At 32.9% G+C, this 72,089-nt stretch overlaps 5 protein-coding genes, 2 long non-coding RNA genes and 1 pseudogene across 7 annotated transcripts; 5 read left to right on the forward strand and 3 right to left on the reverse strand.

Moving 5' to 3' along the window:
* Positions 1–19,134: 19,134 nt before the first annotated feature.
* LOC145949685 (uncharacterized) lies at positions 19,135–22,959 on the reverse strand. The gene is made up of 5 exons (XR_014428090.1): positions 21,833–22,959; positions 21,687–21,755; positions 20,850–20,962; positions 20,413–20,525; positions 19,135–19,490 (listed from the first exon to the last, which is right to left on the reverse strand). It is a non-coding gene; the product is annotated as an uncharacterized LOC145949685 (long non-coding RNA).
* Positions 22,960–25,221: 2,262 nt separating this feature from the next.
* On the reverse strand, positions 25,222–27,815 carry LOC109810238 (histone-lysine N-methyltransferase, H3 lysine-9 specific SUVH5). Its single transcript, XM_083060455.1, has 3 exons — positions 26,177–27,815; positions 25,833–26,106; positions 25,222–25,452 (listed from the first exon to the last, which is right to left on the reverse strand). The coding sequence occupies exons 1-2, from the start codon at positions 27,528–27,530 to the stop codon at positions 25,835–25,837; spliced, it is 1,626 nt and encodes a 541-aa protein (XP_082916581.1). The 5' UTR covers positions 27,531–27,815; the 3' UTR covers positions 25,222–25,452; positions 25,833–25,834.
* Positions 27,816–30,455: 2,640 nt separating this feature from the next.
* LOC145949686 (uncharacterized) lies at positions 30,456–33,125 on the forward strand. The gene is made up of 2 exons (XR_014428091.1): positions 30,456–30,579; positions 31,682–33,125. It is a non-coding gene; the product is annotated as an uncharacterized LOC145949686 (long non-coding RNA).
* Positions 32,898–35,821, reverse strand: LOC109810268 (TonB-dependent heme receptor A). The gene is made up of 2 exons (XM_020373691.3): positions 35,622–35,821; positions 32,898–33,273 (listed from the first exon to the last, which is right to left on the reverse strand). Exons 1-2 carry the CDS (start codon positions 35,692–35,694, stop codon positions 33,056–33,058), a joined length of 291 nt encoding a protein of 96 aa, XP_020229280.1. The 5' UTR covers positions 35,695–35,821; the 3' UTR covers positions 32,898–33,055.
* Positions 35,822–39,599: 3,778 nt separating this feature from the next.
* LOC145949774 (histone-lysine N-methyltransferase, H3 lysine-9 specific SUVH5-like) lies at positions 39,600–42,577 on the forward strand. The gene is made up of 4 exons (XM_083060652.1): positions 39,600–41,012; positions 41,083–41,215; positions 41,515–41,692; positions 41,792–42,577. The coding sequence occupies exons 1-4, from the start codon at positions 40,369–40,371 to the stop codon at positions 42,049–42,051; spliced, it is 1,215 nt and encodes a 404-aa protein (XP_082916778.1). The 5' UTR covers positions 39,600–40,368; the 3' UTR covers positions 42,052–42,577.
* Positions 42,578–51,018: 8,441 nt separating this feature from the next.
* LOC145949775 (secreted RxLR effector protein 161 pseudogene) lies at positions 51,019–51,780 on the forward strand (annotated as a pseudogene).
* A 5,890-nt stretch (positions 51,781–57,670) lies between these two features.
* Positions 57,671–60,926, forward strand: LOC109810235 (Transcriptional coactivator/pterin dehydratase). Its single transcript, XM_020373648.3, has 3 exons — positions 57,671–58,121; positions 60,063–60,255; positions 60,731–60,926. Exons 1-3 carry the CDS (start codon positions 57,762–57,764, stop codon positions 60,820–60,822), a joined length of 645 nt encoding a protein of 214 aa, XP_020229237.1. The 5' UTR covers positions 57,671–57,761; the 3' UTR covers positions 60,823–60,926.
* Positions 60,927–64,371: 3,445 nt separating this feature from the next.
* Positions 64,372–72,071, forward strand: LOC109810186 (superoxide dismutase [Fe], chloroplastic). The gene is made up of 9 exons (XM_020373588.3): positions 64,372–64,557; positions 64,633–64,670; positions 66,322–66,396; positions 69,929–70,117; positions 70,195–70,366; positions 70,755–70,876; positions 71,002–71,028; positions 71,145–71,168; positions 71,577–72,071. Exons 1-9 carry the CDS (start codon positions 64,482–64,484, stop codon positions 71,781–71,783), a joined length of 930 nt encoding a protein of 309 aa, XP_020229177.1. The 5' UTR covers positions 64,372–64,481; the 3' UTR covers positions 71,784–72,071.
* Positions 72,072–72,089: the final 18 nt, after the last annotated feature.

Raw genomic sequence — 72,089 nt, forward strand, 5'->3', positions numbered from 1 at the left:
ACGTTGGTGGAGTATCCCGGTTATCCTTATTCGGGTGACTCTTTTTTGATTTTCTGATTTTGTTGCCTCTGTGTAGGCTCGTTATCCACTGGGGATTCTGGTTGTTGATTCTGATTGGCCTCTTCTGTTAGGCATATCATCTTGATGTTCAATGTTTGGCTGAAAGCCGGATTCCACTTGGGGAATAATTATTGATCTTTTGGATTTTTGCTTTTCGTAGGGATGCCTTTTAGTAGGCGACTGGGGATTCGAAGTTCATATATCCCAGAGTATTATTTAGAAAGCCTCTTCAGGCTTAGCTTCACTCATCGCTTGAGTTGGAAAGCTATCTTCCATTGAGGAAGTTGTAGTCCTTTCGACTTGGATATTCTGTTTGGATGATCAGATCTCCCTTGGGGAATTTTGCTGATCATAGCTTGATAGCTTTCACTGGGGAATTTGGCCCGTGAGTGGAAGCTGAGATATCTCTTGGGGAGTATTATTTCGGCGAGCCTCTCCAGGCTCAGTTATTTTGTACAATTGGGGAGTATTATTTCGACAAGCCTCTCCAGGCTCAATTATTCTGAGAGAGTATTATTTCGGCAAGCCTCTCCAGGCTTAGTTATTCTGAGGGAGTATTATTTCGGCAAGCCTCTCCAGGCTCAGTTATTCTGTACAATTGGGGAGTATTATTTCGACAAGCCTCTCCAGGCTCAGTTATTCTGTATGATTGGGCAGATTTTCTGAATTTTTGCCTTTTTGTCGTTTTTTGGGCTTTTTCTGTATTTCGCCTTTTATTGATTTTAGCTTTTGCTGTATGTTGCCTTTTTTATTGATTTTGGCTTTTGCTGTATCTTGCCTTTTTATTGATTTTGGCTTTTGCTGTACAGAAATAAAAAATGCTAAAGAATTTTGAATGACAAATTTCATTAATAGAATGAATTTGTACAGAGATGATTAAAAATGGGGCAAAGCCTAATCAAACAAATACACAAAAAGCGGAAAAAAGTAGCCGGTCTTCACTCCTCTGCCAGCGGGTCCTGTGGCGGGTCCGGGAAGCGACGGTGCATCCAGACGGACAGGCTGTCAAACCCCTGTCTGAGGGCCTCGATACCCTGCTGATGAGCATCAAAGCGAGCGTCGAAACTCTGCTGCAAGGCGTTGATGCTATGCTGAGTGGCATCAAATCGACTGTCGATGCTCTGCTGTAAGGCATCGAAGCGGGCATCGAAGTAGGCCCTGTCATGCTGGGAGGTGTCGGCCTCATGCTGCGGGACCTCATCTCTTGGGAGCTCAATATCAGCAAAGAGCTCGCTAAACTCATCAGTAGCCCGCACGTATTGCCTTCCCACCTTGACAATCATCTTCATGTTGATTAAGGTGGGGGCACCAATGGGCTTAGGCGCCAATTCCTCCGCATCTGTGCCGTCGGGACATCCCCAAGCTTCGGCGAGCGTCGAAATAAGCGTGGAGACCAGGATGTAACCTCGCCGGGCTTCGCCTCCCTCTCTTACTCCTAGATTCTTGATGTGCTCAAGGAAAAAGAATCCAGGGTTGGCCTTCTGTCTGGTGGCCATACAGTATAGAGCCAGCAGGTCCCTCTGTGTTACCGACTCTGGGCTCTTCTGCCTTGCATGAACGGAGCTAGTGATCAGCTTATGGCAGATGCGGAGTGCAGGAGGGAGTCGAGTGCCCTTCACTCCAGCGTGGTAGTCTGACTGACCCGTAACCTCCTTCCACATCTCATTCGGGGTCAGACCATCTGGACACTTGCAAACGGCATCCCTATACTCCAACTGATCCTGTCGTGAGAAAAAGCCTGCTTGGACATTGAATTCGTCCAATGACAAAGAATGGTACCCGCCGTTCATCCAAAAGTCTACTGAGTAGACTGTCTCCCTGAAGCTGTTTGTTGACTCAGTGACGCCGACGGTAGCCAAGAACTCCTTTGTTGCTGTCGGGAAGATCTTGGCGTGAGGGTTAAGGAGGAACCCCCATCCTATGGCGTTGATAAAGCCTAGGACGTCGACATCCCACTCCATCGCTTGGAGGATCTTCAAGTCTAGTACACGCGACGGCTTGAAGACGAAAGTCTCGAAGAGCTCCAGCCTCTCTTGATGCTTCGCAGTCATTTCTCTTTGGGCGGGGACCCTTTGCCTTTTCTTTGAAGATTCGGCCATGTCTTTGGACTTGAGAAGACTTTTAACTCACTCACAAACAATATAGATAGAGGAATGAAGAATGTTGTGCAGAAATGAGGGAAAAATGGGCTATTTATAGAAGTATTTACGTCAGTACGGCCCGTATTAAATCCAATACGGCCCGTACTGACATGGTCGTTATAAAGCAAATCTGGGGACCAATACGGGCCGTATTGAACTCAATACGCCCGTATTGATGTGTCCGTTGGGGTTAATACGGGCGTATTGGGTTCAATACGTCCGTATTGAAGCTAAAGGGTTGCCTTAACCCTAGCTTCAATACGCCCGTATTGAATGGAATACGGCCCGTATAGAAATTTTTTTTTTTTTTTTTTTAATAAACAGAGAATAAGTGATCTTCCATTACACCTATCATCTGTATGCATGTATGATGTATGATGCACCTAATTCTATTTGATTCATCTTTCAAAAGAATTAACCGATGCGTTTTTGTTTGGATTCTGCCATTCCTCAAGACGGACTGTGCGCTGCCGACTTCTGTAACCGAGGAATGATGCATGTTATATTGAGATTTGGTGTCATCAACCAAATGATCCTTCCCTTCCTTTAGAAGATATGTCAACCCTCCTATTGACTACTATATCTCCATGTTTCCATTAGATTATCCTAAAATCGCTTGGGACAAGAGAGAAAAGAAAGGAAAGGTATATTTTTTCGAAAGTTTGTGTTTTAGAGGGGATTTATTTTTATTTTGAAAAATGGTTTTTGTAAGAATGGCTGGCCAAGGTAGGCTTATGTGTTTAGGCTTGTTTGTTTAAGCATTTATGAAGTTAATCAAATCTTGTTATTGACGTTGTGATTTGACAACTTAGATAGCTTTCCCTGAACTTTTTCTTTTTTGAATTCTGTTCATGGTACCATCATGGATTTCTTTTGATTTATCCTTATTTTGCCTGAAACACCTCTTTGCGGCGTTTTAGCGGACTTTTGTTTTTGTTTTATTTTTGCAACCCTAATTTTTGCCTAGGTCACCCTTTCGTGGGATCCCTAGCGGGTTCTCTGCTCTTATTTTTGCGCAGTTCCCCTTTTGGGTTTCCTGCCGAGCTTTTTGTTTTGAAGATTTCTTTTTACCCATGATGGCACTTGTCGAGGCCAAGGAAAGGTGCTCTAAGCTGTCGCACACTTCCACATAAGAATGATGCGGGTTTATTATTAAGACAATTTTAACCTTATTTATGCTTATTCAAACAGGGTTAAATAATACGGCCTAGAAGTTTATTGTAAGCAAGAAAAGAAGCAATAAGAAATGAATAAAGAATGATTTTATTATAATCATAATGGAAACATGTGCCCTATCGAGGCTCGGGGGTCGGGTTGTCCCCGAGGAGTAATCTCTAATAGTCATCAGGTTTACACATCCCTATCGGAAGGAGAAGAACACTTGATGACGACGACCGGCCTTGACGCTTGTGAACCGGCCTTCCTAAAGATCTGGCTTAAAGAACATCGAGAAGGATCTTTATTTCTCTTCGTTCTTTGATCTTTATTAGGGTCATATCCTAACCCTTGTTTCCCCGGATTATCTTTGATGACGGGTAGCTCGGGAATTCCTTGGGAATCCTTGCCAAGTCCTTGTCCGGGCAAGTATCCATTCCTGGTGAGCATGGAGGCTACCTTCTTCATTTCTCGGGGAAACGTTTCGACACTGGCAATCTCCAATGCTTGGAAGGCGGTTTCCAAAGCTTCCTCCGCTGCATCCACATAAGGTATGGCGGATGGCTTGCTGATGAGTATGTCATCTTCAGCTTGTACAGTCACCAGCTTGTCACCCACTATGAACTTGACTTTCTGGTGGAGCGTAGAAGGAACAGCTTTCGCATCATGAATCCAAGGTCGGCCGAGGAGACAGCTATATGCAGGAGTAATGTCCATCACTTGGAATTCGACATTAAAGATAGTGGGTCCAATTTGGATTGGAAGATCGATTTCTCCCACCACTTCTCTTTTAGAACCGTCGAAGGCTCGAACGATCATGTTGCTCGGGCGCATTTGAACTCCCTTGATTGCCACTTGATCAAGCGTTCTTCTGGGCATCACCTTCAAGGAAGATCCGTTATCTACCAAGACTTTTACGATGTGATACTCCTTGCACTTTACAGAGATGTGCAAGGGCTTGTTGTGATTTGGTCCCTCGGCGGGGATCTCTTCATCGGTGAAAGTGAGGTGATCATTAGCCGTGATGTGACTAACAATCCCCTCAAATTTGTCTTGGGAGATAGTGTGCGATACATATGCCTCGTTCAAGACTTTCAACAGAGCTTGCCGATGCGGTTCGGAGCTTAGGATCAACGACAACAGAGTGATCTTCGCTGGCGTCTTATGAAGTTGATCCACGATGGAGTACTCGCTCTGTCGGATAAACTTTAACAGCTCGTCTGTCTCGGATTCTTTTTCCTCGGTTTTATCTTTTTCTTTTTCTTTATTCTTGGGGGCTTTATCATGAAGATCTTCGGGAGTGTAGATCCTGCCACTCCTAGTCATGCCCCCAAGTCCAGCGATGTTGGAAATATCGCTATCGGCAGAAGAATGGATGTCGTATATCCATGGCACAGCCTTATTTGATTCGTAGGGAAAAGGCCTTGGAGCAATGATCCTTAACGGTGTTGGACCTTCCCCTTTATTTGTCTTGATTACCAACAACGGAGCTGACGTGTGCTCGCTTGGCGTGGTTGTTGGTTTGCATTTGATTACCAATGGCGTGCGTTCCATTCTGAACATACGCATCGATTAATTCTTTCTTTTTATTAATGTTTATTAATAAATTACTTGGAGAGATGTATGCAAATGAATGACTATGAAATGCAAAGGCAATTGAAAGATTCCATAAATCAAAAACTCGATTTTATTGATCATAGAAAATGTACAACTTATCATACAATGCTTTGAAGCAGTTTTTTACAATATAAGAAAAGCCGATAAAAACCCACAGGCGGGTTCATTTTTCTTCTCCATTCGTCTTCGGCTTCCTCCACATGGCGTGCCATTGCTTTAACTTGCATATGGACGACTTGGCTCATATCATCGCTGATCTTCTGAGCGTCCTTCGCCTTTTGAATGTGATAGTTGATCATGGCCTGCAGCTCATTAAGCTCGTCTTCGGCTTGATCCTTCTCCTCTCGGAGTCTAGCCATTTGTGCTAGTCCTTCCCTTTCTCTTTTGCGGAAATCGGAAAGGCTTGCGGTTTGTTGTTGAGCAACTTCCCGCCATTATTGTGCATCGGATCGAGTCAAGAGCAGATCGTCTTGCATGTCCTTGATCAACTGTGCCTGCCTCGCATGCTCGGCTTCAAGGCGTGCTATCTTTGCGTTGACTTCTTGGAGTTGACTACTCGGTTCAACCTTTGGCATTTTGGATGCCCGAGTAGCCTCTTCATTGAGGTTAGCACACTCATCCTTGAGCCGCTCTATCTCGTGGTCTTTCTTCTTGCGTTGCCTTTGTAGACCATCGATGACGAAACTAGATTCTTCATTTTTCTCTTCAAGAACTCTCATCTGAGCTCCCATGATTTCCAGTTTCTTGGTCAAGGCTTCGACTTGTTCTTGCATTAACCTCCTTGTAGTTGCGGTTGCGCAAGAGGTAGATGGTTGAGACACCCCCCTCTCGCTCCTCCATATCTCATAGTCGGTGGAGGCGGATACCCGAGGCTTCCCAAGCTCTCGATCTCCCTCATAGATTGGTTTCTCCCACGCTCTAATGACAGCGTGCATATCCCTCTGATGATCGAAATCAAAGGAGAAACACAACCCTCCAAGCTCCTCTTTAGTAGGCGTAATTTGAGTCCTCACGAGTTGCCTCATAGCCAGTTTAGGTGAATAGGCTATGCAACCTCTGAGGCCCATCAATGGTATGCTTGGATAATTGCCGCATCTTGTCAATACATTGCTTGGACGGAACCAAGGGCAAACCCACGTGAAGTGCTCAATACTCCACTGTTCCATCTCTTCCTTCCATTCGGAAGCATATCGACGGCGTACAGGGACCTTCGAAAAACTTCTCAAAGGATCGGGCAAGGTCCCCATATGACTAGAGGCATAAAAGTGTGTGATGCCCCACACATACAACAAGGAGGTGCAGCACCGGATAATCTTCCCTTGCTTCTGCTGAGATAGGTTGACAGAAAGCAAGGTGTCGGCAAGAATGGCAGGCACGGGACTCTTCATATGTACGTCCCAAGCGAAGAAAGCGTCCATAGCAGCATGGTCCATTGTGTTAGCGTGAAAGGGGAATAAGATCGTCCCAAACACAGCTAACGCTAGAGTCTTGTTGAAAGCTAACCAATCTCCCTCACCAGCCAAAGAAGAAAGGTGGTCTTCAATCATCGCGAGCTTCCAACCCTTGATACTGCCGTTCCCCACTAAAGCGGATGATCGTGATGGCAGTTTGACTTGAGTTGCGACCCTCTCTACGGCCACATGATTTCCATGAAAGATATAGACCCCTGCTGATTTGGGCCATCGTAGCATGAGCTCATACTCCTCGAGAGTAGGAACTAAGTCAAACTGGGGGAACTCGAAACAATGCAGATCGAGACTCCAAAAATGGACCAAGGCTCTCAGAAAAGCTGGATCCACACAAATCTTCATCAAATCGAGAACTCGTCCATAAGATTTTTCAAACTCCAAACGAGCATCTCGTGGCATCAAGGTACAGAGGTGATCCAACCTCTCGGCACGGTACAATAAGAAGTCCACTTTCTTCAACTGCCCTTGCATTCCCCTAGATCCCTCCATAATCTACAATAAAATGCATGATATGAGATGATGGTGGTGAATATGCATGCATAGTGTTTATTCAACTAAGCGTTATCATGTTTTTGGGATGTTCCTAAGATGATGCATGATATTGCTTGGTTTGGGATAAATATTTCTTTTATTTTTTGAATATTTTTTTTTTTGTATTTTTTTGGGTGAAAAGGGAAACTACCTATATGACTGTGATGGAGGTAGATGTTAACACCATGTAATGGAAGATTCTTATTTCTATTTATTCTTATTTTAAAAGGAATGTTGTATGTTTAAATAATGCAATGTATGCTCATACAATGTCACATAAACAATGCACAAAACAATTCACTCATCCACGAGCAGTCACGAGCGAATCACGAGGTAGGGGTATCCTGCAGAAAAGTGCATATTCAAGGAGGTTCTAACTGTTCTCACCGGTCTGAGGCCCCCAAGGTGCCCCCATTATAGGGACCCAATTCCTCTCGTCGTAAGCCGATGGAAAGTTCCAACGCACTGGCGGACTCGAGTTCATGGTTATCACCTTGAGTGATGCTTTCCGACAACGGTCTACGGGCACCTATAGACCCATTCGACAACCGGCCGTACTAACATCCACTCCCTATGGCTTGCCACTCATGCCCCCGGGTATAGAGGGAACTGTTGTGTGCAAAGGTTCGTGTGCAATTTATATTTCAAACAATTGCGGAAATTTAAACATACAATAGTTATTAAAGCCAAATAGGTAAAACATGTTATCATACAAGAAAGGGGTAGTGAAGTAATTTTAAACTATTATTTTAAAAAAATAATCCATCACTAAATGGGACTGACTCTCGAGGCTTCCCCAGTGGAGTCGCCATCTGTCGCCACCCGCCGAAACGGACCTTGGCAATCGCAACGATGGTTGGACTCGTTCTAATTTTTTAAAGTGGTGGATTATTAGAACGACTTATTCTCAAACTGAGACCTTGTCGAACTAATAATTTTATTAAAATGATTCACCAATCCATGTTAATCCCAAGCGGGACCCTCCATGGATTAGTGGTTTTTTGAAAAAATAGGGTTCTTGGAGTCGCCACCAATGTTTTACTCAAAACATTGGAAAAAGGGATAAGGCAATTGATTTTTATAAATCAACCTTGGCCATTACAACCAGAGTTGGGTAAGGGAGTCTGTTACGTGCGGGGAAGGTGTTAACACCCCACAACGCCCCATTAGGGTTCCCTATGACAGATTATTTTTTAAATAATAGCGCAAAGTTACTAAATTACCCCTATTTATTTAAGCGATTATAAATTAAATATCTACATGATGACAATTTTAAATATGCAACAATCAGAAAGCGGTAAAAGAAGGGATTTTAAGAAAGAAACCTCTTGAAGCGTGCTTTTTTTATATATCAATGAAGTTTAGGAGGCTTTTTGGCGCTCCTTCCCTCTACAAGCTCGCTCGCTCCTTCCTAGAAATAATGTTTGACTATGGAAATCCAAAGGATTTCCCTTCGACTAGGTTCGAGACTCAAGCAAATGGCTCGTGACTCAAGAACTTTGTCGGATTGACTCTTAGAGCGATTTCTAGGGCAGAACATTGCTCAAAAACCCCAGAACACTCAAGGAGAGAGTCAAAACACTGTGTGGAAGTGTCAAAAAGTGTGGAATGACGTCCAAATGACGTCCTATATATAGGGATGAGGCGCAATACGGCCTCTGGAGTCAATACGGGCCGTATTGCATTTTTGAACTGCAATACGGCCGTATTGATTTCAATATGGCCGTATTGAGGTTCAAAAACGTCAATACGGCCGTATTGATTTCAGTACGGCCTTATTGCAGTACAAAAATGCAATACAGGCCGTACTAAGCTCTAAAGGGGTCGTACTAAGCTCCATTCCTCCCACTTTCTTATTTTTAGCTACTCTAAGACCTCTAAGCCTATAGATAGTCATCCTATGGTCTTCTAGGAGTCTTTCTGGCTGACTTTCCTTCGATCTTTGAGAGTCTTCGAGTCTTATTTCCGACCCGGACAATTTTAGGGGTCTACAGCAATGTGGCCTCTCCCTAAACATTTAAAGCACTTAATGTCACTAGTCCTAGAACTAGTGTGTGTAGTGTCCTTTCCCTTTCCTTTGTCTTTTTCTGTAGCTTGATTCTTTGAGGGTTCAAAAGCTTTCTTCTTTCAAAAATCTTTCCCTCCTTCTTGGAATCTTTCTTTGGAAATGAAGAGTGGGAGCTATCTTTTTTATAAGATTTTCTCATTTTCTGTTGTTCTACCCTTACACAAAGTTGGACCAAGTCATTTAGGTCCCTGTAGGGTAGTAGCTCCACTTGGTCTCTTATTTCTAAATTAAGACCACTTAAGAATCTAGCTACAGTTGTAGCTTCATCTTCCCTTATACTTGCCCTCATCATTAAAAGCTCCATTTGTTGTCTATAGAGTTCTACAGACATATCCCTTTGTTGAAGCCTTTGGAGCTTATTCATAAGCTCCCTTCCATAATAGGTGGGAATGTGCCTCCTTCTCATTGCACTTCTAAGATCATTCCAATATTGAATTGGAGGATCACTGTGGAGGTGTCTCTCTCTTTCTAGAGTTGTCCACCAATACATGGCATGCCCTTGGAAGCTAAGGGTAGCCAGAGGGACTTTTCTCTCTTCACTTACTTTGTGGCAAGCAAAGAGTTGCTCAACCTTTATTTCCCAATCTAAGTATACTTCCACATCATCTTTACCAAAGAAATGTGGAAGGTCAACTTTGACTTCCCTAGGTCTTATGGACCTTCTAGGGGTAGGATGGTAGTGATCCCCTTGATTCATGCTTTCACTTGGGGATGTATAATGGGAATGTGAGCTCCTACTTTTTTTTTCTCTGTTTCTTCATATCTTCTTTCAATTTTTCTTCCTCTTGCTTTAAAATTCTCAAATCTTCCTCAAGATAAGCAAGATGTCATTCTCTTTCAATTCTTTCCTTCTCTCTTTCAATGGACTCTTGCTTTTTCCATAGTTTAAGTGATCTGAGCTCTTTAGTAATATAAGAAAGACTTTTTAGAGAGCCATCACTTTCACTATTGGAGGAATTTTGAGACATTTTAATTCAAGAGATATTTTTCACACAAAAATAGTTTTTATGAAAATAAGGTTTTGGAGTGCTTTAGACTTGGCACTTAGAGGTCTAAGAGTACAAATTGAACTTTGGAGGGAGGTGAGCTACTAAAGAGCCACTTAATAACCAAGCCTCTTCAAGTAAAAATCTCTAAACCCCCTTGTACTTTTGTCTTGCACAAAACAATTTTCACAAAGAACTTTTCTTAAAGAAAAATAACAAACAAGTGCTTACGTGTACAATTTATATATTGCTTGAAAACATAAAGACAAGAAAACATAAATTTCTTGTAAACTTAAATGACTGAAAACATAAATTGCTTAAAACATAAATTGCTTGAAAACTTAAAGACAAGAAAACTTAAACTAGGCGTTTAAAGCAATTAACCCTAGGTGAGAGCTTGACAGGCACCAAAGACCTTCAAGGACCACTCCCACAAGTACTACACGTAATTTACTATGAAAACTCTTAAGGAGAGATGGAGATACACCAAAGGCACTCCAAGACACTCCTTAATAAAGGCCTTGTACAAAAATTTAGAAAGCAAAAATTACAAGGAAAATGAAATTCAAATATGCTTCAAATGAAATGTAAATTCACACTCCAAATGAAATGTAAATTCACACTCAAATGAGATTAGTGGCTGCACCTAATTTTAAGAAAAACAAATTAGCCACTAATTAGAAGCAAATTTTAGTCACAGATTTTGAAAGAAAACTAGTTTTAGAATCAAAAATTTCCGTCACTAAAATTTGTTCTAAATTTTCACAAACTTACACAAATGGTTTAGTTTCTTGTTGCTCCAATTCAGCCACCAACTGCAGCTTCACAAGGTGTCTCACTCCTCTCTTTAGAAGCAACCTTGATGTTAGTCACTTCTAGGTGTTTTTCAAGAGCCTAGCCACCAAGAGAGAACAAACTCCCTAAGCAACCACCAAAGCCTTCAAGTGGATGTCCTTTGCCTTGGCCTCCTACACCTTTCAAGAAGCACTCAACCACCTTCAAGACTGAATATTAGTGCTAAAACTGAAAAAGAACAATTTAGAATAGCTACACCAAATGGTAGAAGAGAATGTGACAAACTAGGAAGAGTTCCACAAAAATGACAAGCAACAATTAAAGGAAATTTGGAAAGCTAGCACTCACAAGAATAACCTATGAATGGCACTAGAATGGATTACCAAATCAAAAGCTAAGATTAGAAAACAAAATAAGACTCAAAGATGTGGCTGGACCAATGCAAACATGTCACACAAAGTCACCAAATCCGAGAGCAATACACCACAAAATTTTCACTCCTTTGGCTTTTTCTTTTGCACTTTACTTTCTTTTTCTTTTGCCAAAATATTTTTCCCTTATTTTTCTTTAAATGTTCAGGAGTTTCAATGCCTTTTACACACATATATGTCTCAGTTTTAATGTAGAAAAAACTGCAGTAAAAATTTTACACAAAACAAGAGATGTCAACAAGCATGTTTTCACTAGTGCTTCACTATTTTATAGGAATTTTAGGTAAAATTTTTAAGCACTATTTTTTCTTTGTTTTTCTCATGAAATTAGGACACATACACCTCTGTTTTGCCTCTGTTTTATAGCTCAAAAAATTTCAATAAGGTTCAGCCACACAACAAATCACAAAGGAACCTAATAGGAGAGTGTTTATGAACTTTTCTTGACAAAACTTTTTAATATGACATAAAGGAAACCTAACTCTAGGAAATTTGCTAGAACTAATAGCAAATTAGGAACTCAAACATGTAAATCAAAAGCACTTATAGTAAGGTTCAGATTTAATAAGAAAAGACACACCAAATTCGGATTCAAAAACACAAAACAAAATTAGGACAAACAAGCTAGTCTAGGAATCAATGACATTCAAAGGACTACACATGACTCTAGACAAAACGTATGATTCAAAAACAAAAACATACACTAAGTATTATCAATGTCCAATCACGGACTCATGCTTATAGGAATAGAGAGACTCAAGCAAAAATAAAAGCACAAGTACAAGAACCTAGGCGCACCACAAATTGATTCAAGAATAAGGACAAGCAACAATATGAATCAATTAATTCTCATGTGACAATTAGGATCCATCAAGATATGAACAAAAATTAGATCCATACAGCAAACACACATTAAGACATAGAAAAGGAAGATTAGACAACACGGATTCAAGTAGGAAAAGTTAGAAACAAAAACCTCAAGAGCACTAGGCTCTGATACCAAAAATGATGGAACTAGGTGAGGAGATTGATGTTCCTTCACTTTGCTCCATGCTTAGGACCGTGAATGTTCTTGAGGTTAAGACTCCAATGAATCTTTGAAGCTCCTTGAAGTGTTCTTCAATGGAGAAGAAGCCTTGAAGTGATTCGGTGTTCCTTAGCTTGCACAGGAAGCTTGAGAAACCAAAACAAAGTTGAAGAACTTTGCTAGAAACCTAGAGTGGAGGTTCTCTACGTTTTTAGGAGAGGACTCTTGAGAGAGAAATCTGAATATTATTTCTCAAATTGTTAAAAAGTGAGTACAAGTGTAGGAAAATCAAATATATAGAGGAGAGTAGCTTGTAGGAGAAGTTATCCTTAACCATGGTTCACTAGGAACCATGGTAGGGTTAACTTAAACTCCCACGGTTTAGCTAGCTTGTAGGAGAAGCTAAACCTTGACCATGGTTCACTTAGGAACCATGGTAAGGTAAGCTAACCTTACTTGAGTTTAGAAGCTTGCAAGACAAGCTTTAAACTCAAGAAGGAATGCTTGAGAAATTCGGCCAAAGGAGAAGGAACAAGCTAGGCGGCCCTTGGTTCAAATGCTCCATGAATTAATTTTGAAAATCTTTGATTTGGTTTAGTTAGGTTCATCATTTGATGATGAAACCTAGCTAAATCAAATCTATGAAAAATTAGGAGCAAAATGAGTCCAATATGCAAAATTTTGCCTAAGCCCAACTCAGGTCCAATTTCTAAGCACACCCTCAAGCATTGCTAAATGTCACCCCCCTTTTCCCTACTGAAAAAATACAAAATGAAAGTATCAACTAGGGAGGTTAAATGGAGTTAAACTCTCCAAGTAACCTACCTCAAAATCAATATACAAACATTAAGAAAAGCAAATAATGTGCCTCACAAATACAAAGGCAAAATAACCTATACAAAAGACTATGTATAACTGTACAAGTAGAACTAGGCCTTCTCTTCATGATAGAGCATTCCAAGTGAAGATTACCTTGGACTTGGCAAGTCCACTAGTCATCACAAGATCCATCTCTTCTTGGATTCTTCTAGCCATAGCTCTAGTGACTTGACCCTTGGTCCATGGTCTATCACCGACATTGAATCAGCTCGGAGCAGTGGTGTCCACTCCACACCTTACCATGAAATTCCCAGGAAGTAACGGTAAAATTATCTCCGTCAAAGCAAATCTGAAGACAGCCCGGCAGTGCTACACCGAGAGCCTGAAAATCTCCCCGTCTAGCAAGCAAAGCAAGAAAGAGTCCCTCACTGTGGCCCACGTTACCCACACGGAGACCACTAACCTCGGCTCAATACCCGATAACTGTAATGAAGGGCTAAGCCTCGCTAGCAAGCCTGGAGACGAAGCGCAAGAAACACACGCTCCTCGACTACAAGAGCATGGAACATGGCAAAAAACGAGCACTGCGAGCCCAAAAGGCTCCACATCTTAAGTCCCGTTTTAGGTAGTCTTGTACGAACAAATTGTGTACTATTTTCCCGACCCAGTCTTTTGTCTCGAAAAGCAGAAAAATGGGTTTTGACTGAGAGGGTTTTTAACGAGGCACAATTACATGATCAATAAAATAATTTGTTCCACTCAACTCATATTCTCTTCGCATGATCTCACGATTTACGCCTAATCCGAGGTTGAATACGAACCTCAATACGTTCATCTAAGGTCGAATGCGAACCTCAATATGTTTATCTAAGGTCGAGTACAAACCTTAACACGTTTATCCAAGGTCGAGTATGAACGTTGACACGTTTATCCGAGGTCGAGCACGAACCTTGATGTACCTCATCCTACTCTAATCCGAGGTCGAATACAAACCTCAATACGTTCATCCGAGGTCGAATACGAATCTCAATACGTTTATCTAAGGTCGAGTACGAACCTTAACACGTTTATCCAAGGTCAAGTACGAACCTTGACACATTTATTTGAGGTCGAGCACGAACCTTGATGTACCTCATCCTACTCTAATCTGAGGTCGAATACGAACCTCAATACGTTCATCTAAGGTCGAACACGAACCCCAATACGTTTATCTAAGGTCGACTACGAACCTTAACACGTTTATTTGAGGTCTAGTACGAACCTTGACACGATTATCCGAGGTCAAGTCCGAACCTTGATGTACTTCACCTTACTCTAATCCAAGGTCGAACACGAACTGCAATGCCCTTAATCGAAGTCAAGTACAAACCTCGACAAAAATCCATTTTAACCAAAATTGAGGTCGAGTACGAACTTCGATACAATTTATTTTACTCAAACTCGAGGTCGAGTTTGAACCTTGAGGCGTTCATTCGAGGTCGAATTCGAACCTTAACACAGTCTGTCCTACTCTAAACATACAATTTATTTTACTCAAACTCGAGGTCGAGTTTGAACCTTGAGGCGTTCATCCGAGGTCGAATTAGAACCTTAACACAGTCTGTCCTACTCTAAAAACAAGATTGAGCCCGATAAGACAGAAAAACAATCAGAGCAAACAAAATCAAATCCCAAACCCCGATACAGTTTATGCTACAGAACGAACGCAAACGATAGGACAACGCGTTCACGCCAGGCCAAAATTGAGGCCGATGAAACAAGAAAGGCAACCAAAGTAAAACAAAACTGAATCTCAAAAAACAATATATATACAAAAATAATTGCAAAGTTCGACACTTGAGTTCAAAGGAAAATACCAAACAAGGAAATGAAAAAGAGAACAATAAACTAAGCTATTACAAGGGCGGCCTAGGCGGAGGCATTCTCACTCGAACTGTCATCGACATCATCCTCCTTGACCAGCCTCCCAAAGCGGACAACCTTCTTCACATGCATGGAGGAGAAGTCAAACCCAGGAGCAAGGAGCTGTGCCTGGCGAGCAGCCTTTTGGAAGCCCCTCTTGTGCTCCATTACAACGGAGTGTTCAACCTCTGCCAGCCTCCCCTTTACTACCACCTTCCCCGCCACCAGTTGCGAAAGCTCCGATTTCAAGGCAGAAATCTCCTATTCTCAGCTTCTGAGAATGACCTCGTCGCGCAGGAGGGTTACTTCATCCTCCAAAGAGCGAACCTGACCCCGCGACGTTGTCACCTCGTCCTCCAGAGAACGGACCCGACCTCGAGACAAAGCAATGAGGCCTTGCAACTCGCCTACCTGGGAGGCATAAGCTTCATTGGAACGAAGGGCAATCTCCAGCGACTTCTGAACCCTGGAAAGGTCCCCCCTCATCGCTTGAAGCTCAGCCCCTTGCATCTTCGCCTCGCTCAGGGTGGCGGTCAACACCTTGTTCTCCTCCCTCAGGATCTTATTTGCATCCTTCCATGGTTGGAGTGGGCCCCTCAACTTGGCCAAGTCCTCTTACTGCTTGGCCCACCTATGCTTCTAGTGGCCCATGATGGTCATAGCCCTCTGCAAAAGGACCTGAGCCGCGTCAAAGCTCTCCATAGGCCCTGCCCCTTCGATCATTTCCTGGTCCCCAACGCTCAACGAGCCTGTAGGGAAGAATTTCTTAGCGGTCACCCCCGCGCTCCATAACGAGTCCATGTCAGCCGAGGCACTAACATGGTCCAACCTCACGTCAGAGTGATCCTTCCCGAAGCGGTGAGCAAGGTATCGGCTTCGAGAAGCCCCTTGGGACGAACCAGGTGAAGGAGCAGACATGGCAGGCATCGTCGTCAGGGTCTCAGAGCTCGGCCCCTTGCCACGAGCCTCAGCAGCGGTGGAAGCGGGCACCCCCTGCTCGCTAACAAGAGGGTCCAAGTCGGCCGCCTCCGACCTCGGGGGAACCGGGGCCTCAGCAGCACCCCCCACCTACAAAAAATGATCTCGTGTCAAAAAACAAGACAACACACAAGTTAAACAAAAAAATTAAGAAGAGAAATACTCACTTCAGTCGTCCGAGCATCGTGCTTAGTAACCTGGGCACCTACCTCGGTGATGGTCACCCTGGCCTATAAAAAGGTCCATACCACCTCAATAAACTGAGCAAAATCAACACAGAAGAAATGTACAAGGAAGTAAGACACTCACCTCAGTAAAAGGAATAGTTGGCTCAGCAGCCGAGGTTGCCACCTTGGCGGCCTGAGCAGCAGGCTCAGTGACCTGCGCCACCTCCTCAGTAGCCGCTTGAGAGGCCCCTTGGGGCGGCGGACTCTCGGTGAAATCCACCGCATCAGCATCGATAGCCTTGGAGGTCACCTCCTCGGCATCCGGAGGGGCGGAGGTCCCCCCGACCTCCTTTCCCCCCTCTTTCTCTTCTGGATGTCCTTCAAGGGGGGAACATCCTCCTCTGGGAGCTCGAGAACCTCGAGCTTAGTAACGTTGTAGCGGTGCTTAAGCTCGCGCCACAAGTTCCTCCCCATAATGTCTACAAACAGAATACAAAACACATCAGAAAAGGAATCCCAAGCCCAAACCCTAACAAACCACCAAAACGCAGGATACTCACTCTCTAGGCCCCTCTCCCTGTAAGCCAAATTCTCAAGCGACAGGATGAGCTTGCAATTCAGCGACCGAGGAAGCGCCTTGAGATCTTCAATGGCGGCCAACTCTGCAGCCGTCAATTGCAATTGGCCCTCTCCATGAAATCTAGACGGTTTGGGGCACCAATAAAAGGGGAACTTTGGCAACCCGCCGAAGTAGAAAGCCCCATCCTCCATCGGGTCAACATCCACGAGAGCGGCCCAGAAAAACTCCTGTTTAAAATTTTTGTAAGACTAGAAGTAGAGAGTGAACAAACCCTCGTTCCTACCCCCATTCAAGGACAATATGCCATAGGGGGGAACGCCTAGCTTTAACTGATAAAAATGAAGAAAGACGGGAAGAGACACCTCTATCCCTAGAACTGTACAGAGGACTTGAAAAGCCCGCAAAAAACCCCAACTATTGGGATGCAACTGGCAAGGATCCGCGTTGTTGAACTCCAAAAAAGCACACTCAAACTGAGTGAAAGGAAGTCGGACACCCTGGTCTCTGAAGAAACACTGGAACATATAGAAATGGGGAGGGTCAGTGGACCTCCCCATATACACACCCTCACCGGCCTCGCAGGGTTCGAGCCGGATCATTCGCGAAATGAAAGGGTCACAAATCCAATGTGTCCTCCATAACGCGTTAACCTCGAGGAACGTCCGGAACACGCTTTGGACCCCCGCCACATCGCATTACACCCAGTCGTAACCAGGAACACCTGGTTCCAGACCCTTGGGCGGATCGTTTCCCTCGGCAGTGGCCTTTCCGGTAGGCACCGCCTTACCGCGCTCCCTACCCTTGCCCCTAGCAGGCGCAGAAGACCCAGCCCCAGCCTCTCTACCCATCAAGAAAATGAAAAGACTCGAAGAAGGAGAAGATGGGAGAAAGAAGAGAGAACAAAGAAATTGAAGTACATGGTACCCCTTTGACAAAAGAAAGAAGGGATAGGAAGAGACGAAGTTTCCGGAAACAGCGACGGAGATTGAACAGAAGCAAAGGCGCAGGAAAGAGCTTACGCAAGAAACTACACTACAAGAAAAATCAGCATTATCTACGGAATTTTTCCGTAGATAATGATGAAAATCCGTAGATAACTGATAATTATCTACGGATTATCTACGGAAAAAAATCCGTAGATAATAAGGTCGTAGATAACATTATCTACGGAAATTTTTCCGTAGATAACGTTATCTACGGATTTTATCTACGGATTTAGAATTTATCTACGGATGCGTTTATCTACGGAATATATCTACGGATGCAGTTATCTACGGAAATTTCCGTAGGTAATTTATCTACGGAAATTTCCGTAGGTAATTTATCTACGGAAATTTTCGTAGGTAATTTATCTACAGAAATTTCCGTAGGTAAATTATCTACGGAAATACCGTAGATAACTTACCTACGGAAATTTCCGTAGGTAACTTATCTACGGAATTTCCGTAGATAACTTACCTACGGAAATTTCCGTAGATAAATTACCTACGGAAATTTCCGTAGGTAACTTATCTACGGAATTTCCGTAGGTTAACCTATAAAACAATTCTGGTCTTCCTATTTTTAATTAGGCAATTCTGGTTTCCCAATTTTGATCCAACCATCAAAATATCTAACAACTCAGATTCGCCACAGATTAAAACATAAAATAAAAAAAATAAAAAATCAACAATTTCTCTTTGATTATCAACACAACTACACAAGCACCAGCAACACAACTCGAAAACAAGATCCAATCAGAAAATAAAATGTAACAAAAAACTGCATAACAATAATAAAAAATGAAAACCAGCACCAAAATATCTAATAGCAACTCAGATTCAAAACAGTCAAACAATTCAAATCAAATAAAACAAAAAAAATAAAATCCACTTCATCAATCCACTTCAACAATCAACACAATTACACAAGCACCAGTGATGTTGTGTATTTTACTCGTATTTTAGCACTTTAATTCACAAGAATTCATAGCATAATCATGCATATCTTTCATGTTTTTAATAAATTTTTATATCATTTTCCTATTTTATGCTTTTCTTGGTATGTGTTGTGTTTTCTCTGAGCAGGATCAAGATTTAAGAATTAAAGAGGAAATGCTGAGCTACAGGGAAAATCACGGTCGTGATTCTAAATCACGCCCGTGATTCACCAGAGAAAATCATGGCCGTGATTCCCAATCACACCCGTGAACGCCACTGACCCTTCATAGATGTGCTCCAGAGAAGATCACGGTCGTGATTCTCAGTCACGGCCGTGATTCACTTCGCGTCCCAGCTTTTTAAGTTTTATGTTTTATTTTTATTTTATCTTTGTAATTTTTATCTTGGTAGTTTTACCTTTTTACCCTTTTAGGTTATAAATTAGATGAGGTTAGCCTAGAACAGGGATTTTTGTTTCGGAGACAGTTTTTTTTAGTTTTTGACACTTGGTATTAAATTAATAAGTTTATAGCTCGATATCAGTTTAAAGTTACATTTAATAGAAAAATACACATTTTGATTTATGCCACTGTACAAAAGATTGTGTTTGATACAAGAGGTACATATAACACATACATAGAGTATGTGTGCATAAACTTCTCCAATAGCGTTTTTAAGAGAAAAAAATCAAAACAAAAATCAAACACATTTCTTCAATCATTCATCACAACCAAAACAAAACATAAATTCTGCTAAATTAAGTTAAATACTCCAACTCACGGGTAAAAGCAGGAAGATCAGATCTCTTCAACACCCTCAGCCTCTTCACTGTCGACACAAACATGCTGCCAAGAAAACACATTAATATGGTAAGTGAGATTATGAACGAACAATAGATTATGAACGAACAAACTTTGGATGACACATACTAGTTGCCTACAATTATGAAACAACACTAAAATTACAACTAATGTTTTAACATGTGGTAAAATTTACCCATGTTATGAGGTAAAAGTCAGCTGTACAAGTTAGAAACAAAGTTTTAACTTTAGATTCCTTCCTGTGTTACATGCTAATAGGAGTACTAAATTTCCATCTAGATCAACACCAGCCTCAATTCAATATTAAAATCAATCTCCCATGCTATCATTATTTGATTATATAAATTCCAAGTTACTATAATTTGATCATTTTATTTATTTCAGGAGTCAATTATTAAAGAACCAATTTGGTCGATCATCTATTACAGTTTATTTATAACATACAGTTTCGAAACTTATTTTATAATAACTATTAATTTTATGCACCATTTTAACTACCACCATTACAATTTTAACTACTGAAGTGATTCCAGTTTTGATTGTTATAGATGACATAAAAGAGGAATATACGAATGCCAAAATAATTGTACTGTACTATTTAGCATTATTCATAAGTTGAGGAAATATAGACTAAAAGTGAAGTGGAGTTGGATTTCTATTCACTTGTTTATCAGTAGCATTCAATATGCTTTTATATACCCACCACTCTAATTGTTTGGGTGCTAAGTTTTAAAAATCCTTTGAAATGTTTCTGACTAGTTGACTATCATTCCCAAAGTTCTCACTATAGACTACAAAGGCAATTAAATTATTACCGACATATTGTTTCCAATAACTAAATTATAAACACAAAATTAAAACAATAACACAGGAAAGCCGAATTGACTCGCTGGCATGGAAAAAAATATTGAATTGAATAAACAAGAGTATATTCCCCACTTCCTACCAATAAACCCGTATTGACTTTCTTTTCCTCTTCCTTGTTTTGATTTCCACCAGCACAGGAATCTCTTTGACCAGAATAGCAGCTAGAACAGCCAATGTGAGATAAATTCAACTCTGCATCAAGCTCCATTGTCACAAAAGAATGAAAAAATATGAAAGCTAATTATTATAAAAGATCAGTATTTTACTTTAAAAAAATTTGTTAGCTGAAAAAAGATTGACTATTAGTATAAGCTAGTGACTATTTAATTGCGGTAATCAAGATTGAGATTTAGGCTTAGTTTAGATTAGCATCTAGCTTGAGAGCCTTTTGATTGAGATAGGTATTTGATTCCTTAACTTGCAAAAAATCCCTTGTAACTTTATAGGTGTTTGTGAAAAAATTAAATGAGAAAGTTTGTGAAAAAGTCGATATTACATAAGGTAATTTTGACTTACATATGAGGATCCTTGCAGCACTTGATTTTGTCTTCGTAGTTCAAATAAGTCCTTGCAGCACTTGCTAGTAAATTCTTATGTTGTAAATATATCAAATCAGGAACCTGATAAACCTGAAACAGAGGCTATCGTCAACATTGTAAAAAAATATCACAAGCCAATGCAATTATGGTCTTGTGGTTGTTGAATTTACTTCTCCATGTATGATTAAAAGAAAATTTCTAGCCACACTCTATTTATCATCCTCTTTCTTTAACTCTAATATACGATCAATGAGAGTTGAATGTTTCCAATCATGCGTTATTGGGTCACTATTAGATCATGCATAAAATGAGACTCACAAAATTTATAATTTTTAATCTATTTCAACTAATAATAAGAAAAATATTAAGAAGAAATCGTTAGAAGGTGTCTTTTATTAGCATTCCTGGCGATTATATTTAGTAATAGAACAATCATATTTTCTAAAAAAAATCAATTTTTCATGTGTCTACTCAAACACATATAAATCCATTCACTCAAACCCATTCTTTAACCAAAGTCAACTTTGCAAAATCAGGCTCATATAGAATAAAGTTTGCAAACCCAAATCCAAGCACAAACTACGTTATTTAAAAATCAATTTATTTGGATAATACAACAATCACATTGTTAGACATTTTGAATCACTACAAATAGAATATAAAATAAATAAATTAGATGCTTTAAACGACATACTGGACACAGAATGAAGCATCGCAAAAACAAAACAGAGGGCTATATCAACTTTGCAAAATCAGGCTCATACAGAATGATGAAACAGAGGAAACAGAGGAAACCCTAAAATGAAACAAATACCTTCACAAGGGAGTCGCACAATAGGACGACTGCGTTTCCGAAAACCTCCTCCGGGAGTTCCTCCACACCCTAAAACATTAGCACCCACGCATTTGTACAAGATGAGAGAGGCAAAAACAACCAAAACACAAAATGAAGATACGCACCTAAAATGACTTCCCTGTGTTGCCCTTCGTCGAATACGACTTCAATGTTTCCTTCGAGGGTTGTTGAAGATAAACAAGCGTTTTAGGTTTCACTGAGTTGAGAGGGTTTGGGTCTTACGGTGTGCGAGAGAGAGCGTTCTAGAGTGAGCAAGAGGTAGGGTTCGAGAGTGCATTTGAGAATGTTTTAGAGGGTCAGCAACTATACTCATTTTAATTTTATAATTTTTATTTTAAAAAGTATTAATTAAGTTTTTATTTATTCAAATTTATTGAATTTGATTTATTTTAAAATTAAATTTACTCTTATTTTTTAAAAATAATTGAAGTTAAAAGGAAAGAAATTTGATTAAATTAATATATTTTAAAAAATTAAAGACTCAATTGAGTATTTTCAAAATAAATTTAATATTTAAATAAGAAAATTAATTATTGAATCTTTTAAAAATAAGAGAACCAAATTTAACTTAAAAAATATTAAATAAATTATATAAATTATTATATAATATAAGAAATATTTATAATTAATATAAATAGAAATATAAATTATTAATTGTTATATTAGTTTTTATTTGTTAAAAAAATTCAATCTTTAATTTGTTTCTTACGTTTAATAACATTATTTTTATTTTAGAAGGTATCAATTAAGTTTTATTTATTAAAATATGTTAAATAAGTTATTTTTTAATTAAGTAAACATTGATTAAATTAATCTTATTTTTAAAAATTAAAGATTCAATTCAACTTTCTCAAAAATATATAGTAATATAACATTATAAGATCTTATCATATAAAAACTTATTATATAAGATCTTAAACAAGTATTATTTCTTAAAACATATCATTATTCATTGATCTTATTACATAAAAAATTATTATATAATATCTTAAATAAGTTATTTCTTTAAATATATCCTTATTTATCGGATGTTTAATAGTAATATAATTTGTTCAAATCTTTATTAATATGATTCGCTGAATATCTAATTAAAACTTACATCGTATAAAATCCAAATTAAAGAAAAAGGTAACAAACACATGTACCATGACAACTAATAAACTAAAAAACCATAAACAGAAAATGAAACACAAAAGGAAAGCAAATTATATATATATATATATATATATATATATATATATATATATATTAAAGAAGATGGATCTTTTTACTCTAAGAGTTACATAGACTTACTCCGTTCAATAACTCATTTTCTCTATGAAATTTCAATTATCTAACCGTTCAATTTAAAGTTCTTAATGCATAGATCAAATATGTAAATTGTTAGAAAATTTAAAAATCATTTGATACTTCGTTTCATTAATTTTAATCAATGTATAAAATGATTCTATGATTATCCGTCAATTTGAATTAATGAAATGAAGTATCAAATGATTTTTAAATTTTTTACAAATTTGTAAATTTGATCTATGCATTAAAATTTTTAAATTGAACAGTTTGATCGTTAATAATAATTAAAAATTATTTATTTATTTAGGTTATCACATACCATTATACATTTCATGTCTTTAAATCTTTTAATAAAAAGTTAAATTAATAACTAAAAATTATTTATTTATTTCTTAAGAATTGAGGGTATATAATTATCCATTATTTTGGAGACAAAAATTAGTTACAAGATGACGTATATATATTTCCCTTTATCTATTACTATATACATATAATCAAACAACTATATGTTTAACTATTTTTCTTCCATTCATTTTCTCAGTCTCTCTGTCTCTGTCTCTCTATATATATATATAGACAAACAGGTTATACTAACAGTAATACCGGGTGTAACTTTTATTAAGTATTACACACCACTCGATAATTAATTATTATATTATGAATAATAATAATATATATATTTAATTAATCTTTAAAAATAATTGAAGTTAAAAGGAAAAGAAATTTGATTAAATTAATATATTTTAAAAAATTAAAGACTCAATTGAGTATTTTCAAAATAAATTTAATATTTAAATAAGAAAATTAATTATTGAATCTTTTAAAAATAAGATAATCAAATTTAACTTAAAAAATATTAAATAAATTATATGAATTATTATATAATATAAGAAATATTTATAATTAATATAAATAGAAATATAAATTATTAATTGTTATATTAATTTTTATTTGTTAAAAAAATTTAATCTTTAATTTGTTTCTTACGTTTAATAAAGTAAAACTGAATTCATCTTTTCTTTATGTTTTCCATTAAATATGGTACACAAAAGTTAAAGCTATTCATTATTCTAAATTATATTTTAATTAAAAATAATTTTTTAGTAAATAAAAAGTATTATAATAAATAATTAAACTAAAAAAAAATAAATTTTATAATAATTAATTTTTTTAATGATGTTAAAAATTCCGTAGATAATATTCCGTAGAAAATTAAATATTATCTACGGAAAATATTCCGTAGATAATATTCCGTAGATAATTAAATTTTATCTACGGAAAAATTTCCGTAGATAATATTCCGTAGATAATATCAATTTTTCTTGTAGTGCTAAAAGAAAGAGAGAATGGAAAGAGTAAAGTGAAAGGGGGAAAGGCACGAGTAAGAGAAAAGGGGTCTCACAAAATTCAAACGGTCACGCCACGTGTCAACTAGGGGACACACCTGACCACGTATTAAATGAGACCCATTATGACAAAAGGAGCCATCATTACATAACCGTCACACCCATTAACGCGCTGGCCTCGGTTACCGAAATAAAAAACGACAATTATGACACATGACACCTCAACAAGCAGGCGTATGCGAGAAGTCACGGCCACTCGGCGAGCTCGGTCCCAACTCCTCGACCTACGGTCTTCAGAGCTCGGGGGGCTAGTGTACTATCCGTACTCCGAAGCCGAGCTCCGAGCTCGGCGCCACAGCACGGGCTGACCTCAGATACGTACTGCGCGACGTCAGCTCGATACTCATGTAGATCATAATTGATCTCAGGAGATCTCGATCCTGACGAGATCCCTGCCTAATCAGATCATAACTAATCTCGGGCCCAAAAGCCCAACGCAGCCCTAATTCACACTAAGGTACGTGCATTATTTATACGAGACTCATACTCATACAAACCCTAACTTTAGCATTGGAGTCTCTTTTGCAGGTACCACCCCCACCGTGGAACACCAGCGTACCAGTGAAGGAGGCTCACCGATCTTACCTAGCAGATCATCTCTACAGCAGATCTCCGATAAAAACACTACCAAATCAGGATAAAAGAGAAAATTGGCATGTCCGTCCTTAATATGAAGAGTGTGTTTATCCCAAAACAGTCATCATTTTACAAATCAATTTTGTAAAAATAAGATATATCTAACCCACATTTCTAACATTAACAATATTAAAAAAATCAAAGATTACCAAATCATGATAAAAGAAAAAAAAAAAACTTTTAACACATATCTATGTGGACATATCTTGCCACAAAATATTCCACGAGGTTTAAATTAATCATAATAAAAGGTCCTCTCAAAATATTATTCAACCAATATCAATCCTAGTATAGGTCACAACAGGTAAGTGTGAAAATATTACAATACAAGTTTGCTACACTTCAATTATGAGATCCCAATTTCTTCAGTCAACTCTTGTAATTTTGTTTTCCTGAAAAATATTAAATAATGTGTCAGTGTCAAGATAATTAAACCATGACTATCGCTATACAAGGTTCAATGACAGCTTTATAGGAGAAGAAATCACAACTAAACTTCTTACCTATTATGATAGTGTAATCACAGTGTAAGCAAAACTACCAAAATTTTAGTAAGTTTATCAACACTATTAATGTTTGACCCTTGAGAATGTATTCTTAATTCTTAAAGACATGCATTTTTAATATACTCAGCACCACCTTGTACATATTCAATAATGATTCACTTATATAACAGTGACTAACTAGGTTATCTTTACAATGTAATAAATTATCATAATATAACAATAAGTAAATAACAACACTTAATATTCATCTGACTTCAAAGTTGTACCTTCAAAAGTGGATCAGACTATTGCAATTCTGTGATCTACAGTAACAAGTAATATTCCGAACCCTGAAATAATTTCTCTTGGAGGACCTATAATCATAACTCAGCTCTCTACCAGCAGGAATGTCCTTAACAGCAAACAACATTTTGTGAGGGAGATTCTTGTCATTGTGATTATACACAATATTTTTGGCATGGAGATTTGGAGAACAGCTATGATTTATAAATCTTCCAATATTTCCAGATTTTGTTCCATCAATGAAGTCCTTGCCAACACCTGCAAAACCAGAATGCAACTATCAAATGAAGTCCAAACGCAAGATGGAATTCATCAAGATGAAACATACCCATGTCAAATATATAGTCACTAAAACCTAGCCTGGACCCAGCTTCTTTATCCTTGCTGACTTCTCCAATGTACTCGCATACAAAGCTTCCAGATGGAATATAAGAGCGAGTTCTAACACCCCAACCTTTCAATTCTGTCATGAAGATTTCTAGTTGAAACTGAATACCATGCTGAGTTACTCGGTTGGTGCAAGATGAGAAGCACTTGCAAGAAGGACCACACTCATATATAAGCGATGAATCCATAGGAGAAACAAGTGTTCTTTTACTGTCATATGGCATTCTCCCACCATTCTTAGCAATACAAGGACATTTCTCACTGTTCACACATGCATCTCCACAATCACAGCCCTGAAGAATTGTCTGCTTGAACTTGTTTAAATAAATATTTTGAACTATATAATGGAAAGTTGGGGGTAGTTGAACACAGGTCACTGATGTAACTACCCGAACAGGAAACTTTTCTTTTCCATTGGAAATATCACTAACTCGAATAACATTCTTCTGAACTGCACTACCTCCAGATTTGTGTCTCTTCCTTGAAGTAAAACTTTCAAAGTTCTTTGAGTTGTCAGCATTGCCAGTAACATCATCCTTCAGGGCAACACAAGATTGAGGTTGCTCTAAAATTCTATTCAGTGTAAACTTGAACACAAAATTTCTGTGTGTCCCTTTTTCATGTGTCATATTAGTGACTAAATACAGGCCATCGTAAACAAATAAGCAATGAGACCTGCGGCTACTGCAATACTCCACTCCATCAGATTTTTCCCTAACCTTTAGTATAACTCGCACCGGACATTTAGCATGCATGCTATTTTTGAGGGCCAAGTTTCCTTGTGACAACTTTTGATCACAAGCTGAAACACTATACCATGTATTGTTAGGATTTCCTCCATGACCAATGTAAACCAAGGTATCTCTAGATTTTCTTATATTGCTGTAGCGATTAGTGACAACAATGCTTGTTGCCAACGAGTTTCTACCTCTTCCCATGTAATCGATACCATTGGAAAACTGCTTGTGGAGACCAATAATATTGAGTTCAACCCTATATCGAAACTGGTCACCAACTTCAATTCCTAATACATGTCCAACGCGCTTCTGAGTGTTCTCCCATTGGTTATCTCTTTTCATGCACATTGCTGTACGAATCAGAAGTTCTGATTTGGATTTAAAATTCCCAAGTTGACTTGCTTCATATTGAACCATTAGCTCGTGATGCAGGTTGCAAAACATCTCCAATGCTTGTTTCACCTTCCTGCGCCTCACAGACATTTCCTCCCATTTCTTGATGTAAGAAGGGATGGAGGACAGTTGCTGTCTTTTTCCAGAGGACTTCGAAGCATCCATTTCTATAAAACCAATACAAATTGTGAGAAAATTAAATCAAGCCGCCTTGAAATTTGAATAATTCTAACCCGTAATGTTTGAATTGCTGCAACAAGGAACTTGAAAGTCCACAAAGGCTGCATATCTGAAATTGAAATTGCAAGTAGTAAAATTTGACATTGTTAATTGTAGTAGACAAAGCCAAATTGAGTTTCTCAAATATAATATTATATTATTTTGGTTGCTGCATCTTTTGCCTAAGACCATATGCTGTACGTTATGTTATAGAAAAATATATGAAGTGATGAAATCAGTTTTTCTCTGTGTTTTTTTTTTTTTTAGAGTTATTATGTTCTCCTGATATCACAAATAGACACTGTTTATTAGAAATATCCATCAATGATACTAAAACATGAGTTTACAACATAGCAACTATGTAATATAATTAAATAATAATAATAACAAAAATCACATTCAGATCTGCACAGCCCATAAAAGAAAAAAAAAATTAAAAATAAATCAAGATTGGAAAGCATTCATGATGTAGGAGCATAACCTTCCAGCTAATGCCAACTCAAACCAACAATAATTCCACCAACTATCCACCATCCTCCTTTACAGCTCATTTCTGGTTCATTTTGTCTATCAAGTTATAATTATTTTATTTATTTCTTTTATTTTCTGAATATTATAAATACCCCCTTTTAAACATATTTCATTCATCAATCAAGTATTAATTTAATTACTCTTTTGAGTATTTTTCTCTCTTTGAGAGCTTTACTACTGAGCCAATTCAAATATGTAGAAACTAGAAGCAATAGTAGAGTTTAAAATGTAAAACTTTGTGGGGTAAATAATTAGGAAAAAATGCTGTTTTTTTTTTTGTCCTGCAACATGTAGTCTCAGTTCCCTCAACCAGAAACTAATTTTGCCGGGTGCAGGGGGCCACGTGTAAGTACAGGATCTCTAACCACAACATCAATTTAGTGGATAGAAAAAAAAAGTTTATAAATTAATAATAATAATAATAATTTTTTATCAATACAAAAAATTATAAAATTGATATTAAAATTTGAAACTAAAATCATGTGCATACTATATTAACCCTTTACCATTATACCAAATTTAATAGTTTAGTAATAAAAATAATGAATAATAATATATTTAGTCCGCTAGATTAGTATTGTGACTATCGCTGAGTCAAAAGATTTTTTCACACTGCAAAAATCAAACATGATTTCTCATTAAATAAATTGTGTTCACGATGTGCCACAACAATATTCTAATTACTATGTTAACCTTTTTAATTGGCAAACACAGTCTATACATAATAAGAAGTCGAAAAAAGAAGACAATGACGACGACAACCACGACAAAGAAGAATTTCAGCATAATGAATAGAAATATAACCGCAACACTAGCAAGCATTTTTAAGGAACAAACTTTCTTACTGATAGGAGCATGCAATTCACAAAACCATGAAACAGGGATGGCAAAATTAGAAGTTACATTAAGAAAAAGAATCTTTGGAGAGAAAAAATCCCAGAAAATCAAGAAAAACAAGAAAGAAACATAATAAAGAAAAATGAAGTAAAACACTACAAAAATGATACCTTTTGTTACGTTCTGATGAACGGAGGAGATTGAGAAATGAAAATGAAAATCCTACTAAAAAAGAACAGAACTTTCTTAGGACATTGATGAAAGAAAAATGAACTGATGAGGAAAAAAGACAAAGCTTATTAACTGTGTAGTTGTTATTATTATCACATTACTATTAATAGTTAATAATTAAAATGGGATGAAATATTTTTTTTTTTATATATATATACCACATATATCCTTTACTAAATGCAATTTTGTGCTAATAAGGTAAGACCACAAAGTGAAATAATTGAATGTAACATTTAAAGAAAAAAAATAAAATATGTTTTTAGTGTTATAAATTTAAATAATTAAATTTAATATTTATTTTTTAAAATATGACAAAAGCTAACGTATATCACTTTTATAAATGATTTATAATACATTACTTTTACTCACTATTGGATTAATCTCATCTTCATGGTCCTACCCTGTACCATCCACATTTAAAGTTACATAAAGAAAAAGAACCTTTGGGGGAAAAAACCCATAAAATCAAGGAAAACAAGAAAGAAACATAACAAAAAAAAATGAAGTAAAACACTACAAAAATGATACATTTTGTTATTTTCTGATGAATGAAGGAGATTGATAAATAAAAATGAAAACTCTACTAGAAAAGAACAAAACTTTCTCAGGACAGTGATGAAAGAAAAATAAACAAATGAGGAAAGAAGACAAAGTTACTTATTAAGTGTGTAGTTGTTATTATTATCATCATTACTATCAATAGTTAATAATTAAAATGGGATGAAACATTTATTTTGTATATACTACATATATCCTTTACTAAATGCAATCTTGTTCTAATCAGGTAAGACTACAAAGTGAAATAATTGAATGTAACATTTTAAAAAAATAAAATAAAATATGTTTTTAGAGTTATAAATTTAAATAATTAAATTTAATATTTATTTTTTAAAATATAATAAAAGTTAACGTGTATTGTAATATCCCAAAATTTATGCAGTATTAAGGATTATTTTTATGTATTTTAAATATTTATGGGATTATTAAAAGTTAAAAAAAATGTAAAAAAATAAAAAATATTAAAAAAATAATATTTTATAATATTATAAATAGTAAATATAATATTATTTTAATGAATAGTAAATTTAATATTATTTTAATAAATAGTAAATGGCTGCTAAGGGGGCTGCGGAATTCAATGAATTCCTCCAAATTTCTTAATTTGAATATAATATTATTTTATAAATAGTAATCCTAATATAATATTATTATGAATAGTATTTTTCAAACATTATAAATAGGCTTCACATGGAATGAAAACACAAGTTTACAGAAAGAAAAAAAAAATTTAGTGAGAAGGAAGAGAAAATAGAGAGAAGGAGAGAGAAAGAAAGAGGGAAAGAGAGGGAATCCAAAAGAGGAAGTTCTGCTCAAGTTGTAGCTCTTGTTTATCTAGGTAAGGGGGGAGGAGAACCTTATCTCTTTAATAACTTTATATACTATTATGTATATTTATTTATGTCATCTATTTAACCTCACAATATTTATATATTTATTCAGTGAGGTGTTCCTAACCTCACTATATTTATATATTTATTCAGTGAGGTGTTCTTAACCTCATTTAACTACTTAACTTTTAATTACAATGTTTATTTATGTTATTGCTATATTTATTCAGTGAGGTGTTCCTAACTTCATCTAACTACTTAATTTTTAATTACAATGTTTATTTATGTTATTGTTATATTTATTCAGTGAGGAGTTCCTAACCTCATCTAACTACTTAATTTTTAATTATAATGTTTATTTATGTTATTGTTATATTTATTCAGTGAGGTGTTCCTAACCTCATCTAAGTACTTAATTTTTAATTACAATGTTTATTTATGTTATTGTTATATTTATTCAGTGAGGTGTTTCTAATCTCATCTAACTACTTAACTTTTAATTATTATGTTTATCTATTTTAGTTTTTTTTTATGTATATTTATTTAGTGGGGTATTGTTAACCTCATTTATTTGCTTATTCTATGATTATTCTTATCCATAATAATTATTAATATATTCACATTTATATTGTTTAATAATAATTACCATTGTCAATTAATTGGTGCTCTTAATATATTTCATTTGTATTATTTAATTAAAGCTTAAATAATGATAAATTTTCAAATTTATTTAGTGTGATTATTTTTATGATTAATGTAATTTTGTTAAAATGTCTTTTACTTATTTTAAAGATAATTAATACTCTATGGCCATAGACGATAAAGTTTGAATTATATGTAGCTGGAGGTTTAACCTTGGGGATTTAAATGAGTAAAGGTGAAATATCTTATTGTTGGTTGGTGTTATAATGATGCTCATTTATCCTGACTAGTCACTACAAGTATAATTCAAATTTTATTGTATCATCTAATATTTGATCTGTATATATAGTTATATTTATATTTTAATTATAAATAATTTTGTTTATTCTTTTGAATTATTTTATTTATTGGATATTGTTCTTACTCCTTTCTTTTCTTTGTTTTTAAATTAAATATATTTTAAAATAGATGGATCAACTTGAGATTCCAGATCATTTTGCTGTTATTGTTACTGCTATCCTACTCGGAAGGAATTTGGAATATGAAGGCTATTTGATGGATCTGTTATAACTTTACTTGTCGATCATATTATTTTAATTGTAATTTTCTTTCCATTATGAATATAAATATTGTATTTAAAAAGGGTAAGGAAGAGGAATAATGTGTAAAATAATACGTTATTCTAAATATTTTAGAAAGATATGTCATGTATTAAATTCACAAAATATTCTTTTCTTTACTTTTATTTTTATTAAATAAATATATAGATATTGTTAATGATATAATTGCGAAAAATAATTATAAAATTTTATAATTTTTATTATATAAATTGGGTATTAGAATTTGGGTGTTACATGTATCACTTTTATAAGTGATTTATAATACATTACTTTTACTCATCGTTGGATTAATCTCATCTTCACGGTGATACCCTATACCATCCACATTTGAAGATTCCTCCCCTAATTTCCTTTGCTCATTGAATTCCATCACTCGCACAAAAATGAACAAACCATTGATGAAACTCGTGAAGGACAAACATGTGAAGGGTGAAAGAATGGCGGTGCAACATGCCAAATGTAGGTGTTCCAATTAACATGTGAACTCAAGCTCATCATTTTCGATAGTCTATTATCATCATGTACATGTGAAAAATTATAAAAAGAAGTCTAATTAAATTTTATTATTATAAAATTATTTATATTCAAAGTAAATATATAATAATTTTACATCGTAACAGTCAAAAGTAACGGTCAAAAGTTGCATCATAGCAACCGTATCCATACGTTAGTCTACATCTCAAAATACATTCTTTGATTTTGAATTTTTATAATTTTATTTTTAAAATAATTTTAATATTATTTTATGTCACTACTTGTAATAAGAGGAGGATAAAGTTATTACAAGAGTAAATGTAAAAAGTTATTATCGGAACCCGAAAATATGCACTTAACTATTATAAAATAATTGGATTTTAATTTTGATACACATTTTTTTTTTCATCCTTCTAAAATTTGCTGACAATTTGTTTTCTTCTTTTACATTGGTAGGGTATTCCTAACTTAATAAAAGAACTGGTTGCAAACATGCATTTACCAAATTATCAAACTATTGATAAACCGCATGAAACACACGTGCAAAACATGAAGGTGTCCCAGCACAAGTATTTGGTAGTGCACAAGTATTTGGTAGTGCAGAGAAATTGATTATGAGATATATATATGGACATTCCATATAGAAGGTTGAACATAAACAAAGTTCAAAACAATCATGAAACCAAAACTAATAGGCTAGTCTAGGATCCCCAAATCCAACTTATTGCTGCGATGAAGTAAAGATGAGTTAAGCAGAAGCTGTCTTCTTTTGCTGGAAAATGACAGCATATACAGGAACTGCAACACCAATGCTGAAAGCAGAGAGCACTGCAAGGGACATTTTCAACCCCTGGTGCTTCATCTTGTCCAAGTTGTACATGTGCTTTGCATGCATATAATCTGGCTCACCATGGCCATGTCCACCTCCCATCCTCTTCATGCCGGTTGAATGAAAACCTCTGCTCACTGTTAACATAATATTTTCTAGTAAGAAGTTGAACGCTGATGGAATCTGTGACTTTCCAAGGATCTAAAAGGATATTCATATGCAATCACGCACAGATATCAATAAATGTTGATGATTCTTAAAAAGTTAATAATATTTTAATAAAACAAATGTCAGAGTATATCTAAATTTAAAAGACAGTCTGAATCACCGGGAGAAAGCAGACATAAATCATCGCCATTACGGCCGCTATTATTAACAAACCATTAAATCCCGATTTTGTGCCGATTTTGTTCAAACTACCCCAAAGAAATTTTAATGTAGTTTTTAAATTTCATACACTTTCACCCATGTTCACAACCTTTCACTTCCAAGAATGACCCAATAGTTTGCTACTATGTCCCTTCCACCACCCATCTCTGACAGGTAATGCATTTTCTGGCAGGGCTCCTCTTTGGTGAAGCCATGGCATCATCTCAGTCACAAGCAGCCAACAGAGCACTCAACCTCAGCTTCAGTCTCTCATTATTATTGATTTTTCAAATTATGTTTTAGATTGATGGTGATAGTGTACACAGACCATGACTTTTGATTTTTAACAATGATGTCTTCAGTGGGGTACCTTTTAAATTTTGAGCATTTAGATTTGTGCAGTGTGGGGACACACGATAAAAGATCGGATTAGAAATGAATGCATCCGAGAAAGTGTGGGGGTTGCAAGTATTGTGGAGAAGTTGGTTGAGTTCCGTCTTAGATGGTTTGGGCATGTGTGGAGGAGACCGGCTGACGCACCGGTGAGGAGGGTCGATGAGATGGAGGTTACTGTTGGAGCTAGAAGGAGAGGAAGGCCTCGGAAAACTATAGGGGAAACAGTGCTAAAGGACATAGAGATCAATGCCTTATCAAGAGAGATGATTTATGATAGATCCCTATGGCGTCGTTTGATCCATATAGCCGACCCCACCTAGTGGGATAAAGGCTTGGTTGTTGTTGTTGTTGTTGTATTTAGATTTGTGCAGTATAAATTACATATTTTATTCACTAACATTGATATAACAGCCATCCCCAGTAGCTTTTATGGGGCGAGCTATTCCGTGCCATAAATATTTTATAAAATATTTCAAGGGTTTTAGAAGGAGTACTGTCTCAAAACTTGCAGTAACCTGGTGAAATGAAGCTGAGCAAACCATTAGAGCTGCAAAGTGGGCTTACAACATATCCCTTATTGATAAATAACATAACTAAATGACTAATGCTACAATAATAAAATGTTATATGCATTAAATTCAACTGCACTGGTATGATAACTAATTATTCCATATTTTGCTCTTGTATAATATCAGACAATGCTAATTAAGCCCAAAGTCCAAGCTTAATCTCCACAACAACAACTAGTCTCATCACACTAGGTGGGTTGACAAGCTTAATTTATGAATATCATTTTTTAAATCATGAAATCCATCGACCAAGTACAAATCAATCTGTGAGTATAAATTAAACAATTAATTAAAAATACATCTTCATCTTGTTCTTAAGTTTATTTTACATAGTCTACATAGCTGAAAGTGATCTCTTAATTATAACAACTGAAACAAGAAGAAACAATCTTAAAACAAATAAAAGGATCAGTTAGAGAATAAGTTAATTTTTTTCTTAATAATCATATACTTATTATAACAAATATATATCATACTATATTTTTTCAAAGAGCAGGGAGAAGGCGGGCTAAGCCCCTGCTTGCCTCGCTTTGGATCCATCTCTGACCTTCGCCATTGCTCATGACCAACCCCAACCTCTCAAAAACTTTCACTTGAAATTCAACAAACTAAACCTCCACTACTCTCCAGGAACACACAACCCTCAATACGAAAAGTGGCATTCTCAAAGAAACACTGCCCCTTTTGGTCGACTTTCTACATTCAGCTAGAAAATTTTCCTCCAGTAAAATCACCCCCAACACCTCTCCCATCATACTCAACAATATCAAGAAATGAAATCAGGGCGAATTACACATCTAATCAAGCCATACAGTTTATTCATCTCACTGATTGCATTTCATTTCCAATGTAGGCATCATTATATTCAACGTTTCCTATAGAATTTAATGAAATTATTGAATCCATAAAATATAAATCATAAGCCCCAATAATAACAATACAGCACAACCTGCAACAAACATTTTTTATTTCGATTGTTAAACAAAACACCCTAAAAATAAACAAATAAATAAATAAAATAGAACGGCCTGACCATTTCAAAACTCCTTAAACGAATTCACCTTGAACAACCATAAGGAACATCATCGATAAAACAAAAATTGCATAAATTTTCGCGAAACACACATCTCCAAAAAAATGAGGAATTTGACCTGAGTTAGAGAGGGAGGATTCGGAAGAAGCGATTAGCTTTGTGGCAGATCTGAGTGCGCTGTTGAAGGCCATTGGAAACGCGGATTAGAATCGAAAGCCACGCGCCCGAGAATGGAGAGTTTTCCCTTTTCGTCTAACTTTGTGTTGCGTCTTGCGAAAACGCTAGCCCTTGGCCCTTTCACTCTTCTGAAAACCCTTCCTTGTCGCTTGGATCCAACTCGCACCTCTTTTTTTATTGGGCTCGTTAGTGGTTTTAAGCCGAAGGTTAAGTGAATTAAAATTTAAAAGGAACATTAAAAATATTCAAAAAAAAAAATATATATATATATATATATAAGTCAAATTAAGTTTTTTTTTTATTTTGAAAAAAAGGTAAATTAGCTATTTTGTTGGTAAAATGCATGATCGATGATTATGGCTGTGCTTGTGAAAAATAATTTTTTTTTTGGAAAAATAACTCACTTCAAGGATAGTTATGTCTAAAAGAATAATTTCTTTTATTATTGATTAGAAACATTTTCTGTATAAAAAATTGTATGCAAGATCTATTTGATTTTCAAATAAAATTAAGAATAACTTTAATGGATTGCTAAAAGAAAATATTAAAATAAGAAGAAAAAAAATAAAGGTTGAGAGATGTTTAAAAAAAGTTAACAATTTTGTTATTAAAACTAACAAGTAAAAAAAAAAAAAAAAAAAAACCACTTGATGTATACGTTAAAGAAACTAAAAAATAAAATATATTTCTACTAAGATGATCAATTTCTTACTAAGTTTGTGTGTGGGTTCCTTAGAAATATTATTTTCTTGAAAAGTAAAGGACTTTAATCTATATATCCTCACTATATATGAAATGAATTTATGTTTAAGGTTTTTTATTTTCTTGGAGTCTGTTAGACCCATTTTATTTTATTTAAACTCAAATTATATTTTTTTTATTTTTTTTATGAAAATCTTCTCTATATTTATTATTTTTTGTGAGAGTGATGGAATTCAATGAGTAGAGGGAGTTAGGGGAGGAATCTTTAAATGTGGATGGTATAGGGTATGACCATGAAGATGAGATAAATCCAATAATGAGTAAAAGTATTACATTATAAATCATTTATAAAAGTAATACACGTTAGTTTTTGTCATATTTTAAAAAATAAATATTAAATTTAATTATTTAAATTTATAATACTAAAAAAATATTTTATTTTATTTTCTTTAAATGGTACATTTAATTATTTTAATTTGTGATCTTACCTAATTAGAACAAGATTGCATTTAGTAAAGGATATATGTGGTATAAACAAAAAAAAAATGTTTCATCCCATTTTAATTGTTAACTATTAATAGTAATGTGATAATAATAACAAGTACATAGTTAATAAGCGATTTTGCTTTCTATCTTCATCAGTTCATTTTTCTTTCATCACTGTCCTAACTTTGTTCTTTTCCAATAGAGTTTTCATTTTCATTTCTCAATCTCCTTCATTCATTAGAAAATAACAAAATGTATTCTTTTTGTAGTGTTTTACTTCATTTTTCTTTGTTATGTTTCTTTCTTGTTTTCCTTGGTTTTCTGGGGTTTTTTTCTTTCCAAAGGTTCTTTTTCTTTATGTAACTTATGATTTTGCCATCCTTGTTTCATGGTTTTGTGAATTGAATGCTCTTATCAGTAAGAAAGTTTGTTTCTTAAAAATACTTGCTAGTGTTATGGTTATATTTTTATTCATTATGCTGATATTCTTCTTTGTTGTGACACCCTCTACCCTGCATATCATAACTCAATAAATTTAAATAATATAACATTTAATAATAAAACATGTTTAAAGAGTATCACATTTCTAACAAACATAATCAGCGGAAATTACAAATAAATAAATCTCAAAGTTTCCAAAGTAATTTTAAATAACAATAACACCCTAATCTAATCTTATCTATGCCCCGATGTCACATGTCCTATCAGAACATAGCCCATATAGAAGCCTAAGCTTCACCACCAACATCCTCAGCCTCATGCTGATAATCACCTGTATAATGATCAGAGAAGAACAACACAAAGAAAAAGGGAGTGAGAAAACATCTCTCTCAGCTCACAGTGTAGGAATATATATACTAGATAGCCAAACACAAACAAAACATGTATAACATAGATTAATAACAATATCACATCTTACTCATTCAAGGCATATCCATATATAACATCAAAAGACACATGTATGGATACAGACTACAATTTTATCATGCATGTGGCGTCAGTCACTTATCACGTAGTATATTGCCGCTAGCAATACACAAAGAGTAGTCTAGGAGTACATGCCGGGACACACCTCTGCGCACTCTCACTAGAAGGACATACTACCAGAGTCTAGTCGGGATAGCTAAGTCACGCAAGATACATCCCATGCACACAATGGGCGAGACTGGGACTTCCAAACCGAGCCATCCCCAAGGACTGATCCCCAAAGCTTTTACACTAGGGGGCCTTCTCTGGCGGTGTATTCCATGTCGTACCTGTAACACTTATGCAAATGATGCATGTCAAACAAGACTCTATGCATTCTCATATCACTTTATCACTTTCCATGGTCATTTCTCTTTATCACATTTCATATCTCATTATCACATTATCACATTTCATATCTCATGTCTCAATCACGTTTCATATTATCTCATGGTCATTGCACATCATCATATCACATCATATCACATTATCACATTATCTATTTCATGGTTAATCATATCTCATGGTCATTTCACATCATATTTCATCATCACATCATATCCCATTATCATGACATCATATCACATTATCATCACATCATATCATTAGAAACATCACATTCACATTATCACATCATATTCACAACTTTCACAATCATAATCCCAACACAGTTTCTATTCATACACACATATTAACCAAGCAATTGGAACATACAAACAATATGACATACAACAAACACAGGATTGGGGGTCAATCCCACTACCTAGCATACAATCTCACACCCAGAGCGAGGTTTCTCACTCCCCCCCCCCCCTTACCTGGATAACAGGCATTGAAACTAAAGAAGAGCTTCCTCCTCTAGGCTCCTTCTACTAGGGTAGAACCACCTCCTATGGATTCCTCTAGGTCTTCAAAGAGAAGAAGAGGAGAAGAAGAGAGTATAAGAGAAGAGAGAATGAGAATTGAGGGATGGTTTGCAATGGAGAAGTGAAGGCCTATTTATAACCTCCATAGCACATTAAAAAAATGAAAAATAATGAAAATATCTTAGACAAAACGAAATGGGATGAGTTGGTGTTGTTAGTGGAATGAATTAGTGGAGTTGGTTGGATGAAATTATGGAGTTGGTGCCATGTTCTTTTCCGCACCGACTTTTTCCACCGATTTGGACCTTCTGGACAGCCGAATCTGAAAATGATTGCTTCATGAAAGTTGTAGGGTTTTCTCTTATCTTTCCATATCCACCGAGTTTGCATCATTTGGACAACCACATCCCAAGTTATGACCAAAAAACAGAGACTTGCCAATCAGCCCAGCGAGAAACAATTGTATCAATAAAATTCTAATTTATACCTTCTATAAGACCGAATTTGCAAATGGCTATTTCTGCAAAAGTTGTACGTTTTTGTCTTAGCTTTCTATTGACACCAATTTTGCATCATTTGGACCACCACAGCCCAAGTTATGTCTTAAACACCGAGGCTTGCCAAACAGCCCAGCTAAAAACGGTTTTAACAAGAATTTTCACAACTATTTAATTAAGTCCATCAACACACCTATCTTTCTAAAGCCTACAATTAATCATAAATGGAATATAAATTAGCTACAATTAAAGTCAAATATAATCACCAAATTATGACCAAATACCATGTAATAATAATAATAATAATAATAATAATAATAATAATAATAATAATAACAATAATCATTTTGAAAACTGAGATGTTACATTTGTCGTCTTTGTTATCATCATCATCTTCTTATTAGTCTTCGAATTCTTATTATGTATAGACTGTTTTTGCCAATCAAAAAGGTTAACATAGTAATTAATATATTGTTGTCGCACATTATGAACACAATTTATTTAATGAGAAATCATGTTTGATTTTTGCGGTGTGGAAAAATCTTTTGACTCAACAATAGTCATGGTACTACAAAGAGAATTAATCTTTAAGTTAGTAGACTAAATATATTATTATTCATTATTTTTATTACTAAACTACTAAATTTGGTATAATGGTAAAGGGTTAGTATAGTATCCACACCATTTTAGGTTCAAATTTTAATATTGGTTTTATAATTTTTTTATTGGTAAAAAAATATTATTATTATTATTATTATTATTAATTTGTTAACTTTTTTTTCTAACCCACTAAATTAATGTAGTGGTTAGGGATCCTGTACTTACACGTGGATCCCTGCCCCGGCGAAATTAGTTTCTGGTTGAGGGAACTGAGACTACATGTTGCAGCACCAAAAAAGAAAAAACAGAGCATTTTTCTTAATTATTTACCCCCACAAAGTTTTACATTTTAAACTTTACTATTGCTTCCAGTTTCTGCATTTGAATGCTTCCCAATCTTGATTTATTTTTAATTTTTTTTTCTTTTGTGGGCTGTGCAGATCTGAATGTGATTTTTGTTATTATTATTTAATTATATTACATAGTTGCTATGTTGTAAACTCAGGTTTTAGTATCATTGATGGATATTTCTAATAAATAGTCTCTATTTGTATTGATTTTATAGAAATGGATGCTTCGAAGTCCTCTGGAAAAAGAAAGCAACTGTCCTCCATCCCTTCTTCCAGCAAGAAATGGGAAGGAAATGTCTGTGAGGCACAGGAAGGTGAAACAAGCATTGGAGATGTTTTGCAACCTGCATCACGAGCTAATGGTTCAATATGAAGCAAGTCAACTTGGGAATTTTAAATCCAAATCAAAACTTCTGATTCGTGCAGCAATGTGCATGAAAAGAGATAACCAATGGGAGAACAGTCAGAAGCGCGTTGGACATGTATTAGGAATTGAAGTTGGTGACCAGTTTCGATATAGGGTTGAACTCAATATTATTGGTCTCCACAAGCAGTTTTCCAATGGTATCGATTACATGGGAAGAGGTAGAAACTCGTTGGCAACTAGCATTGTGGTCACTAATCGCTACAACAATATAAGAAAATCTAGAGATGCCTTGGTTTACACTGGTCATGGAGGAAATCCTAACAATACATGGTATAGTGTTTCAGCTTGTGATCAAAAGTTGGCACAAGGAATGGCCCTCAAAAACAGCATGGATGCTAAAAGTCCAGTGCGAGTTATACTCAAGGTTAGGGAAAAATCTCATGGAGTGGAGAATTGCAGTAGCCGCAGGTCTCATTGCTTACTTGTTTACGATAGCCTGTATTTAGTCACTAATATGACACATGAAAAAGGGACACAGAAATTTTGTGTTCAAGTTTACACTGAATAGAATTTTGGAGCAACCTCAATCTTGCGTTGCCCTGAAGGATGATGTTACTGGCAATGCTGACAACTCAAAGAACTTTGAAAGTTTTACTTCAAGGAAGAGACAAAAATCTGGAGGTAGTGCAGTTCAGAAGAATGTTATTTGAGTTAGTGATATTTCCAACAGAAAAGAAAACTTTGCTGTTCGGATAGTTACATCAGTGAACTGTGTTCAGCTACCCCCAACTTTCCATTATATAGTTCAAAATATTTATTTAAACAAGTTTAAGCAGACAATTCTTCAGGGCTGTGATTGCGGAGATGCATGTGTGAACAGTGAGAAATGTCCTTGTATTGCTAAGAATGGTTGTGGGAGAATGCCGTATGACAGTAAAAGAAGACTTGCTTCTCCAATGAATTCATCGCTTAGATATATGAGTGTGGTCCTTCTTTCAAGTGCTTCTCATCTTGCACCAACCGAGTAACTCAGCATGGTATTCAGTTTCGACTAGAAATCTTCATGACAGAATTGAAAGGTTGGGGTGTTAGAACTCGCTCTTATATTCCGTCTGGAAGCTTTGTATGCGAGTACATTGGAGAAGTCCGGGAGGATAAAAGAGCTGGATCCAGGCTGGGTTTTAGTGACTATATATTTGACATGGGTGTATGTTTCATCTTGATGAATTCCTTTTTGTGTTTGGACTTCATTTGACAGTAGCATTCTGGTTTTGCAGGTGTTGGCAAGGGCTTCATTGATGGAACAAAATGTGGAAATATTGGAAGATTTATAAATCATAGCTGTTCTCCAAATCTCCATGCCAAAAATATTGTGTATGATCACAATGACAAGAATCTCCCTCACAAAATGTTGTTTGCTGTTAAGGACATTCCTGCTGGTAGAGAGCTGAGTTATGATTATAAGTCCTCCAAGAGAAATTATTTCAGGTTCGGAATAATATTTGCTACTGTAGATCACAGAATTGCAATAGTCTGATCCACTTTTGAAGGTACAACTTTGAAATCAGATGAATATTAAGTATTCTTATTTACTTATTGTTAAATTAAGATAATTTATTACATTGTAAAGATAATCTAGTTAGACATTGTTATATAAGTGAATCATTATTAGATACCTACAAGGGGATGTTCAAGATAGAAAGTCATATTGATTTCACTTTTTTTTTTCTTTTTAGTTTCCTCGTCTCTCTTGCATTTTATTTGTAGTTGATCATCTACCAAGTGTGAAGGTATGAGAAGATAACACAAACTTTTTATTCATGTACAGTGTGTGTTATTTCATTTGTAAAATCATTATGAATAACTTTCTTGACAAATTGTCATAATTTTTCCAAGTCAATGAATTTTGCTTATAATATCATAATAAATAATATTATAATATCTACATCTATGTAATAACAAAATTAAATTATAATCAAGAAACCATCCAGTGATCTACTTTTGAGTTTGTTTTAATTATTTTTTTTGAATTTTTTTTTTATTTTTTATCAACTTAAATGATTATTACATTACCCTAATTTTCATCGTTTTCTGCATATTTTTATATGATTTTGTTTTTGCTTTTTAAATTATACTTTTATTATTTTACTTATTTTCTTGTCATTCACATTTTTCCTGCCCAATTGGGTTATTTTTTCTTTCATTTTTGTCATTTACATGTTTTTTTTATTCTCACTTAAATGATTCTCTTCTACTATTTTTTTTTTCATTTTTTTGTTGGGATTACGACATAGGGGTTAAATAATAGGAAGAATTTCACCTAGTTGAAATATTGACTTGCATGTTAATTGTTAAGAATACAAAGATTAAACATGAGAAAGAATTAAATTAATGAACCATGTGTAAATAACATAAGACAACTTGACATCACATCTTAACTTAAAATCTTAAAATGCAAGGTTTATGGCTCTTTTCACTTATATGTTATCCAATATACTAATCTCTATTTAATATGAGACTCTCGTTTAGACTTGAACACTAACATTTCTTATTTATTTAAATATCTTTGTTAAATTTTTCTACTTATTTTAACAAATTTCCTGCTTATTTTTCTCTTTCAGTTGCATAATCTTTTTCTCATTCATTAGGTGCACATGATCATTCTTGTAGAGTTCATAATTTGATGATAATTTTGTATACACGTGAAACATAGGTAATTAATTATTATTTATTTTATAAATCAAAGTATTTTCTAATCAAAAGACAATAACTAGTTAATTCCGTGTTAAATCAAAAGATAAATTATGACCCCTCAAAAATTATATTTTAATGGTAACAAACATAAACATTTTTGTGAAGCATAAAAATATCATTACCTAAGATGATAGTTTTAAGTGCATGTTAAGATGATACAAGCCTAAAGCTTATGCAGGCCTATCTATTATACATTTATACTAAATGTATCATCTATGCCAAAATACTTTAAATGCATATTTAATGTGTCTAATGTTCTTATTGTCTATTTTCAACTTTTAACAAATCAAAGATATAAAAACTTTTGTTTTGTACTTGAAATATATATTAAATGACATTTTCATTATAATAATGTCGAGTAGATACCTTGAATTATGCAAAATTAGTCAAAAGTTGTTTAAGATTGACACATGCTACAATTCATTACCTTTTGTATCCTAAAGTTGTTGAAGGACATCATTGATTCAAATAAGAAATGATCATTTGGTAAAATGCATTAACGAATATATCTTCACATAAGGAAGTAAGTTGACAAGTATAATTCAAGAATATGTAATGATCATCTTCATATGCAACCCATAAAAAGAAGCATGGACAAGCAAGGAGAAGAAGAGGCAAGTACAAATACTTCATTCTTTCTCTATAAAATTATTCTGTATTATACTATTGTATAATGTCTTCATGTTAGATAATTCTTTGTTGTTTACCTAACTCAAACTTTATGTTTTAGCTAGAAACTTTGTTGTTAAAAATAATACTTAGTATTGAAGTCTGAATAAATTTTGTTCTACAAAAAATAATTGAATAATTTAGTTGAAAAGACAAATTAAAAAATATTTAGTTAAATCAATAACAATTTGTGTAAAGAATATTTTTATCTTTGTAAAAGATAATGAAACTTGATCAAACATTACACATAGTATCAATGATTGAAATGAACCAATATAAAAATATTATGATTTTTTTTCTTTACTTTGTCTAAACCTTTAGTTCTTATATCTACCTTACTATTTATGTAAAAAGTGTTGAAATTTTTGAAAGATACAATTTAACTTCCTTCTTATATATATCTAAACTTCACATCTATAAAATACTGAAATTTATTTAAGAAATTGGTTTCTTTCAACAAATATTATTTTATACACACAAATTAGATATCAAATTTCCAAATCATGAGGAATAAGATTGTCTATCCACTATATCACACCTTATTGATAAATATGAATATATAATTAAATTGAAATTACAATTAAAAAATATTTTAAGACAATATTATATCAGACAAAACATTATTTAGTAATTTAAGAAGTTATATTATTATTAACTAAGCCAAGTCAATTGCTTATTTCTTGGTTAGAGCTTCTATGGTCTATGTATACCTACATAATTTTCATTACATCCGTACTTTATCTTTTCTCATATTTTTAATAAAACACAACAAATTTATTTTTATAAAATAATGTATATATTATTAATATATAATCACTTAAAAAATATTAAATACATGATATTAAACTAAGTTCAAGCGATGCGAAAAATAATCTACACCCATTTATAAAATACATGAATCTAATTTATAAAACTAGAATATGTCAAAAATCCCTTCCAACCACTAGATTAATGAAATAGTGAGAGTCATGAACAGGCGTACTTGTTGAGAAAGACGAGTAAAATATTGACAAAAAAATGAAAATAGAATATAGTTGTGATTTAGTGTGTTTGGGCGAGTGATGGAATTCAACGAGCAAAGGAAGTTAGGGGAGGAATCTTTGAATGTGTATGATATAAGGTATGACCATAAAAATGATATTAATCTAACGGTGAGTAAAAGTAATGCATTATTATTTATAAAAGTGATACACATTAGCTTTTGTTATATTTTGAAAAATAAATATTAAATATAATATTTTAAAGTTATAAAACTAAAAACATAATTTATTTATTTTATTAAATGTTAAATTTAATTATTTTACTTTGTAGTCTTACCTGATTACAACAAGATTACATTTAATAAAGGATATATGTGATATATAAAAAAATATATATATTTTATCCCATTTTAATTATTAAATATATAATAGTAATGATGATAATAATAACAATTACACAGTTAATATGCGACTTTGCTTTCTTTCCTCATCAGTTCCTTTTTCTTTCATCACTGTCTTGAGAAAGTTTTGTTTTTTTCTAGTAGAATTTTCATTTTCATTTCTCAATCTCATTCATTCATCAAATGTATCATTTTTGTAGTATTTTACTTCATTTTTCTTTGTTATGTTTCTTTCTTGTTTTCCTTGATTTTCTGGAGTTTTTTCTCCCAAGGTTTTTTTTTTTTTAATGTAACTTCAAATATGGATGGTATAGGGTATAACCATGAAGATGAGATTAATCCAACAGTGCGTAAAACTAATGCATTATAAATCACTTATAAAAGTGATACATGTTGGCTTTTGTGATATTTTAAAAAATAAATATTAAATTTAATTATTTAAATGTAAAACAGTAAAACATATTTTATTTTTTTCTTTAAATGTTCCATTCAATTATTTCACTTTGTCGTCTTACCTGCTTAGAACAAGATTGCATTCAGTAAATGATATATGTGGTATATACAAAAAAAAATGTTTCATCCCATTTTAATTATTAACTATTAATAGTAATGTGATAATAATCACAACTACACAGTTAATAACCTTTCCTCATCAGTTCTTTTTTCTTTCATCACTCTCTTGAGAAAGTTTTATTTTTTTCTAGTAGAGTTTTCATTTTTATTTCTCAATCTCCTTCATTCATCAGAAAATAACAAAAGGTATCATTTTTGTAGTGTTTTACTTTATTTTTCTTTGTTATGTTTCTTTCTTGATTTTCTTGGTTTTCTGGGGATTTTTTCCCCAAAGGTTCTTTTTCTTTATGTAACTTCAAATGTGGATGGTATAGGGTATGACCATGAAGATGAGATTAATCCAACAGTGAGTAAAAGTAATGCATTATAAATCACTTATAAAAGTGATACATGTTGGCTTTTGTCATGTTTTAAAAAATAAATATTAAATTTAACTATTTAAATTTATAACACTAAAAACATATTTATTTTTTTACTTTAAATGTTACATTTAATTATTTCACTTTGTGGTCTTACCTGCTTAGAATAAGATTGCATTCAATAAAGGATATATGTTGTATATAACAAAAAAAATGTTTTAACCCATTTTAATTATTAACCATTAATAGTAATGTGATATTAATCACAACTACACAGTTAATAAGCGATATTACCTTCTTTCCTCATCAGTTCCTTTTTCTTTCATCACTGTCCTGAGAAAGTTTTGTTCTTTTCTAGTAGAGTTTTAATTTTCATTTCTCAATCTCCTTCATTCATCAGAAAATAACAAAAGGAATCATTTTTGTAGTGTTTTACTTCATTTTTCTTTGTTATGTTTCTTTCTTATTTTTCTTCATTTTCTAGGGTTTTTTCCCCCAAAGGTTCTTTTTCTTTATGTAACTTCAAATGTGGATGGTATAGGATATGACCATGAAGATGAGATTAACCCAACAGTGAGGAAAACTAATGGACTATAAATCACTTATAAAAGTGATACATGTTGGATTTTGTCATATTTTAAAAAATAAATACTAAATTTAATTATTTAAATTCATAACGCTAAAAACATATTTTATTTTTTATTTTCTGTAAATGTTACATTCAATTACTTCACCATGTGGTCTTACCTGATTAAAACAAGATTGCATTTAATAAAGGATATATGTGGTATATACAAAAAAAAAGTATTTCATCCCATTATAATTATTAACTATATAATAGTAATGATAATAATAATAACAATTACACAGTTAATATGCGACTTTGCCTTCTTTTCTCATCAGTTCCTTTTTCTTACATCACTGTCTTGATAAAGTTTTGTTCTTTTCTAGTAGAATTTTCATTTTCATTTCTCAATCTACTTCATTCATCAGAAAATAACAAAAGGTATCATTTTTGTACAGTTTTACTTCATTTTTCTTTGTTATGTTTCTTTCTTGTTTTCCTTGGTTTTCTGGGGTTTTTTCCCTTCGAAGGTTCTTTTTCTTTATGTAACTTCAAATGCGGATGGTATAGGGTATGACCATGAAGATTAGATTAATCCAACAGTGAGTAATAGTAATGCATTATAAATCACTTATAAAAGTGATACACGTTGGCTTTTGTCATATTTTAAAAAATAAATATTAAATTGTTATTTAATCTTATAACACTAAAAACATATTTTATTTTTTCTCTTTAAATGTTACATTCGATTATTTCACTTTGTGGTCTTACTTGCTTAGAACAAGATTGCATTCAGTAAATGATATATTTGGTATATACAAAAAAAATGTTTCATCCCATTTTAATTATTAACTATTAATAGTAATGTGATAATAATCACAACTGCATAGTTAATAAGCGACTTTGCCTTCTTTCCTCATCAGTTCCTTTTTCTTTCATCAATGTCCTGAGAAAGTTTTGTTCTTTTCTAGTAGAGTTTTCATTTTCATTTATCAATCTACTTCATTCATCAGAAAATAACAAAAGGTATCATTTTTATAGTGTTTTACTTCATTTTTCTTTATTATGTTTCTTTCTTGTTTTCCTTGGTTTTACGGATTTTTTCCCCAAAAGGTTCTTTTTCTTTATGTAACTTCAAATGTGGATGGTATAGGATATGACCATGAAGATGAGATTAATTCAATAGTGAGTAAAAGTAATGCATTATAAATCACTTATAAAAGTGATACATGTTGGCTTTTGTCATACTTTAAAAAATAAATATTAAATATAATTATTTAAATTTATAACACTAAAAGTATATTTTATTTTTTATTTTCTTTAAATGTTACATCTAATTATTTCACCTTGTGGTCTTACCTGATTAGAACAATATTGCATTTAATAAAAGATATATGTGGTATATACAAAAAAAAATATTTTATCCCATTTTAATTATTAACTATATAATAGTAATGATGATAATAATAACAATTAGACAGTTAATACGCGACTTTGCCTTCTTTCCTCATCAGTTCCTTTTTCTTTCATCACTGTCCTAAGAACGTTTTGTTCTTTTCTAGTAGAATTTTTATTTTCATTTCTCAATCTCCTTCATTCATCAGAAAATAGCAAAAAGTATCATTTTTGTAGTGTTTTACTTTTTTTTTCTTTGTTATGTTTCTTTCTTGTTTTCCTTGGTTTTCTGGGGTTTTTGTTATATTTATATATTTATTTATATAATTATTCTCTATATTATTATTATTATTATTATTATTATGGATTAACATTAATTAATAAATTATATTTATATGTTAATATCAATTATATTACACATTATTATTAATTTATGGGTAATGCATTTTGGACTTTTGATGAATGGTCCATGATGGATTGGACAGTTTAGTAGCCCTTTGAGAGGTCTCTGGTCTCTACTAGTAAGGATATATAACTGATACCCCATTAGTCAGTTTATATGATGAAATACATTTTGTCTTCTACCTTTTCATCTCCTACCAAGAAGAAAGCAATCTTCTCTCACGTTGTTCAAGACCAACAAGAATGGATCTTTTATTGATTCCGGGTACGCAATTATTTATAAACCTTACTCAGACATACTATAATATTGTATCTTATATTGTTCATTATTTGAGTTATCACTATGAATTTCTTTCAATTGATATCGGAGCCATTAAGATATAGATTATGGTTGTTCTGAGTTATAGAATCAGTATCCTATGTATGAATTATTCACAAATTATATATGAAAAAAATTAAGAATTTTTATTGTAGGATATTTATCCTAATGTGTAAATATTGTACGGGTATTGCAAATGTGATTTATGAGGTTCGATTCTGATTTAAAATAACATAAATTAATTTCTTCTTCATTCGAAAATGGCAACTCAGATTATATTATTTAATTGAACAAATTGTCATAGAAATTTTCTTTCTGCATGTATTTCGAACCTTGTGCAAATTTTTTTCTAAACTTGTTCTATTAGGTGAGCAATTTAGATTCGTTTTTCCTCATTTCTCAATGATTATTCATTGTAATTGATTGGGGACTTTTGTTTACCTCTGGACTTTGAATAAATCTGCACATTTTGAGAAATAATTGATTGAAAAATTTGACGAATTTTTTGTCTCTTTTCGTCGCTAGTATCTTCAAAACCCCAATTTCTTATATTTGAAATTGTCTTCATTTGAACCGATTATTCCCGAAATTGATAGGGGTTTTGGACTGCCATGAAGGGGAAGTCATTTGGTCCAAAAAAAAATTGCATCGTGTTTTTGGCCAAAAAATTTTTATTTTTTATTTTAAAAATTTAAATAATTAATTTTCTGATTATTTGATATATTTTTTTGTAATATTTTTTAGATACCTATAAGTATTTGATTTTAATTATTCCAAGAATAAAACTTAATTTTATCTTAATTTTAAATATTGTACTCTTGGGATTTGGGTCTGAAAATTTTTTTATATATATGTTTCTTGTTATCTGAGTGACATGTTAGTATGTTGTACTCTCCCTGGTAGCATATATATATATATATATATATAAATACTTGAGTTTTAAAAAAAAAATTGACCCTTAATTGTATTAATAGTTGTTTGTTTTGTATTTATTTCATATGTTTATCATGCATAATATACTTTTATTATATTTTGTTAAGCATGAGTAATATAATTTTATATGATTGTGAGCTTACCTATCGTGGGTACAGTTATATGAATTTTATGTGAATGAAATAATTTAATTATTTCTCTAATTAATTTTATATTTATATTAATAATAATTGTGCCCTATCGGTATTTTGTTTTAATGTATTTTGATATTATGATACGATATTTTTTTTTAATTTTATCTTATGTCAATTATTTGTCAAGTACCCTATAGGTATTAGTTTTTTTTTTTCTAACATAAGTTATGCGTTGTATTTTGTATTTCTTATTTTATATTTCTTATTTATTATGGTTCAGGACCCTTAGGCAGGATCATAATGAATGAGAAATTTTATATTATAGGCATGTTTGGTTGTGTATTCAGAAATATTTAAATTTTTTTATTGCATAATAATTGTGCATATTAAATATTTCTTTGTTGTTTTGATACTGGCTTCTTTGCCTATGTAATTGACTTCAATAAAAACTTTGAATGGGACAAATTTTGAGGACCGAAAATAATCTTTGGATTTATATCTGGCAATTATTAATATGGACATTTCTTTAAGAGAGGAAGAGCCTCTAGCTCTTACTCGTAAGTCCACTATTGTCCAGAGAACTTCTTATAAGAAATGGGAACACTCAAATAGGGTGTGTCTGATGGTGATGAAATACACCATGGAGAAGTTTATTTGACGAGCATTCTAGAAAATGATAAGGCTAAGGATTTTTTGAGGTTAGTTGGTGAGAAATTTAAGACTTTTGACAAAATTCAAAAGGGTTAGTATTTGTCTCTTCTTGAGAACACCAAATATAATGGTACTTGAAATTTGATCAGGTGTTCACTTCTTTTGGCTTCAAGGAAAATGCCTCAGATCAGTGCATTTACTTGAAGACTAGTGGGAGTCATTTCATCCTTCTTGTCTTATATGTTGATGATGTTCTTCTTGCTAGTAGCAGTGTTAAACTTTGGACTAAGACAAAATTTATGTTAAATAGCCACTTTTATATGAAGGACCTAGGTGATGCCTCTGTTGTTATAGGCATTTAGATTTTCCATGATAGGTCATGTGGCATTCTTGGATTGTCTCAGAGAGGGTATATTGATAAAGTCCTCAAATAGTTTAACATGCAATTTTGCTCCCCATGTGCTGCACTTGTTCAAAAAGGTGACAAAATTTCTACATCTCAATGTCCTCAAAATGATAATGATAGAGTTGAAATGGAAAAAGATCTCATATGCTTCCGTTGTTGGTAGTTTGATGTATGCTCAAGTTTGTACTCGTCACGATATTGCTTTTTCTGTTAATGCTTTAGGGAGATACTTGAGCGACCCAGGTTTAGGTCATTGGAAAGTTGTTAAAAAGGTCTTTAGATATTTGCAGGGAACCAATGATCATATGTTGACCTATAAGAAGTCTGATCAACTTCAGGTCATTAGTTATTTTGATTCTGATTTTGTTGGTTGCCCTGACGACCAAAAATCTACTTTCGATTTTGTTTTTATGATGACAGGAGGAGCTATTTCTTGGAAGAGTGTTAAACAAACTCTTACAGCTTCTTCTACCGTGGAGGCAGAGTATGTCTCTTGTTATGAGGCTACTTGTCAAGTTGTGTGTCTTAAAAATTTGATTTCTGGCTTTCATATTGTTGAAAGTATTTCTAGGCCACTTGTGATATATTGCGACAATACTGCTGCTATGCATTTCTCTCAAAACAATAGAAGTTCTACTCGCTCAACGCATTTTGATATAAAATTTCTATTTGTTAGAGAGAAAGTTTTGGATTTTCATACTCGAATTGAGCATATTGCTACATAAAATATGTTAGCAGATCCACTGACTAAAGAATTAGCTATTGGACTTTTTCAAAAACATGTAACTCATATGGGTGTGGTTAAGTTTTTTGATGTGTTGGTTTAGTGAGAATCTAAAATTTACATTTTTATTATTATGATTTTCATGTAAATTTATCAATGACGTTGTTTTCATTACATCTCTTTTAGCATATAAAATTGTTTAGACCATTTTTGGGATCATATATTTATTATATTTTTCATTAACCATTATTTATGAAATATAAACATGAGGTATGTATCCCTATCAGATACTATCTTTGTGGTTCATGTTTATATTTCTTATATTGTTAATTGATATATGTACTTGTGTTATAATTGATATATTTAATTTATTGATTAATGTTATCCAAGTAGAAGAATGTTATATTTATATATTTATTTATATAACTACTCTCTATTTTATTATTATTATTATTATTATTATTATTATGGATTAACATTAATTAATAAATTATATTTATATGTTAATATCAATTATATTGCACATTATTATTAATTTATGGGTAATGCATATTGGGCTTCTGATAAATGGTCTATGATGAGTTGGACTGTTTAGTAGCCCGTTGAGAGGTCCCTGATCTCTACTGGTAAGGATATAGAACTGATACCCATTAGTCAGTTTATATGATGAAATACATTTTGTCTTCTACCTTTTCATCTCCTATCAAGAAGAAAGCAATCTTCTCTCACATTGTTCAAGACCGACAAGAATGGATCTTTTATTGATTCCGGGTACGCAATTATTCCTAAACCTTACTCAGACATACTATAATATTGTATCTTATATTGTTTATTATTTGAGTTATCACTATGAATTTCTTTCAATTTTTTCTCCCAAAGGTTCTTTTTCTTTATGTAACTTCAAATGTGGTTGGTATAGGGTATGATCATGAAGATGAGATTAATCCAACAGTGAGTAAAAGTAATGCATTATAAATCACTTAAAAGTGATCTACGTTGGCTTTTGTCATATTTTAAAAAATAAATATTATTTTTTTTCTTTAAATGTTACATTCAATTATTTCACTTTGTGGTCTTACCTGCTTAGAACAAGATTGCATTCACTAAAGGATATATGTAACGCCTAGTCGTATTAATATTAATCTCAATAATATACATATATATATATATATATAATATTTATAAATAGAAAACATATGTATAGTAATAATATTATACATAATAACATACTAAAAAAACATATTTATCACTACGTGTTTAATTACTTACTTTTACATATATATTACACATTATTAAAAATATTTATAGTACGTGTCTATTTACATACTATAGTTTCTTTTTCTACTTCTATTGTAATATTTACATGGGTGGTTGAAACAAATTTACAATTGGATTCACATGGTTAGCGGACGGTAAAAAGAAAGTGACTATTATTGAGTCGTCAATCATTGTAGGGACTTCTTGGTCTAGGGAGAACGTAAAAGTTGACACTGCCATTCCATTAAATGTGACTGCGTTTGCCACTACATCTACACTCCATGTAGTACAGAAAATATTGCAGATATCACTGAGGGAAAAGGTCCTGGAATAACTGGCATATCCATATATATATATATATATATATATTTGTTTACATTATAAATAAATAAATAAAAATTAAACAAGAAACATAAGGAGTGAGAACAATAATTCAATAAATATTGCATAGAAATATTTAATACGAGAAAATATATTTTAATTCTTCTTGATATAAAATTTTGAATTATACTTGTAGTGACTAGTCAAGATAAATGAACATCATCATAATATCAACCAATAAAAGGATATTTCACCTTAACTAACAATAGGATATTTCACCTTCATACCTTACTCATTTAAATCTCCAAGGTCAAACCTCTAGCTACAAATAATTCAAACTTTATCTTCTATGGCCATAGAATAATATTTATCTTTAAAACGAGTCAAAGATATTTTAACAAAATTATATTATAGTCAATCATAAAAACAATCACGCTAAATAAATTTGAGTATTTATCATTATTTAAGCTTTTAAATAAATAAAATTTACGTAAATAAAATATATTAAAGAGCACCAATCAAGTAAATGACAATGATAATCATTATGAAATAATTAAACAATATGAAATATGAACATCTTAAAAAAGTAATCATAGGTCAAGCAAATAAATGAGGTTAGAGGCACCTCACTAGATAAATACACATAGAAATAACATAAATAAATAAACATAATAGTAGATAAAATTTTTAAGAGATAAAGTTCTCCTCTCCCTTACCTTAAAATAAGTAAATTTGCTATGTTTTCACTATTTCTCTCTTTACGTTCCCGTTTGCACTTTTTCTCTTCGTTCAAGTTGTGCTATTTTTGTGTAAATGAATGTGAAGGTGAATGTGCTATTTATAGGTAGATGACACCAGATGACACTACACATTACGTAATATGTATACGTAATCTATATTACTATATTACACTTAGATTTCTACTGCACCATACACGTAGATTTCTATCGCACCATACACGTAATCTACTATGCTCTTTATCTACTGACATTACATTATTACTATGAGTAATTATCTACATTTATCTTCTTTTTATTATGCCTATTATCTACATTTCATATCATCTTATTCTTACCATACACGTAATCACTATCTACCACGTAATCTTATTGTACGTAATTTTGTACTACGTAATCACGTAATCAAAAGCTTGCGCCTTGCATCACATGGTCTTATCCATTTATCTAGTAATTTCTTTCATACAATATCTACTGCTACACATTCCTCCACTTATTATATATTGTGTACATGTAGTGAGTTGCAGTATGAGAAAAAAAATAAATTTTATTTAATTACTTATTAAAATATATATGTTATTATATACATTATAATAGGTAGTTTTATATATAATTATAATACTATAAATATTTATAAGATTATTGGATATCATACATATATATATATATATATATATATATGTGTGTGTGTGTGTGTGTGTGTGTGTGTGTATTTAAATATATTTACTTACATTAAAATATAAAATTTAAAAGAAATATTATTTTAAGAATTTATAATATAAAATTGAGAATGTTGTATCGCAAATTTAGAATATTACAATATATGTGGTATATACAAAAAAAAAATGTTTCATCCCATTCTAATTATTAACTATTGTTAGGATCCCTCCTTAATTGGAGAGGTTCTAGAAAATTTTAGAACTTTCTAGAAAAGTATAGAATTTTCTAGAACATTCTAGAGAATCCTAGAGAATTGTAGAATTCTCTAGAAGCTTGTGGAATAGTGTGGAACCCTCTGGATCATTCTAGAGATGTGTGGAGCCTTCCAGAACCTTATGGAAGAGTATAGAAGGATATAGAAGGGAGTAGAGATTCCTAGAATGTGTGGAGCATTCTAGAGAACCAATCTCAACCCTTGATCCCCACCATTCATTTTTGAAGGTGGAGTAGTATAAATAGGGGTAGGAGGCTTCATTCCTATCCATCCAAGCCAAGAGTGAATCCACTTCTTAAAGTGAGAAAGTGAGAAAGCCTCTTTGTGAGAGAAGAGAAATAGTCTCAAGTTTGAGTGTGCCACCATAGAGTGAGTCAATTTTGTAATTACATTCTTGTAATCCTACTATTCTTTTGTATAGTGGAAGAATCTCCATATTGGAGAATTTAACTCGTGTGCTCCCATTACTACCTTTAATTTCTAAGTGCCTATCTTAACTTCACGAAGCGGGAAAGTCCAAGTTTTCCCAACAACTATTATAAGTAATGTGATAATAATCAAAACTACACAGTTAATAAGCGACTTTGCCTTCTTTCCTCATCAATTCCTTTTTCTTTCATCACTCTCCTGAGAAAGTTTTTTTTTTAGTAGAGTTTTCATTTTCATTTCTCAATCTCGTTCGTTCATCAGCAAATAACAAAGATATCATTTTTGTAGTGTTTTACTTCATTTTTCTTTGTTATGTTTCTTTCTTGTTTTCCTTGGTTTTCTGGGTTTTTTTTCCCCACAATGGTTCTTTTTCTTTATGTAACTTCAAATGTGGATGGTATAGGGTATGACCATGAAGATGAGATTAGTCCAATAGTGAGTAAAAATAATGCATTATAAATCACTTATAAAAGTGATACACGTTGGCTTTTGTCATATTTTAAACAATAAATATTAAATTTAATTATTTAAATTTATAACACTAAAAACATATTTTTTTTCTTTAAATGTTACATTCAATTATTTCACTTTGTGGTCTTAACTGCTTAGAATAAGATTGCATTCAGTAAAGGATATATGTGGTATATACAAAAAACATGTTTCATCCCATTTTAATTATTAACTATTAATAGTAATGTGATAATAATCACAACTACATAGTTAATAAGCTTTCCTCATCAGTTCCTTTTTCTTTCATCACTCTCCTGACAAAGTTTTTTTTTTAGTAGAGTTTTCATTTTCATTTCTCAATCTCCTTCATTCATTAGAAAATAACAAAAGGTATCATTTTTATAGTGTTTTACTTCATTTTTCTTTGTTATGTTTCTTTCTTGTTTTCCTTGGTTTTTTAGGTTTTTTTTTTCCCAAAGGTTCTTTTTCTTTATGTAACTTCAAATGTAGATGGTATAGGCTATGACCATGAAGATGAGATTAATCCAATAATGAGTACAAGTAAAGCATTATAAAGCATTTATAAAAGTGATACACGTTGGCTTTTGTCATATTTTAAAAAATAAATATTAAATTTATAACATTAAAAACATATTTTTTTTTTAAATGTTACATTCAATTATTTCACTTTGTGATCTTACTTGCTTAGAATAAGATTGCATTCAGTAAAGGATATGTGGTATATACAAAAAATAATGTTTCATCCCATTTTAATTATTAACTATTAATAGTAATGTGATAATAATCACAATTACACAGTTAATAAGTGACTTTGCCTTTTTTCCTCATCAGTTTCTTTTTCTTTCATTATTGTCTTGAGAAAGTTTTGTTCTTTTCTAGTAGAGTTTTGATTTTCATTTTTCAATCTCCTTCATTCATCAAAAAATAACAAAATGTGTCATTTTTGTAATGTTTTATTTCATTTTTTTTTGTTATGTTTCTTTCTTGTTTTCCTTGATTTTCTGGGATTTTTTTTCCCCCAAAAGTTCTTTTTCTTTATGTAACTTCTGATTTTGCCATCCTTATTTCATGGTTTTGTGAATTACATGTTTTTATCAGTAAGAAAGTTTGTTTGTTAAAAATGCTTGCTAGTGTTGCAATTATATTTCTATTTATTATACTGATATTTTTCTTTGTCGTTGTCATCGTCTTCTTATTAGTCTTCGACTTCTTATCATGTACAGTCTGTTTCTTTTCTCTTGGTTAAAAGCTCTAACCAAATCAATTGCTCATTTCTTGGTTAGAGCTTCTAATGGTGACCTACATAATTTTCATTACATCAGTAGATTATCTTTTCTCATATTTTGAATAAAGCACAACCAATCTATTTTTACAAAATAATGTATATATTATTAATATATAATCATTTAAATATATTAAATACATGATATTGACTTAAGTTAAAGCGACGCGAAAAATAATCTACACCCATTTATAAAATACATGAATCTAATTTATAAAACTAGACTATGTCAAAAATCTCATCCAACCACTAGATTAATGAAATAGGCAGAGTCATGAACAGGCGTAGTTGTGGAGAAAGACGAGTAAAATATTGACAAAAAAAAAATGAAAATAGAATATAGTTGTGGTGTAGGAAATATAAATATAAATTATATAATAATAATATAAATTTGAATTGAAGCCCACCACAAAATTAAGAGAAAGAAAGGAGTCAAAATCCTTGAGCCACTAGATAATAGAGAGTGTGTTTTTTTGGACTCATATATCCTTGAAGAAGAGAAGCTTCATCCATTCAACCCAATCCAAGAAAGTAAGAAACACACGGCGGAGATGGCCACAGGAAGCCTCAACCTAAACCTAAACCTACTGGTCCTGAACCCGACGGTGGCATTCCCTGCGGCGCGCCCCACGGTGTGGCCGGCAGGCGCGGCGTCCGTGACTGTGAGTCGTCGGTTGCCGTCGGTGCGCGCGACGGTGGACGATTTCTTGGGGGATTTCGGGGCGAGGGACCCTTTCCCTGCTGAGTTGGAGAGTGGGTTCGGAGAGAAAGTGTTGGGATACGGTAACACTGAGCACAAAATTCTTATCCCCAATATCTCTGCTCTCTCCCTCTCGCAGCAGGACTGTGCCCCCATTTCCCCTCTCCAGCCCCCCATCTCCAAAGATGATGCACAAACGCTCGTTCGAAAGGTAACAACCATATCTCTTAATATATAATTAAATTATGATAATAGTGTCCAGTATTTATTAAAAGAAAAAAAAATGCATCAATTTTTTAGACTGAATTATAATATATATTTTTATGTGAAATTATGAAACTTAAATATATTTAATGATTTTTTTAATATATATACTTGGATGGGTTCTTTTTCACACTGGTGTATTCTATACCTACTGTAGGAAATGGAAGAATATCTGGTCTTAAAAATGTAACAATATCTCATAATATAAGATGCGCTGTTGCTTTGAAAATGGTTATTAATACAACGATTTTTCCATGACAATTGACAAGGAGGGAAGCAAAAGGCTTTAAATTTTTTTTTAATTTTTAATTTTTTAATTTTTTTATTATCTCTTTTGAAGGTTTGACAAATACAAAAAAGATGAATATCTCTTTTCAACTTGAGTTTGATGCATTCTTAAGAGTTGGAACACACCACTTGGCTTTAAGAATATTTGATTAACCGGTTGAATGGGGGCAATTTATTTTTATGATTTTTTCCTTCTCAATCTGTTCCTTTGTAATGGGTGTTAGTTTTATAAACTCTCAAACACCGAATTGTGAGATGTTATAAATAGTTGAGAGAAATAGGGAAATAAATGGTATAAATTGTTGGTTGAATAACACATTTCTTTATTTTATATACTAAGGTCTGACTGAAAAAAATTCTCACCAAGTATTTATTAGAAAAGGAAAATATAAAATTGTCAATTTTTTTAAAATTAAAATTAACTTATACATAAATCTAAACTAATTTTTGAACGAAGTTAAATGCAAAAGTTTATATATATATATATATTAACTTATATATAAATTAATTTTAAATTACAAAGATTTTTTTTTGCTTTTCTTTTTTTATTTTCTTTTCTCATACGTACATGTTGAAAAATTTATCCAAATAAGAGTTAAAAAGTAAGAAGTACATGTCCCGACTGGTTTAGCAAATTTTATTCATAGTTGGTTAAAATATTCCTCCAAAAAACTAAGGAGTAAATCCTCGTTAACTATTTTTTTTTTTATATATATTTTTATTTATGAATATCCTTGTTAACTATGTGGGTTATAAGGAGTGAATTATTTGAGTTTAACTGATTTAAAACATTCTTTCTAACATATAGGTTAGGGTTTACTATCTTTTTGACGATTTTAGCCTTAGGAGTATTATTGTAAAATATCTTATGACAAATAATATTTCTAAAAAAAATTGATTTTTTATCATTTCAACCAGTGGGATAAGAATATTGAAGAAAAATTAGTCTCTCCCGTGCATCCTGTTAAAATTTTACATTAATCAGTGTTGGTCAAGTGTTATCGATGTTGTGGTATGGCTTGTCTCTATTTACACTCAGGATGTGGTACTCTGGTATAATGTCATGTATTTTGGGATAATGTGTAAATCAGGTGATGATGATAAAACACAACTACTCTTGATCAAAAGATTTTGATACCATGAAGATGCACGTCTTCTTTTGCCAATTTTTTAGAGTATATATGCATTATACAGAGTGCATGTCGAAGGTTTTATGAGGAAATAAGGGTTCTTAAGTTGTGGGGCTTGTGATAAAAATATGGTGAATACAGTGTTTGAATGCAATGCTGCTCTAAATATGATGAATATAATAAACTTTGTGATAAATCAACAAGCCAACCATTTTTTTATGCTCTGTTCTGAAAAATTTATCAATGATATTGAAGAAGCATTTAGTTGGACGTTTAGTACCATTAGCATTTTGAGTGGTAAATACTAAATTGCATGCCCTTTTATTATATTTATTTAGTTATAAAATTAAAAAAAACTTAACATAATTACTTGGTGGTGAATTTATATTTCTAAAAAAAGTTGAAATAACTTACCTTGTGGTCCATTTTACTTTTTCCACCTTAAACTTATTTTCTCTTCATTTCTGTAGGTTGTGGGTTGGAGACTTGTGGATGAGGAGGGTGCACTTAAACTAAAATGCTTGTGGAAATTGAGAGATTTTAAATGTGGGGTTGAACTCATTAACAGGATCTCTAAGGTTACAGAGGCTGCAGGCCATTTCCCAAATATATACTTGGAACAACCGAATCAAGTCAGAGCAGAACTATGGACAGCTTCCATTGGTAACAATAAATTTGCAACCTTGTGTACCACTTTCAATATCATAGAAAATTTTCATTTTAGTTGCATCACATCAAAATCCCTAAATATTCAACTTTCATTTTATTTAGCATTCATTTTAGTTATTGCTTGCAAGTTCAGGGTGTTCAACACCCCCCACACGGAACATCTAGGCCATAGTGGGCTCTAGTACCAATGTTTGTGTGTATAGGGTTTACTCATTATATATATCTCAAATATTGAAGTTACTTAAATAAGAACACTTATTGAAAAAAATTGAGAATAATAAGTATTGATCATTGAATCTTATTTGAACGGTCAAAATTAAAGCTAAAAACAACTTGTTTTTAAGCAGTCATGCAATTATTAACTTGTAAAGTGAACTATTCATGTATGATTATATAATTAAAAGTTATTATTCTTATGCCCCATGTATATTTATATATCTTATAACATGACATTTTCTAAATTTTGCAGGAGGTTTAAGTATGAATGATTTCATTGTTGCTTCCAAGATAGATGAAATAAAGACATCAGATCTTGTCCCAAGGAAAAGAGTTTGGGCTTGATGCCCCATGAACTCCATAAAACATTTTGGCATGCTATTTTCTTCAACAAAGAATTATCACTAGTTTGTTTGTTCTATTTGATTATATATTATTCTTTGCCCTTAGTTTTTGTTGTTTCACCCTCGAAGCCTGTGTACATGTGTCATGTCCGTTCTTGTTTGGTAAGTGTAACGATTTTCAGCATCCATAACTAAATTCTAATTTCTAAAACCAGCCATTTATATACCTCACATGCATGCCAAAACTTGGAGGGTTCTGCTAAGAATTGAGCATCATGATTCATGACTATTTGTGTGAAAAAGACATGCAATTTCTACTATAAAATATATTGTAAAACATGATTTTGCTTGGACAAGTACTTAATCAACACTTACCTTACATAGTACTTGTTGGAGCAAACTCAGTTTCATACTTTTGCTTGGGAACTACATTTCTGAAATAATAACGAGCGATTCAAACTGTATTTCTTTTATTTTTTTTAATTTTTAACAATTTGTATAACTCGTACCCATTGAGCCAATTTTAAACAAAATGGTATCATCTTCTATCACGGTTTTATGTCTAAACTATATCAATTTTAACTAAGTAAATCTATTGGTTCATTGATTGTAAAGTTTATCATGAAAATACACAGGGTTAACTTGGTGTTTCTAGGTTCGATTCTCGTCTTTATTAAAATAATGCTTAGTTAACATGAGTCATATTTTTCAAATGTAAATTAATTTTTAATTATTATCTTTGAGACACTACGTAAACTATATTTATAGATATTTTTGTTAATGATTACAAATAATTTTTTTAAAGTAAATACTAAACAAATAACTATAAAAATACTTAATAAAATAAAAGCAATTAAGTAAATTGGTATTTTAATCACGTATTTATTATATATAAGATATTCACAAATATATCTTTAAATTAATATGATATCGTTTACTTAATTTAGATGTAAGTTTTCATAAATTTATTGTTCATGATTCAATAATTTTGTATTTCGATAATATTAAATTATATGATTCTATTTTTTTAATAATAGTAAATTACGAAATCATCAACTCTAATAAAGTATTTGACATTTAAAAATGTAATCAACATATGACATTATGGTATAAAATATAGTTTTAGTCCCTCGTTAATATATTTTGTTTTGTTTTTGCTTTTTTTAAGTTAAGTTTAAGAAGTTTTTATTTTAACCTTCTAAAGAGGTGAAACTAAATTCAATATTTTTCTTTTTAAGTTACGATGTTAATTTTAACTGATGTAGTATCTTCTTTTTTTAGCCTATCATGTTAGTGTAGTAATCCGAAAAAAGAACAAATGTTTGGGATAATGAATAATGTTTATCGAAAAATCTGATAAATTACTTTTAGTGGTTTTTTTTAAAGATTTTTTTTTACTCACTCAGATCAACTATGTAACGATACACAAGAACCAATTGGATGTAACAAAAACACTTGAAGGAAATAAATTGAATATTTTTAATTTGGGAGAGCAAATTGAATAAAAAAATCTGAATAAACAACCAAAAATATATTTTAATCAATAAAAAATGTTATAGATAAATAAAAAGGAGAAAGCCGTAAAAAAAATAAAAAGGATAAATTTAGATAAAAATGAAATAAAAAACTAAAATATATTTTTGTCATCTTATTTTTTTTTTATTAAAATTTGTTTTGATCCTTTATATCTTATTTTTTATTAAACTCATTTTAATTCGAATAATTAAGGTTGACTTAATGATAAAAGAAGAGAAATATGTACAAAATGTCATATTTCAATTTTTTTGTAGTTGCTTATTTTTTTTTTATAAAAAAAATCAATTTAGTCTTTTAACTCTCCAATTTAAGTTAATGTTGTCATTCTGAAATAGTGATTATTTTTATTTTGGAATATAATCTGAACTCCTTTTTGGACCAATTGATGACATTGAATTTAATATATTAAATTTACTTATATGAACATTTTGAAATTTAAGTAATGTTCTAAAAAAAAAGTCATGAATATGGGCAAAATTATGTGAAAAGTCTTCTTGAAGCAACTGTAAAATTGAAAAGTCTAATATTATATTCTTTTCTAGTTACTTGTGAAACTCATTCTTTATGTAAATTTCACTAGGAATGTACTCTTTTTTGGTTTGAATATTAATTAGATTTCAAAGTTTATATGTACGTGAATTTAATGAAATAAACTTCATGTCTTAAAAAGATGTAAAATGATTTTAAATTATAACTTAAAAATCAAAATAATTATTGTTAAAAAAAGAATCAACTTAAACATTGAGGATAAGACGATTAAAATAAATCTTTTAAAAGAAATAATATTAAATGGCATTTTTAGCCTTCAATAATATCAATTCAACAATTTTTGTCTCTCAATTTCTATTTTTACAATTTTAATCTCTTTATTTTATAAAATTTTTAATTTTAGTCTCTCAATAAATGTTCATGCGTTGGTCGTAAAAATTGTAGTATTTTTCATGATTTAATGTTAGAAAAATGATACCATAATTAATTTTTAATAAAATTTAGATTAGATTACAGTTTAGTTTTCAGTTTTGACCATTTTTTTAATCTCATTTCACCACTTTTATGAGATAAAAGTAAGAATTAAAAATAAAATTTAGCTTAAATATTATTAAATATTAATTATTATATCAACTACTTAATATCAAATTATGATTAATGTTACAATTTGAATTATAAAAAGATGAACATTCAACGAATGATCAAAATTACAGATTTTATAAAATTAAAGATTGAAATTACAAAATTAATAATAGCGGAACAAAAATTACAAATGTGATATTATAAAAAATGAAAAGTATAATTTAGTCAAGAAATTAAAAAGTGAAAATAAAATATGCTAAATTATACTTTTCATCATTTATCTTATTTTTTAAAATTTATTTTGGTCCTTTATTTTTGAAAATGTTCATTTTAATTCATTATTTGCCAAATTTAAGTTAATGTAGTCATTTTAAATCTTTTTTTTAGCGGATTCAAAATTTGAAACTTGTCTCGTTAGATTCAAATATATAAAAACTATTAAATACAATTAAAATTTAAATAAAAAGAATTATATACATGATGAAAATAAAATATTTTAAAAATTTTCATTTTATATTATTTTCTAATTACTCATAAAATATTTTTTTTATTATATTTATAGTCTTATTGAATTTCAAACGTCAGTTATATTTTATGATTTTTATATTGTGAATATAATGTTATAATGTTAATGTTTATAAGTAAAAAATTGATTAAAAACCATACTACAAAATTAAAAAATGATTATTATTTTAAAATAATCAAATTGATATAAATATAATATATAAAGGATTAAAATAAATATTTTAATTGATATAGGATAAAATGAATCTTAAAAATTAAATAAAAGAGGAAAGTATAATTTAACCAAATTAAATATTAATAAAAGATAAGAATAAAAAAATATATTTTTAGTGAAAATAAGATAAAAGAGAATGAACATCAATGTTATGTTATGTAGTGTAACACTACAAAATGGTCACATATACAAACCTATTACCTGTCGACACCCCGGTCTTATACTTCACTAGTGTTGCACTACACCAAGTAGATTAGGAGAGCCAATTTGTTTTTGAAACAGCTCACTCGGAAGCAGAAGAAGCAGCAGAAGAGATGAATATGCTATCTCCATCAACTGCCGCTTCTACTTATCTATCACCTTCCGCTTTTCTTCCCCGCCACCCTCATGGTTTCATCTCTCTCTCTCTCTCTCTCTTTTCTCTCTCTCTCTCTCTCTGACATGGGTTTCTCGTTTGGTTATCAGGGTTCTCTTCTGGTACCTTCAAATTCTCCAACAAAGAGGTTTGTTTTCCAACCATACCCATTTCCACTCCCACTACACAATTCTAACATTTCAACTTTTTTTTTTTCTTCTTCTTACAATAGGAAAAAAAACGATAAAGTTAATTGATATTTTTTTCATTGTATAATGTGCCTTTAGCTGTTGCTGTTTTAAGTTTTATCCCATGTTGGAATTCCGTTCTAATTGGACAGTTTTTCCTAGTTAGATAGTGCGCACTTTATTGGTTGAGCTCTTGTAAATAATTAGAAAGTGGAAAGCCTTTATTAATGTGCACAAGAGAAGGCTTAGGAGTAGGATATATGATGGCATGGGCTTGTTCTTAGTCATGGACAAATGCATAAAAGGTTGCCAGTTGATTTGACAACGATATTGAAAATATGAGGAGTGCTAGTAACAAATTTTCTTATATACTACACTGTTGGTTAAAATTTATGAATAACTATAAAATCATAAGTGAAACTCATTAAATAAGAAATGTGACTTACGAAATTTATGTTCGGCAAATAGTAGAGTGTTCAAAAGAGAGTGACATGGATTGTGTTGTTAGCATTTCTCTTACAAAGGTCTATTTGGATAAACTTTTCTATAAGTACTTCTAGAAGAAAAAAAACTGAAAGAAAAAATGAAATAAGGTTTTACATATATTAACTAATTTGTAGAAGCTTTCTGATATTAACGTTTTCAAAAATTCATTTTTAACTTATGCTTAAGTTAGTTTTAGTTTGTGGAAAAGTTTGTTTTATTTTTTCTTCTTATTTTCTTTTCCATATTTATCTATGGGATGCTGTAGGAAGAGCATTTTCATTAAAATGACATTCTAATTAGTTTCTTACACCTGTTCAGCATTTGAAAGAGGATATGGACATTTTTTCCTTGTGGTATTACCATTGTTGTCTTCCAGAATGTATTTAAGGGCTTTCAAACACTGTTCAAAATACATGTTCATTTCAATCTCCAGTCAAATGTGAAATGTGCGATGCTAGATGGTTTTTTTACTCACTGAGGGTAATTTAGCTTATCTTTGGAATCCATTATATAAATCTTTTCATGTGTAACTCAAATCTGTTATCACCTGCTGGCCTAGTATCCTTTGGTGTCATATAGTTGTTATTATGTTGTTGAAAGCAGAACACTTCAAATCCCAAGACCAAAGGAAATCTATAAATAAAAAGGAAGCTTCCAAGATATGGATGCAAAATAAGAAATAAAGTGGAAATTGACTTATTACTGTTAGCAAAGCGAGTTAATGAGAAGGTGCTAATGAAATTGATGGGTTAAATATGAATGGTTGAGAATGATGGTTTATTTCTCAATTGTACAAAGTAATACAGATGGTAAAAAAACTATCCTTCAATTTAACAATAAATGGTTGAATTTTTCTCGAACTTTACTGTCAATATAACACTTATATGGATTACTACTACATTTTTATGATTAAAAGTTTCTGACCATGTCTGTAACTTGGGGTATCTGTCAGTTCATATCAGACCTTTACTTTATTTCACTGGCGGAAAAAAACATGTCATGCTTAAAATTTTTCCTATTTAAAGTTTTCCCCATCTACCTTTTCATGTTTTTAAAGGGAAACAATGTAAGAAGCATCTCGTTTTCTTGGCCTTTTATTTTAAGAAAATATGTTGAATACTGCAGAGCAGATGTATAAGGAAAGCTGGATGTACCAAAATCACTGCAAAGTTAGAGCTGAAACCACCACCATATCCACTGGTAAGATTTAATGTTTGTCCATTACCCCGTTTACCTAATAGAATTACGTGTGCTAGGATCCAATAGCAATAGGACTTGAGGTCCACATTGCAAGTACAGTATTCTGGTGTGGGGATTTAAGGCCTTGAACTTTCCAACTACAATGGTTAACTTTTGTGGCATGGTTCTCCCAAGGTTTTAATCAAATTGTTCTTCTAGTTGGCTAATTTTTATTGGCACCTATGCTTCAAATGAAACATGCGGACTCCCAAATATTAGATTTAGACTGGCTTTATCATTTTCAAATTTATATTTGTTATTGTTAGAGGCCAAATTACAAATAAGGCAATGAAAGTGTAGAATAGGGAATTACTTGTATTATTTACAGGAAATAAAGGAAAATGCAGAAGGAATGAATCCAATGGCCACAAAGCTAGGCTCCTACAGAGAGGCTAGTGCCCCCTGTCCATAACAGAATTCACAATACCCCAAAGATGATTCTCTTTTTCCTCTCATCATTCCCTGTATACCTCAGTTGTACTCACATTTGGCAAATCTGTTACATCCATTGCCACCTCATCCTTACTTTTCTCACCGAGCTTCCTCCTAATATACGTTTAAGTCCAAACCTGCAGTACTGGTCGTATCAGTATTCCTTTCTTCAAAAGGAGACTTGATGGCACATTCCCTGAGCTTATGCTGTGTATCCATCTTCCCGCCTAATGTTCATGGTTTTTGTCTTTTCCACTAGCCAGCCCATCGCTCTCACCAATTTTCTAGAGATGACATTATGGGTTGTTCCACTGTCAATTAGTACAAGAGTAGGAAACCCATTAATTTGAGCTTTCACCTTCATTATTTGAAGCTTCTGATTGTTCACCACCATAGTTTTACCCATAAACAACATACTACACTCTCCGTCATCTGCTTCTTTGACTATCTCCATTGTAGTTACGACATTTGCTTCACTGCTTTCTTCCTCCTCTTCCTCAACTAACGTCACCTTCAACTGATGATCAAGGCATTGATGACTGGGATGGAAAGGCTCGCCACACTTGTAGCATAGTCGTTTCTGTTTCTATTCATCCAACTCATGGTATGATAAGTGACACACCCTTATCTCGTGGCATGAAATGACATTGTTCTCCAGTGGGTTCGGATTCAAAATCATTTCTGGTGCCCCCTTCTCTATTGGTTTGGACTCGGCAATCATCCAAACCAGATCCCTAGCTCAACCCATAAAACGTATTGAGTTGAGATGGGCTTGTAAAACCTCTCCTTGACCGTGGTGCTCAAAATCCAGTCCAACTCCCTTTTTTATCTTGCAGTTCCAGCTCTATTGCTGTTTCCAAATTCATCATCCATGAGCGTGGTAGTGGCCCCAAGGTACTCATGCTACATACATGCCCTTTGATCCCATCTTTTAGTCCATGCACAAAATACCCAAAATATTGATCATCAGGCAAACGTGGCACCTAAGCTGTGAGTCGTTCGAACTCAATGATTTACTCCTCCACACTACCATCTTGGTAAATAGCTGCTAACCTTTCGAATATGTCACCCTCACCTATGCCACCTTTCCAATAACTCACTCTTAAACCGCCCCCATGTCAAACAATCATGCTCATCAAGAAGAGATTTGAAAAAATGAATTGTGGAATCCTCAACACACAACTGAGCAAAATTCACCTTCACATCCGAAAGAGTTCCTTGGACCTGAAAATACATATCTGTGTGTGAAATCCACCCAGCAGGGTCATCAACGTCGAACATCGGCATCTCTACCTTTTGTACTAATCGTCGAAACTCATCTAGCTTGGTCACCGACGCATCACAATTTATTGCGCCACTATTGCTGGAAATCATCTCAACAATCCATGTGTGGTTCTCTTCAGCCTTGATCTGCATAGCTTGCATGAACATTTTGAGGCTTGCAACCTCTGACTCAAAGGCTGCAACCTTTGCTACCATTTTCTTCGGTGGCATTCACTGAGAATTCATTGTTGGCTTAGTATTCGGCAAGATGGACCAAGTTGTTACGAAATTACAAATAATGCAATGAAAATGTAAAATAGGGAATGATTTGCAGAAAATAAAGGCAAATGCAGAATGAACCAATCCAATTGCTGCAGAGCTAGGCTCCTACAGAGAGGCTACTGTCCTCTATCCTTAACAGAATTCACAATTCCCCAAAGATGATTCTCTTTCTCCTCTCATCATTCCCTATATACCTCAGCTGTAATCTCACAAGTTTCGCAAATTTGTTACATCTGTTGCCACCTCATCCTTACTTTTCTCACCACACTTCCTTCTAACATACACCCTCTAAACCTTGGGCCTTCGATTAAGTCCAAACCCGCACTGCCGTTCCTATCAGTTATTTATTCTTTCTTCAAGAAAAAAAATTAAAAACTCTGGAATTAAAGAATTCAAGCATATCTATTTGATTTATTGCAAATGCACAGGCATATATAACTCAAACATGTCATTGTTTGAATTTGAATGTAAATTAGGAAAATGAGAGTTTTATGCAGTTATACTATTTCATGGTTATTTTTTCAACTTAAGAATTTCCATAACCTGTGTTAAATGTAGTTACTTCCCCATTTTTATTTTACGCAACTAGCAATGTACAGTGTACAGTCTTGATCTGAGTAGCTTTGAAGAGGCTTATTATTATTATGAACATGAATGGCTCATTGGGGATTTTGCCACTTTGATTTGTTATTTATTTATTTCCATTTCCATTTGTTTTATTTTTCTAATAATATTCTGTTCCTTTTTATTCCTTGCCAGAATCTTTTTGCTGTAGTTCAATAGTGATTGGTGATTTTTCTTTAGTTTTCATTGTTTCCCATTTCTTATGCTGCTGCAGCTATTGCTTTCTAACCTACTCTGGTTCTTTCTTTATGTTAATATCGCATTGAATCAGTGAACTGTAATGGAGACTTGAATTTCCCATTGTTTGAGCCTGATCTTCCCTGCTTTACCTTAATCATCCTTCACTCCGTTGGGCAGACTTCAGTTTATTACAACTAACTGTTTAATTTTGGCTAAAATACTCTTTTACTCCTTTTTTTTTTTTATTTAATCAGTTCAATTTGGTCTCTTGATTTTTAAAAAATGATGTAATGTGATTCTTTCCGTTGAATTGAAACTAACGACATTAACTCTTTGTACATTTGGCGATAGTTTCATTGTTTTTAATGGGGTCACGTATACAAGGAGTTTATGTCGTTAGTCTCAATTGGATGGAAAGGATTACATTGCATCGTTTTTAAAAATTAAGTGACCAAATTGAACCTTTTAATAATACAAGGACCAAATTAAACTAATTAAATAAAAAGAGAGACCAAAAGAGTAATTTAGCCTTTAATTTCTTTCTGTGCACCATATCAATTATACTGAACTGATTAAACAATGCTACAACTACAAGAGTTTCATGTAATTTTTGTAATGACCTACCATATATCTTGTACTTGTGAAGATTTTGATCATTATGTTGGACTGATAACACATATTTTACCAATACTATCATAATGAAAATTCTCAGAATGCTTTGGAGCCAATTATGAGTCAGGAGACACTCGAATACCATTGGGGGAAGCATCACAGGACTTATGTAGATAATCTGAACAGGCAAATTGATGGAACAGATCTCGATGAGAAGTCGCTAGAGGACATTGTAGTTATTTCATACAATAAGGGCGACATTCTTCCAGCTTTCAACAATGCAGCCCAGGCATGCATGCTTGTAATTGTAAAGTCTTATTCAGGTTTCTAAACCATTGCTTAGCAATCTTGTTCCACTTATTGCAGGCATGGAACCATGACTTTTTCTGGGAATCCATGAAACCTGGTGGTGGTGGAAAGCCATCTGGGGATCTTCTAAAGCTAATTGAAAGAGATTTTGGCTCATTTGAAAGTTTTCTTGATAAGTTCAAGACTGCTGCTTCAACTCAATTTGGTTCAGGATGGGCATGGCTTGCATGTGAGTTGATACCCTTCTGACCCTACTCTAATTTTCTGGCATTCATTTTTATTTTTTATTTTTTGGTATACCTATCCCCAATTAGGTAAACTTCACCAGAAGCACTTTTAGGAGAGTAAATTAGGAAGAAAAAATAAAATAAGTTTTTTCATAAGCAATATGACACTTCTAGGAGAGCATAGTTACCCCCTGTAGAAACTCTTTCTTATTGGTTTATCCAAAACCTTATTTTTAATTCATGCATAAGCTAGTTTTAACTTATAGAGAAGTTTATTTTGATTTTCTTTTCTATTTTTCTTGATGCTTTCGGAGAAATTTATCCAAATAGATCCCTAACCTAGCAAGTAGCTTTTACCCTTCTTTTTCCTTTTTCATTTGTGGACTATAGATAAAGAAAGCAGACTTGATGTGGGAAATGCTGTAAATCCTCTTCAATCTGATGCGGACAAAAAGCTGGTTGTGGTGAAGACTCCCAATGCTGTGAACCCACTTGTCTGGAACTATTATCATGTAAGTAGTAGTAAAGATTAGTTACAACATCCATCATTTATTACATGTTCTGAAATATGAATGCTAGGCAGGTTTTAAGCATTATGGTTAAAATGCCTGACTAGATTTCATATTAATTCTTGCAGCCACTCCTTACCATTGATGTTTGGGAGGTACTAATAAAGTTTTCTTTATGTTAGATTTGAGAACATTAAATCAAGTTTTCTTTATTATTTCATTTCACTGAACAAATTTGCTGACTTTGTAATAATATTTCACCTTTATACAGCATTCTTACTTCATTGACTATCAGGTAAGATGTAGTTCAGAGCATTAAACAGTGATTAGTGGCTACTATCTTTGATAATTCTGTTCAATAGATAAATATATCAAGTAAACCTCCATTTTAATCCCTGAATTTGTAGGATTCTGTCATAGCAGTTCCTGAAATTATAAAAATGTCAAATAAATGTTTGAATGTTAAATTACTGTCATTTTAGTCCCTAATTATCATTATAGTTCCTAAATTTTATAACTTATTATCATTATAGTCCTTAATGGAATTGATGGCGGAGACTTACATGACAATCGAATTTCAATTTTAGGGATTTTTTTGATATTTTACCAATTTCAAGGACTATTATGACATTGCCTGACAAATTCAGGGACTTAAATAGAGGGTTACTCTAAGTATATCTGACTGCCTTTGTTATCTTTGCAGAACAAGCGCCCTGATTATATATCAGTGTTCCTGGATAAGCTTGTATCTTGGGAAGCAGTGAGCTCAAGATTTGAGCAAGCTAAGGCTCTAATCCTGGAGAGAGAAGAGAAAGATAAGAAAATAAGAGAGGAAGAAGAGAAACTGAAAAGTGGTGAAGCTACTGCTGAGATATATTCTGATAGTGATGCTGACTTGGATGCAGAATGAATGATTTTTTCTTTTTTTTCATAAAGATGGAGTTTAAAATAGTGTATCCTTTTGCACTAGCTAGGTGTGATATAGAGGTTGAATCACTTCAAGCTGCAAATTTTGTTCTATGATAAATGTTGTAATTTAGTGCTTCATAGTTCATACATGCATTGATGGCATAAAGTCTGATTTTATGGATTGTCTTGCAGGAACCAATTAGACTTTGATGTTGTCAGAGTAAAAAAAAAAAGAATTGTATTTCTTTCCGAAAGGTAAAAGAATCTTAGTTGAGCATTGATAGCGGTATTTCTCGAGCCTATATTG

This window comes from Cajanus cajan, chromosome 7 (genome assembly GCF_000230855.2).
Source record: "Cajanus cajan strain Asha chromosome 7, NIPB_CcT2T_4, whole genome shotgun sequence".
Classification (NCBI taxonomy): domain Eukaryota; kingdom Viridiplantae; phylum Streptophyta; class Magnoliopsida; order Fabales; family Fabaceae; genus Cajanus; species Cajanus cajan.

Coding starts and splice junctions, on each gene's coding strand:
- LOC109810235 (XM_020373648.3), top strand. CDS start 57,762: ATGGCCACAGGAAGCCTCAACCTAAACCTAAACCTACTGGTCCTGAAC. Junction 58,122..60,062: donor CACAAACGCTCGTTCGAAAG/GTAACAACCATA, acceptor TCATTTCTGTAG/GTTGTGGGTTGGAGACTTGT. Junction 60,256..60,730: donor ACTATGGACAGCTTCCATTG/GTAACAATAAAT, acceptor TAAATTTTGCAG/GAGGTTTAAGTATGAATGAT.
- LOC109810238 (XM_083060455.1), bottom strand. CDS start 27,530: ATGGATGCTTCGAAGTCCTCTGGAAAAAGACAGCAACTGTCCTCCATC. Junction 26,107..26,176: donor TGACTATATATTTGACATGG/GTATGTTTCATC, acceptor CTGGTTTTGCAG/GTGTTGGCAAGGACTTCATT.
- LOC145949774 (XM_083060652.1), top strand. CDS start 40,369: ATGCTTCGAAGTCCTCTGGAAAAAGAAAGCAACTGTCCTCCATCCCTT. Junction 41,216..41,514: donor GTAGTGCAGTTCAGAAGAAT/GTTATTTGAGTT, acceptor CCTTCTTTCAAG/TGCTTCTCATCTTGCACCAA. Junction 41,693..41,791: donor AAGAGCTGGATCCAGGCTGG/GTTTTAGTGACT, acceptor CTGGTTTTGCAG/GTGTTGGCAAGGGCTTCATT.
- LOC109810186 (XM_020373588.3), top strand. CDS start 64,482: ATGAATATGCTATCTCCATCAACTGCCGCTTCTACTTATCTATCACCT. Junction 64,558..64,632: donor TCTTCCCCGCCACCCTCATG/GTTTCATCTCTC, acceptor TTTGGTTATCAG/GGTTCTCTTCTGGTACCTTC. Junction 66,397..69,928: donor AACCACCACCATATCCACTG/GTAAGATTTAAT, acceptor GAAAATTCTCAG/AATGCTTTGGAGCCAATTAT.
- LOC109810268 (XM_020373691.3), bottom strand. CDS start 35,694: ATGGCCTTCAACAGCGCACTCAGATCTGCCACAAAGCTAATCGCTTCT. Junction 33,274..35,621: donor ATCCTCCCTCTCTAACTCAG/GTCAAATTCCTC, acceptor TTATGTTAACAG/TGAGCAGAGGTTTTCATTCA.